The sequence below is a fragment of the Protopterus annectens genome, chromosome 6.part1 (genome assembly GCF_019279795.1).
Source record: "Protopterus annectens isolate FY-2018-M chromosome 6.part1, PAN1.0, whole genome shotgun sequence".
Taxonomy (NCBI): domain Eukaryota; kingdom Metazoa; phylum Chordata; order Ceratodontiformes; family Protopteridae; genus Protopterus; species Protopterus annectens.
In genome coordinates, this window is record NC_056738.1 from 263662813 (window position 1) to 263734901 (window position 72089).

Consider the following 72089-nt stretch of genomic DNA (forward strand, 5'->3'; position numbering starts at 1 on the left):
ATCTTAGTCCTGGGTGGCTCAATGGAACAGACGCCAGAGTACAGTGGAACCAAAATCAGCTCTATTTCTGGAGACTAGATCAAGCTTATAATGGGCAATAAAGGTATGTTTGGACGCCCATGTAGCTGCTGCACAAAGAGCATCTAGTGGTAACCTTGCTTGAAAAGCTGTTGAAGTTTGATAGTGCCCTGGTTGAATGAGCTTTAGGCCTAGAGGGTAGTTGCCTGTGTCTCAACTCAGACCAAGGTAATAATGGACGTCAGCCATCTGGAAAGAGTAACTTTCGATACCGGAAGCCCTTTCTTGCCTGCAGCATGAGGAAGAGCTGGTCTGACTTTCTGAATTGTTTTGTCCTGTCTAGGTAATACTGTAATTGGCGATGAACATCTAATGAATGTAATTTTTGTTCAGCCCTGTTGATATAGTCTGGGAAAAAGATGGGCAAATCAATGGAGTGGTTTAGATTTGCTTCCGATAATGAGTTACCCTATCTTTATGAAAAACCAAATAGGGAGGACGGACAGACAAGGCTTGAAGTTCCAATACCCTTCTGGCAGATGTTATAGCTACTAAAAACAAACTTCTTTCTTGGAAAACTGAGGGAGCAAGAAGCGTCCGGTTCAAAAGGGGGTAGAATTAGTGAGGTTAGAACTAAATTTAAATACCATTGTGGGAGAGGACTGAGCAATATGCCCTTGAGAAAGGCTTTACACAGTTTGTGGGACATTTGCTTCTGGGAGTCCAACATGAAAATTAGCAATGGCTGCTAAATGTACCCCGATAGTGGCCGATGACCCAGAATGAAAAAGCTCCGCCAGAAAGTCTAGAACCTCATGAATGGGTGCATGGAAAATCTAATGATCTAGTTTGTGCCCAGTGTGAAAAACTTCCATTTACTCGCACAAGTCTTCCTAGTATTGGACTTATGGGAAGCCAGAAGGATATCATGAACAGGAGGAGAAATAAGGGGAAGCCTGGTTATGGCTGGAAGTGGAGCAACCAAGCTGCGAGGTTGATGTAATGTAGAGACTGATGCAGCTTGCCCGTGAGGTGGGTCAACAGATCTGGAAGGGGTTCCAGATGCCAAAGCTGTTCCAGTAGGTATTTGTGCAGGAACGGGAACCAAACTTGTCGAGGCCAAAACGGGGCAATGAGGATCACTTTGGATCTCAATGCGGTTGCTTTCTGAATTAGTTGCGAGATCAATGGAAAGGGAGGAAAGGCATAAAGACGACCCCGGGGCCAAATGTGAACAAGAGTGTCCGAGGGGCTGCCCTAGTAGAGGCAAAAGTGTGAAGTCGAGGCACTTACTGTTTTGCGGAGTTGTGAAAAGGTCGCAAGGCTGGCCCCACTTCCGAAAAATTCCATCTACTACCACCTGATTTAGAGACCACTCGCGAGGCATGAGGATAGCTCTGCTCAATCTGACTTTGGACTTCCTGGGGATGTGCGTTGCTATCAGAAACCGTTGAGATGAAAATCACCCATTGCCAAAGTAGGTAGGACCTTGTTCCGCCCTGCTTGTTTATGTACCACACCACAGACATTGTCCATTTGAATTGCTATAGTCCCAGTGGGAAGAGAGCTTTGAAGGGCCTGCAACGTCAAAAGCACTGCCCTCATTGTGCAGGTGGCATTCTGACTGTTGCCAAGTGCCCTACCCTGATAATGCTGCCCCACCTGATCAGGGAGGCATCTGTTGGAACAATGGCAACTGGAGGGGGGAGAACAAAGGGTGTGCCCTGAAAAAGCTGAGGGGAAACCATCCACCAGGAGAGATGTTTCTTGCAAGATGTTATCAAAATGTTGTGGGTCATTGGAAGCTGTTTAACGGACCACTGAGAAAACAGCATCCACTGAAGGAGTCTCATGTGGAAGCAGGCTAATGGAAGTAAAAGAATCGCCGCCATGAGGCCCAACACTTTCAATACTAGCTTGACTTGGACTCTGCTGGGCTGAAACAGCAGCTGAACATTCCGCCTTATGTCTGTCACTGAGGTGGTAATGTTGCAGACATTTCTGTGGTGTTTAATACGGCGCCTATAAAGTTTATACATTGACAAGGCGACAAGGAGGACTTTGCAAACTTTATAGAAATACCCAGGCTGTTGCAAAGTTGGATAGTGTAATCCCTGGCCATTATGAGATCCTGTTTGGTGGTAGCAGAAATGAGCCAGTCGTCCAAGTATGGAAACACCTGGAATCCTTTCAGTCTCAGGTGAGCCGTGACCACTGCCAAACATTTGAACACCTGGGGGGCTGTGGTGAGACCAAAGGGCAGGGCCCTGAATTGAAAATGACTACTCCCAGCCAGAAGCAGAAACCTCCTGGTGCACCTATGTATTTTTATGTGGTAGTATGCGTCCTGGAGGTCTGAGCACATCCAGTTGTCTCTGCCCAAAAAAGGGTAGAATGGACTGCAGTGTTAGCATCCAAAATTTTGTCTTTAGTACATAGTTTAACCTGCTGAGGTCCAAAATGGATCTCTAACCTGTCTTTTTTGGTACCAAAAAGAATCTAGAGTAGATTCCAGATCCTAGCTGATCTGCTGGGACTGCCTGGATGACTCCAACAGCTTTATTTCTAGCCGAGCCTGACCCCTTTGTGCAGGTGGTACATCTGGTAGGGGTTTTGGCGGTTGTACCGGAGGGAAAGTGAAAGGAATTTGTAACCCTCGGATATGATCTTATGTACCCATGTGTCTTGGGAGATTGATTGCCAGGCTTCTGGGTAGAGATAATCTTCCCCCGACTGCCTCTGAAGGCGGGCAGCTTCCCAGGGATGTTGAAAGGGTTGGTCAGGGAAAGATTCCCTGGAACCCTGGTTCTGTGGACCCCCTCTGCCCCTGGGGCGGTGTCTTATTCCTTCCCTGCCTCTAGGGGGAAATTCACCATGTGCAGCAGGTGCGACTCCCTGTGGTTTGCGTAACTACATCTTTCCACCCCTCTGTCCTTTAGGATAAGGTCTAGAAGGCGTGGAAAAAACGACTCCCATGGCAGAGAGTCTTACCATCTTGCTCGCATCTGGTGAGGGTATTCTTCCCGAGGCCAGAACAATTCCGAACAGTCAAAGGGGTGTTGAAGGATGCCTTGAAGGAGTTGGCAAAGTTAGTCACATCCAAGTGTGACATCTCAACGCAACGCCTGTTCCAGCGGCCCTACTCACTCCATCGGATGCACAAGAGATTAGCCACATGGAGTTAGAGTTCAGGGTAGCCAGCTTGAGTTTTGTCATACCCCGCAGCAGAAGGATCCTGTACAGTTTAACCCAGCTCTGTGAGCAAGTCTCTGAAGGCAGGTGAAATGACAGTTATCGCATAGAAAATGTCACTGAGGCAAAGGTCCGCTTGCCGTACCTGCCCATGGTCCTGGACTCTTGTTAGGATGAACAGATACAGAAGGATCAGCTATTCCTTCTTAGTGGCTGCTGCTAACCACCATAGCATCAACTGAAACACCTTTGGTGACAAAGGATTTGTCGTCCGGTGCAGAAATAAATTTAGAAGGCCTCCTAGGGGTAGGTTCCATTGAATCAGGAGCTGCCCATGCCTTTCTAGCCACTACCTCAATTAGTGGGTCGAAAGGGGGAGACACCCAGGAAGTGGAAGGGCGAGATCCAAAGGAGTTAAGGTAAACCGACTCGTCCTCTGAAGGAGAGTGGACCAATTTCCCCTCTTAGGATCTCCAGGATGTCTGAAAAAGACACTCAAAGGGGGATCTGGGGGGAACCCTCAGACTCATCCAAGTCAGTGTCAGACATAAGACTTGGGGGAGTCCATATGCTTCCTCTTGCACTTTCCTAGGTGGTTCCCCTGAAACTTCAGGGGAGGCCTCAGGACACCCAAAGTAATACCCTACACTTTGGATCTCTGCTGTCAGGTATAGGAGGGTGGCCAGAAACTGTAACAGGCACTACAGAGGGAGGAGCTGCAGAACTTAACCTTGGAGTGGACACTGGGTCCAGCACAATCACCCTGAAGGCTCCCCTATCAAACACCAAAGGTAGCCCCGGCTCTGAAGAGGCCAGAACCACCCCCGGAACAGACAAGAGAAGGCTCCTAGAATGTCTGGGCTGAACTAACCAGAGCTGAAGCTCCAAGAGGGAGAGTGGGAGTCCTGGCGCCTGGACCTCTCCACGGACGGAACCAATAAAGGGTCGGAGCCGACTACACCGGAGCCAAAGGAGGAGGTATTGGCTCTAACGTGGGCAAGCCAGAGGGAACAGAGGTCGGAGCAGTCTCAACACCAGCCCTCTGCTCAGAAGCTGGAGCAGAGGGTTTGGCGGTTTTTGATGACTTCCAAGCCAGACTTGGACGGGGAGTCATCAGGCTTTAACAAGCCCTTTAAAATGAGCTTTACGTCTTTCCTGCACTAAATCCGTGACACACGGAACAAGAGTCCTGCAGGTGTAAAGGCCCCAAGCAATAGACACAAGTGAGTCTGTCAGACATTTTCTAACAGCATGAGTCACTTCTTGAATCCCGAGACCTTAACATCTTTGGACATTGCCCTAAAGACAGTCACTCAATCAGCACACACACACAAGGGGGAGATGAGGGGGCTGACTAAACACACACAGGGGTGAGTAAACAGAAAAACTAAAGCCTGTAGGCCTTATAAAAGTTAACTACAGGGGTGGGAAGGGCTTATGAAACAAACACCATTAAGTAATATTGATAGGGAACAAAAGTAGGGAAAATAACCTATTATACCATGACCCCCGCCCCCCCAAAACGTGCACGCTGACTGGCCAGCGTTCCCGTTGTAAATAGAGTTATACTAATAGAAAAAGGTCCGGTCGCCTGGACTTTTTTCCATTAGTATAACTCGGTTTTTTAAAACACTGTCTTGCTATGTTAAATGGGTTTAACATAGCAAGACAGCTTTAAAATAAGCAACGGAGATCTCCGTTGCTTATGTTAAAGGTGTCTCGCTATGTTAAACCCATTTAACATAGCGAGACAGTGTTTTAAAAAAAAGCAACGGAGAAAGCAAGATCTCTGTTGCTTTTTTTTTTAGTGTTTCGCTATGTTAAATGAGTTTAACATAACGAGACAGTTTTAAAATAAGCAACGGATATCTCCAGTGCTTATTTTAAAACTGTCTCGCTATGTTAAACTCATTTAACATAGCGAAACACTAAAAAAAAAGCAACAGAGATCTTGCTTTCTCCGTTGCTTTTGCCCACAGCTCTGATGTACTGCGCAGGTGCGCAGTACATCAGAACTGCCACCAATGCCAGACACCTGCGGAAGGGCAGCAAACAGGCATTATACTATCCCATTAAAGAAAAGTAATAGTAATAGCTTCGCCCTCGGGACCAAACCACGCCAACCTTGGGTAAATTTAGCATTACCCACACCCAGGTGTGGGTTATTGCTACAAACTACCTCATAAAATAGAAACTGTTGAAATTCCTTTTACTGACCTGAGCTGGTAAAAAAACGCAACCTCGCAGCGAAGCGGCAAATGAGACCTGGGGAGTTAGCGCATGGTATTGTGGGATAGAGGGCTTCCTCGAGCCGGTAAAAATAGCTCTCTAGCTATAATATAGGATAATCTCCGAACCCATCCAGCAAGAACGAAGGCGAGAATGACAACTTAACACTAAAGGATTCTATATGTAAAACAGAACTCACAACAAGGAAAAAAAACCCAAGGGGGATACCAACAAGGGTAGCAAAGACGGTCAAAAGGGAGAAATGCCAACTGGCAGCAATTTTAGTAAAAATACCAGCGATAACCAAGAGGTCTGAGAAAGGTTGTGAAAGATTACAAGAATATGAAAACTTACACTTTGACTATACCTTTCAGTTACCACCTAAAGAATGCTAGAAAGCCATCAACCATCTGTTTGCAAAAGTCGCTAAACATGAGGAGTGGGTAGAGAAGTCAGTTTGTAGGCTTCTGTAAGCTGCAGTAATTGCAGTGTTCGATGGATTAAAGTTGACAAAGCAGTTTAAGTTTTAAGACACGTGTGGTTACCTCCACTTTCCAAGGTCCCTCAAGACAGCCTAGAAAATGGTCATTAGCACATGACTGCCACCAAGGTAGCATTTGGCACTGCAAGAGTAACAATGTGTCCTCACATTGGGTCACCAGGTCCACCTGGGTAGGATCACCAGCTATTCCCTATCCAAAAGGGAAAGTACAATCTGGGCTAGAGAGGAATTAAAGTCAAAGGCCTAACCTATGCAGTTAACTTTTAGTTATGTACTCACCATAACTTCAGATGTTTGGGATCCATCTCTCCTACATGCTGACTGATGGGTTTGGAGCAGATCCCTCTGCTCAGACTCTGCAAGCTTATGCTATAGAGCAAGGCCTCTAATTGGCTGAGCTATCTTTATCCCAGGATGCACCACCACTAATCCCCAGATCTTGTCTGCATTCATGCACACATGCACAACTTGTTTATATAACATTGTTAGATGTTTCAAGATGAAACAGGATTCGGACCTTCTGATATCCTCTGATCTTCAAGGAAGAGGGAAGGAGGGTGGGTTATTAGGAATGTAGGCGAAATGGATCCCAAACATCTGAAGTTATGGTGAGTACATAACTAAAAGATGTTGTGATCCTATCTCACCTACATTCTGACTGACGGGACAGCGTCCCTAGCACCTAAATCCCGGGTGGCTCATTGGAAAACACTCCTGAGCACTGTGGAACCAAATGAAGCTAGTCCTCTAGATGCCACATCTAATTTGTAGTGGGAAATGAAGGTGTGCGGGGAAGACCATGTAGCAGCAGCACAAATGTCACCAATAGCAAGCTTAGAATGAAATGCTACCGAAGTAGCCATAGCCCTTGTAGAATGAGCCTTGACAGAGGTGGTAAGCTCTGTTAGAATAAATATAAGCTAGAGTAATACAGTCCCTGATCCATTTGGCAATAGTGACCTTTGTGACAGCGTTAACCAATTTGTTTTCTGCAAAGAATACAAACAACTGATCTGTTTTCCTTGTTTGTTTGGTCTTATCTAAATAAAAACGCAACGGTCTGGACATCTAGTGTGGAATATAAACTCCGCTTTGTTGGTATTTTGGGAAAAAAAAACTGGAAGCTCTAACGATTGTTGTAAACAAAGTAGAACAAACTTTAGGAACAAAAGGATTTGGTCTGAGGGATACTCTGTATGAAAAACCAAGTACGGGGGTTTCACTGAAAGCGTGAAGTTCTGAAACCCTTCTGGCTGAAGTAATCGCCACTAGAAAGGCTGTCTTCCATGATAGAAACTTTAGATCACAGGTAGCTGCCGGTTCAAAGGGGAAAGAAGTCAAGGCACGCAACACTATATACAGATCCCATGGAGGTGCAGGATGAGAAATCGGAGGTCTTAATAGAGCAGCACCTTTCAAGAAGGTCTTACACAATCTGTTGCTCATTAAAGGTGGGTCTATGGATTCATGAAAATTAGAAATTGCTGCCAATTGTACTTTGATGGTAGCAACTGAAGAGCCTTGATTGAAAAGAGAGGTCAGAAATTTTAGTACTTCTGCCACAGAAATAGAAATGGGGTCCAGGCCCGAGTTGAGCCCAAATAGCAAACCTTTTTCATTTGCTAGAATACAGTTTCTTTGTAGCAGACTTATGGGCTGAAGATAATATATGTGCACAACACCTGGATCCAGTGCGACTCCTGACTATCGTCGGAAGAGGAGGAGCCAGGCCGTCAATTTTAAGGTGTGTAGGGACTGGTGGAATAGTCCCGACTGATGAATCAGTAGGTCTGGGACCTGGTCCAGGAACCATGGACCTTCCAGAGCATGTTTCCGAAGATAGGGGAACCACACTTGACGAGGCCAGTAAGGAGCAATTAAGATCATTTTGCTTTCTAAGAGAGATGCCTTTTGAATCACCCTGGGGAGGAGAGGAACCGGAGGGAAGGCATAAAGTAAGCCGGTGGGCCAAGGATGGACTAATGCGTCCATGGGGCTCTTCCCCGGAGCCGGGGTTAGGGAGAAAATTCTTCGCGACTCCTCTGAATGCGAAGTGCAAACAGGTCGCAACACGGAACTCCCCATTCGCTGAAAATCTGACTTGCAACTGTCATATTCAGAGACCATTCGTGGAGAGAGGATGGTTCTGCTCAATCTGTTGACTATGACATTGGACTTGCCTGGTATGTGAGTAGCCACTAGGAAGCGTTTGGTCGAGACTGCCCATTCCCAAACTCTCATGGCTTCTCTGCAAAGAGGATAGGATCTGGTCCCTCCCTGTTTGTTCAGGTACCAACTGACATGTTGTCTGAGTGAACAGCAATTACACCCTGAGGGAGATAATCGTGAAGGGCTTGAAGGGACAGGAGTACTGCCCTCATTTCTAGGATGTTGATATGAAGAGGAGTCTGTTCCGGGTGCCATTTGCCTTGGACTGACCTGCCCAGGGAATGCCCCCCCCACCCCATCTGGGAGGAGTCAGAGGTCAAAGTGACTGCCGGAGGAGGAACAAAGGGTCGTCCCTGATCCAAATTGGAGGGCAATAGCCACCAGCGAAGGTCCCGTTTGCAAGATTCCGTGATCCATATGAGGTGATGGAGGGAGTTCCTGAAAGGACCACCGAGTTGAAAGAAGCCACTGGAGGATTCTCATGTGCAACCTTGCCAAGGGAACTAGCAGAACTGTGGCAGACTGATCCCAATAGCTGCAGGACCATTCTGGCTGGGGCTTTGGACCTGGGGAGTAAGGCTCGAACTTGATTTTGTATGGTTTGAATTCTGTCTGTAAGTAGATCGACGCGCATTTGGTTTGAGTCTCTCTCTACCCCTATGAATCTTATTCTTTGAGATGGCCGCAACACAGACTTTGGCCAATTGAAGGTGATTCCAAGGGAACTGCCCAGTGATATAGTGGCTTGTAGGCTCCGCAGAAGTAGATGCTTGAAGTGGCAGGAGCCAGTCGTCTAGGTACGGAAACACCTGGAATCCTAGACTTCTCAGGTGAGCAGTGGCAAGACCAAAGGGCAGCGCACGGAACTGAAAATGACTGCCTCCTAGGCTGAAGTGTAGATGTCTCCTGGACGTTTGATGTATCCTGATATAATACATGTCCTTGAGATCTATGGAGCACATCCACCACCCTTCAACAATGGGAGAATGGTTTGTAGAGTGACCATTCGGAACTTTGACATTCTGACTGAACGGTTTAGGATGCTTAGGTCCAAAATGGGCCTCAAGTCCCCGGTCTTTTTTGGCACCAAAAAGAATCTTAAGTCCCTAATCAGAGTCTGCGGGGACCGGTTGGAGGACTCCTTTTTGCAGCAGCTTTGAAACTTCTGAGGCTGCGGTATCCTGTTGACTGGGTGGCGGTCCAGGATTTTTTTGAACTGAGGGGGGGGGGGTGAGAGAATGGGATGGAGTAACCTCCGGCTATAATCCGAAGCACCCATTGGTCCTGAGTGATCCCTTCCCAGGCCTTCAGGTGCTTCGAGAAACTACCCCCCGACTGGCTCCGGAGTAGCACAGCCGGGCAATCCCTCAGGGACTATGAAAGGCTGAAGAGCCACGAAAGGACTCGCGGTCTCCAGTGTTGCGAGGGCCTCTGCCACCTCTGGGACGGCGTCTTACTCTCCTGTTCACAGTGGGTTAGTGTCTTTTACCTTGGGTCCAAACAGGGAGGACCCATCAAAGGGGGCGTCGGCAAATGAAGACTTAAAGGCCTCCGCGAAATGACACAGGCGGAGCCAGGCTTGTCTCCGTAGAGACATGCCTGTACCCGCTGCTCTACTCGCCCCTTCGGCCGCATACGAAATGAGCCTCATGGAAGAGTTCGAAATGGACGACATCGTAGCCAGCTGCCAGCTCCTCAGGCAGGTTACCCAAGAGGGTATCTGATAGCTCCTTAATCAGATCCCTCTGAAATCTGGTAAAGTGCGTCAGGTAGTTCAAGGACCTCAGTGTAAAGGCCGCTGAACTAAGGGTGCGCTTTCCGTACCGATCCATGCTCCTAGACTCCTTATTAGGACGGACGGACGTAGAAGCCTCTGCTACATCTTGCTGGGTAGCAGATGCCACAACCAAAGCATCTACAGCCACACCTTTAGTAAGGAACTATCAGGGGGGCAGAGAGAAATTTGTTCGGACGAGCATGCACCGGTTCCACAGAGTCTGGGTGCTCCCACGCCCTTCGACATCAAATCCAAGAGCTCGAAGGGCGGAGACACCCAGGAGGCGGACGGCTGAGCCCCGAAGGCCTTCAGGAACACCGACTCATCAGCAGAGGGAGGTTTGGACTGCCAGCCGCCTCATTTTAGGGCTTCCAGGATGTCTGCAAAGGAGACATCATCCGAGGATGACTTAGGGGACCCCTCTGCATCATCGCGATTGGTGTCGGATGTCAAAGACTCATCAGGGGAGTCAACGTGCTTCCTCTTCTTGCACGACCTTTTCCTGGGAGGTTCTTCCAAAGAGGCTTCAGAAGGACCTCCAGGAGGGGGAGAAACCCCTGCGGGGGTAACCTGAGGCCCTGGGGCTCTGCTGTCTAGGGGGACTGCCAACGACCCAGTCTCCGTATGCAGGGAGGTAGCTGGGGAAACCATGGAGGTAGCCAAGGAAGATTTGGCTAAAGCGCTCCTCATAGCCCTGAAGGTGGGACCACCAGAATCCTGGGAGGGTCCCACCTCCATGGCCATGACAGTGGACAGAACTCCCGCCGCACCGAGAGGGAGACTTGGGACCGAGAGCATCAATCCCGAAGCCTCCCCCCCCAGGGCCGAAGAAAGAAGTCCGTGTACTGAACTCCGACCCAAGACCCGGAGTTGGAGCAAGGGTCGGGCCCGACCCCAACACCTCCACAGCTGCCAAAGAACCCACAAAAGTGAAAAACACACTAAACTTTTAGTCAATACAATTTTAACAAAAAAATATATTATATATATATATATATATATATATATATATATATATATATATATATATATTTATTTTAAACACTAACAGCAAACAGTATACCGACAGAAAAAAGTAAGAGGGAGTCAAGACCCTCTAACTTAAACGGGTACTTGACCCAAGAAATTACACAAACAGTAAAGTAACAGGGGAAGGCCCCTCTAACTGAAACGGGAAACCTTCCCCGACTAAAAGTTTTACGAAACCAGTAACACAAATTCGCCAAACACACTAATATATCAACAATAGCTGTTAAAACAGCTTTTGGGTTCAAGGAAAGGAAATTTGACAGGAAAAAGCCTAATAACTAGTACTTAGCCCAGCCAATGTTGAGACCACGTCTAAGCTTGATAGCGGCAAATGAGATCTGGGGGATTAGTGGTGGTGCATCCTGGGATAAAGATAGCTCGGCCAATTAGAGGCCTCGCTCTATAGCATAAGCGTGCCGAGTCGGAGCAGAGGGATCGGCTCCGAACCCATCAGTCAGAATGTAGGCGAGATAGGATCACATATCAGTAGGTTATCTGCTGCCATCCTGTGACAAACCAGCATTTACTATTTGACATACTACCTTAAGAGGTAATCTGTGGCCAGTTACCAACAGAAAGGCAATTCTGCACAATAGGATGTTCCTCATTTTGAGGGTGCAACATAGTGGCACTGCCAAACAATCCTCAGGGTTTCTTGAATCCCTAGACTAACACCTTGAGCATGTTAAGTGGTGACAATTTTAAGTCTGTTCTGTGTACCAGAAGTGAGTTTTTATCAAGGTAGGAATTCCTGTTATCTGGGATGACCATTATTCTTCCAAACTCAACCGTCAAGTACTGGGAGGCATGCTCCAGTGTGTGCACTTTAACACACAAGTGTTCCTTAGGCACCCCCCCCCCCCCCCAGAGTTGGTACGTCACCATGAATGATGCATCAAAGAGCTCACTGTAGCAATGCATGGGGAAATCAGGATTACGACCTCAACTCCTTTGCTATCAAATCCAAATTTATGCAGACCACACAAGAACCTTTATGGTCTTCCTGAAGACCCACAGAAGACAATCACCTAGACATTTAACATGTACGCCATTTGGTCTGGAATAGACCACGGATGCATTAAGTTTCAGCATAAAAGCTTTTGGGCACACCAAGAGGACTGAAGGTCAACACCCAACAGATTCCCCATTGAAATTGGGACACCGAAGAATCTGGACTTGGAACTGCAGCCTTCAGTACACCTATGGCTCCCCATTGCCCCTTGTTTCTGCAGCATGTTCTGCATTATTCTTACCCAAGCCATTTGAGTAGAGTTGAATTGCAAGGGTTAAAAGTTCGAGCCAAAACCAATTTGTCTGAAATTTTCTTGAATCCCTCACTCACCTTTGCAGGAATGGTCTGTAGCCACAGCTGCCATTTAGATGGAGTTGTCCTCATCTTTTTCCTTTTAAAAAGGGACTTTTCATCCTTGGGGATGGTGTCTCTTTCTGCACAAGTAACCCTGCTTTTTAGGACAACTCATAACATACTGACCCCCATTAACCTCTGTAGAACCTTGTAAGATGTACAAAACATATGGGGGTACATTTAGGTGAAAGGTTTACAACTTCAGCCAAGATGCGCATTTAAATACAAGTAGCATCACATCAATCAAATGCATCTACAGCATTGTAGACACTGCTATACCAAAGTTAAAATGAAGTAACTTTATAATTTAGCACAATCCACTTCCATTTGTGTGCTTCTGAAAAAAACTAGTCTGACAATTCCAAGACAAGTGGACAAGTACTACACCCTGCTGTATCTGCCTCCTTGGAATGCATTCTTTGGTGTAGCTCCTACATTTGCCTCCAAGGATAATATAATGGATCACCACTACATGTTCTGGAAAAGTGCCACAGAACAAAGAAATCTTTGGTCTTAACGAAAACTTAAGAGTACTCTGCATGGGGGTTGGGGGGAGCCAGTACCTGGAACAGGATCATAACCCAGCAGTTTTACAGCTGACCTAGAGGCCTGCAAAATCCCTTCGGAAGGGCAACCTATCCGTAAAAGGATAGGCTTGCTGGGGGTCCATGGGCTTGAGTTGGGTTCTAATGTTGGACAGTACTGGGGCTGCATTACAGCCTGGCAACTGAGCATAGAGTTAAACCTCCCCCTTCTTGGTACCTGCATCAAGCCAGAGAAGGTTTCAGTTGCAAAGCACACAAATTGAAAGTACACAATCTTCTGCAGTTGTGGCTTTATATTCCTGGGTCTGAAATCCCTACAGCTATAACTAGGGAAAACATGCTTGTCAGGATTACAGTTGAAAAAATGCATCTAGTTTTACGTACCTGATCCAAAGTAAAAGAATGGGCATGTACACAGCCCAAGAGAAACCGCCAACAGCCTCTATAAAAAAATAAAAACACAGACACCAGATGGATTAAATGGCTGCAGCCATGTGTTTATTGTAAAGTTATTCCTGCTTGATTGATGAAAATTCTTTAGAAGTAGGCATGGCAGAAACTTCTGGAAGGCCAACTCCATGCACAGCTATCACCCAAAATGTAAACAAGCAGGACTGTTTATATCCAGCCCTACAAAAGTTGCAGGCTGACCAATACAGACAACTCCCTTGAGGCCACCTGGTCTACAGATGGTAGAGCCAAAGATGATGAGGAACCCCCCACCCATGTGTCCTGTTCTTACCTTTTCCCAACCCCCCACCCATGTGTCCTGTTCTTACCTTTTCCTCTGGCACATAAATTTCATCTTTTCCCACTACCAAACAGATACAGCCACTCCAAACTTCTATATTGTACAACCCTAGACCAGCATCCTCAGAGGCAAACCTGCTCAATCCACTTTTCTACTTCCTTCAGTGAAGTGCAAGTGGTGCACCTCCATCCCAAATGGAAAGCCATTGCTGCAGAATCACTGCAGCTTATCCCAAAGCACAGTCAGCAATGAATGAGGGACGTACCTGGCTACATCTCACTAGCTTGCCTTTACTGTTTCATGCAGTACACCTCAGTCAGCACAAATACAATTCACGACTGGGAAGAATGGACCTGCTTGCGCACCAAATAACGTACCAAGTCAATGCTACCAATTCCCGTGCCAGGCCTGCTAGGGTTTGGCATATTCAACCTTTCCCCTTGATCTGCTCCCCAGGTATACCAAGGGGGCACTAAATGCATGCCCTCAAATTCAAAATTTCATTAGCCACAATTATCTCGTCCTCTCCTGGTGCACAATGTGGTACTCTGCTGCAAAACGAGGAAGGACTATGCCACCAAGCTACAGTCAACATGCACTATACAAAAGTGCCAGTGCCTGCTCAGCAGTGGCTCCCACCCTCAAATCATTTGAAGTGGTACCAGCACTCGTTTCTCATCTTTCTCCATGAACTCAGCCACTAGAAAGTTATTTCCACGATGGGTAATCATTCCCCAATGTTACCATCCTGCACCTCATGCTTGACTAAACCAGCTCACTTCAAAGTATTCCCCAAGATGCCAACAGCATCTGAACATTCCAAAGGTGTGCAAAAAAGTTCTTTCCTGGAATTACCTCGCATGCAAAATTAAGAGACTTAATTCCAGCAACTGTTTAGTTATTGCCACAGCACAGAAACTTACTTAATCAGCAGTATGAACAGTCAAATCCTACACCAAATAGCAACTTGTTGGCAGACCCTCTCCTTAATGCCCAGGTAAAGGCCTTTCCAAGACTGATGACCCATTTCCTTTCACTCCACAACTAATCCTCCCACAATCTTTACACCACCAAATGAAAGTGGTGCACAACCTACCATACTGCCCACTGGCCCCCTCATCACCTGCACATGCAAAATCAAATACCATATCCAAACTGTAGTCTTTGGGTGAACCAGGCAAAAGGCTGAAAGATGCCTTTGCCATTTCCCCTCCTCTTGCACCAGCAAAACTGAAAGCATCTGCACTATTTGTACAGTTATTCACATGACAGTGCCAAAGACTTAATGCAAAGCTTGCTTGATGTCTTAATGGCAACCCCAAATGCTCTTGGAAGCAGAATGAATGATGGAACCTTTTTCTAGCCTACCCAATTCATTGTTCAACATTCCCCTTACCTTTCAGTTCCTTCACCAAATTCTTAACCTCCCAGTATTCTAAAAACCCTTTGCAGAGTCTTCTTATAACTGCTGCCTCCTGTCAAGGTAGGTCCTCAGCCATTCACTTGCACACCATCTTGCTGGTGAGCAGAAGTAACTTAAACCCACAACATCTGGGGTGGTTGAGAACCTCTGACAGCTTGCAAACAGAAAAATCCTCAGTCGGGCGATTCACATGCCATGCACTGGTGAGACTTCCACCTAGCCAAAACTGCACCCCCCCAGGCAGACTCACAGCCCCAATTTTTATGGGAAAAATTACAGAATCCCACGACTCCAGCTAGCATACCGAACTTGTGGCCACCCTATTGAAATGCTCACATGCCCCTTGCTTTATTCAAGATGAAGGCTTTGACTAACCTGGCTTTCTCATGTGCACCTTACCTTCACTTTCCTTTTCTCCACAGCAATATACTTACCCTTTTGTCAGTCTCTCCAAGGGTTTGACAAGTGGAAACCTAATGGTGACAGTAACTACCACAGTAAAACAGTTCTGGCTGTTGCTCATACATGTTACGAGAACAGTGAACACTCGCATAACTAAGGAACATTTCGTTACACATCCAATCTTCTAGGATTTATCCCCTGCACTGCTCATTGTCAAGCACTACTATACACCAGCCTTCCCGCTAGTCAAAGCTAGTTGCCAAACCTTCAATTTAATTGCACCCAATTAAACACTTCAGACCTCCCAGCTAAAGACTGAGCAATGAAACGTACTCCCAAACCCACAACTCTTAAGCAGCCTGCTGAGAAACTTCTGCCTACAGCATGTGCCAACATACCATTAGGAGAACCATGATGGCCTAATGGTTAAGGTGTTTGCCTTACAAACACAAGGTACAGGGTTTAAATCTCACAGGGGATAACTGGCTAGGCTCAAAATGGCTCAAGGGCAGTTAGCCTAGTACTAGCCTATGAACCATACCTTTCAGCCACCTAACTTGGACCAAAATGCTAAATGTGGAGTGTCCATATTCATTAAGGATATCTACACCTACAGGATTATCCAAGTGCAAATGGGCAAGACTGCAATCCAAACTGTAGCTTGCTACAGATCCCCCCAGGATTCCCACTCATTTCTTGATAGGTTGCACACCTCAATAATGGGAAATTTCAACTACCTTAACTGGGAAAGCTATACCTTGGATAAACTATCCACACCCCCACCAGGGGCAGCAATATCTTAGACCAGATTACCAACATGGGTGACCATCATTCCACACCAAAGAATTCCTCAGTCAGATCCAACCACAAGCCAATCTCCCTAGACATCCACATCCTGCCCCCACCCATTAGGGAAACCATAAAAATTTCTCCAAAGCCAACTTCCATAACAGTGGCAAACTTTACGACACCTTACTAAATCCTACACAAATCCACTTTACAAGCACTTACACAAGTGCATGATCTGTCCCCAATAGAACCAAGATGCTATCCTCCATAAGCCAATCTGGTGGTCCCCCGCCATAAAACTCTACAAAAACCTCCTGCAAAAAGAGAAAGATCCCTTAAAATCCTCCAAAGCTAGTTACGAAAAATGTTCCTAAAGACAACCACAAAGCATTCTACAGCCATGTCAAGAATCTCAATGGCAACACTCAGATCTGCTCAGAGTTGCAGCACAATGGCATTAATACAGAACCAACCGATATTGCCAACATCCTAGCAGATGTGTTCATTGCTACTTTAACCCCCTCCTCACCCCCTAGAGCACTCTTCTTTATACCAGAAGAATGCAAAGTTCCTGTAATCATGACTGCACAGGTAAAAGCCACACTATCCAAAGCCAACAGCATCCACAGGACTGGACAACATCCCAGGCTGCATTCTACATTAACTACAGAACTGGCACCCCAGTTAAGTACATGTAGCAGTGGTTATCCCACTTCACAAAGGAGGATCCACCACAGACCTCAGGAACGTCCACCCCATTAGTCTGACGAACCTGTCTGCAAGGCCATGGAACTTAAGACATGGGTAATCTCAAAACTCTGACACCACCCAGTTCAGGTTTGTAAAAGGCACAAGTCTCCTAAACCTGAAACTTCTTTGAAGTAGTTACCAAAGCCATACGAGGGCAAGGTGGTTCACACAGCCTATCTAGATCTCACCAAGGCTCGACACCACCCCCACTCTAGAATTCTAGATAAGGATTTATACCTAGTTTAGCGAGTTTGTCACAAGACAGGTTGCCAACTGGCACACTAACAGGACCCACAAAGTAGCAGACTCCAAATCAGACCAGTGACAAGTGGGGTACTACAGGGTTCAGTTCTGGATCCTCTCCTGTTTGGGATCTACTCTGAAGTACAAGCTAACAGAAGGCACAGATTACTGCAAAGTAGAAGCCATAATTGAAACTCCTAACAATGTGGACATCCTACAAAGGGTCTCCTAGACAGTCAAAGCCATGGCCTCAAGCTCAATGCCAAAAAGTGCACTTTTTGGTAGAACTCTGTGCACATTAATTGCCCCACAGGCAGTAGTCTACTCAACACTGAAAGTGCAATAAGACCTTGGGACACAGGTGGACAGTAGTCTCAGATAAACACATGCCACAGTAGTCAGGAAATCCTACGTGGCAAAGGTTTCTTATCCAGGAAAATGGGGGGGGGGATTGTTTTCCCTCTACTCACTCAGACCCATTATAGAGTAAATCACCCTTTTGGTATGTACCTTGCAAGACCTCAACTGGAAAGGCCGCAGAAATACCTCATAAGATTACTGGCCTCAAAACAGATGCCCTACACAGTCAAACACTCCAGCTTTAGTTGCATATCACCTACCCAGAGGCAATCCCTGCGTAACATACCAATACCCAACCCAGAGGCAATCTTTGTAACATACCAAACCCCCAACAAATACCCCCCTCCCCCAAACACAGCTATGGCAAACCCAGAGCTGATGCCTCAGAGCTGCACGCTCTAGGGTCCTAAACATCACCACAATAAAAACATGCTGGAAGGATATATTCCTGTCCCAGACATCACACACTGGAAGCTAGCTATATGAAACAAAGCTCATTAGCACAAAATGAATCTTGACTGGATGGGAAACAGGAAATTCACCCATGGGAACACTTGTGGCACTGCTAGACAGGGGCCCAGGAAAATCATTTTCTTGGGTGGTGAAAGCCAGGGTACCTTTTGCTAGGCTTATATAGACCCTAGGGCCAATAGCCTAGTACCTACCCATGAACACCACAACTCTATGCTCAAGCATACCAATCTAAAATGCACCTAAAATCACATACTTTACATCAAATATATAAAGGGCGCCGCTCCTGCATGCTTCAACACTGCATCTTGATACCCCAGGCATGGACTAGTTTGAGAACAGCTACCCAATACAAATACTTGACTCTCGTGCCTGTTGGCATAACCTGTAACCAAAGGCAAGCACATCAGTACTGTCTGCAGCCAAAATCTGCAGAATGACTGCTGTAATCTAATTAAATACCCATCTCAAAAAAAAAAAAAAAAAAAAAAAAAACAAATATTGAACTACTGGCCTGTAAGGTGCAATTACTGCTTGTGCTCAATTTTTTTAAACTACCCTACCAACAAACATCCATCCAACCTGAAGGTTGGAATCCCCCCCACAAGACACTTGCATATAAACAGCCCACAAGCAATAAGAGCTGTCAGTGTTTATGCATTTAAGCCCCCCCCAATCTGGGCTTTTTACCACTAGGCCATACACAACCTCCCAATCCAGACTTATCCAGTACCCAGCTACAATTTACCAAGCACACAATCAACTGACCCATTTTGGCCAAAGTCCAGCACATTGCAAACCGTTCATGAGCCACTAAGCAATAGCCCTTAAAATGAAAGGGGGAGAACCAATGTTGTCAAGGCCAAAAGGGAGCAACACTGACTGACACTAGGAGAGCTCTAGGATAATGTGGAAAGGCTTGGAAGTACTTCCCCTTCAGAGAAAAAACACTCCCTAAACTCCTTTGTGATGAGATCTACTGCAAATTTTGAGATCCAACTGATGAGCAACCTAAACCTCCTCCATTAAATACCTATTTCTGAAGGTCTGCCCCTGGAAACATTCTAAGCAAATTAGAGTTTTGCTCTGAAGGGAGAAAAAGGTAGATAATAGGGTAACAAGGTCAAAGGATGGGGCTCTCATGTTCGGAAAAGAAAGGTCTTGTGTTCTAGAAACAAATATGAAGGGCACCAAGACTAGAGTTTAACCTTTGGCTGCAGATGTTACAGCCTGGACACCTTTTGTTAAGATGGAAGGATTGAAGACAAAATGCAAAGCCCACAATAAGTGCCATTAAAGCCCAACACCACTATCATTTACACACCATAAACCTCAGCACTTCTTTTGAAAGTGGTACTTTGCGGCAAGAAACTGACCTTTCCCGGGGAAGAATGCCAGCATACTAGCAGGTTCTGAAGTCCTTAACAGACATTCGTTTAACTCTGGTCACTTTTTAAAAAGGGATTCATCACAACCAGCAAAATGCCATGAGAAGGCAAAGCATTTTGTAAAGACTCTTGTTGGGGTCACAGATAAAACCAAAGAGCAAAAGGAGTACCTTTACTTCAATGGTACTCATTGTGTGCCAACAAAGTAAATCTTTCAGGTCCAAACAAAATGTTTGAGTGAAGTGACATTTGCACAGTTTTGTTCAACATTTAGTAGCAGCACCAACATGAAAACCACATAACCAAAAGCATCACAGGTACTAGGCTATTGGCCCTAGGGCCTATATACAAGCCCAGCCAAAAGGTACCCTGGCTGGCACCACGCAAGAAAATTATTTTCCTGTGCCACTGTCTAGCAGAGCCACAGATGTGATCCCAGGGTGAATTTCATAGTATAGTACTAGGCTATCTGCCCTGGGGCATTTGTAAACCTAGCCATAGTGATGCGGCTTTTGTCACCCCATGAAATGGTACAAAAATGCACAGAATAAATTTAGAATACTGTGCCTCTGTCTAGTAGTGACAATGAAGGTCCCCTTATATAACAGAACTAGTTTACTGTGCCCTTGTCTAGCAGTGACACAGATGTGACCCCTGGGGTAAACTTATGATCTCCCATCCACTCATCAAGATTTCTCTTGGGAGTCAGTGAGGGGCTCTGCCTAACATGAACTGGGATCTTGTCCCAAAGCATGGGAAGCCTCTGGGTTATGAATCTATCCCTCCAGCATGTCCTATTCATACTTGTGCCGAGGTTCAAGTCTTTAGCTCTCGTGGCCCTGATGGATTTGGATTTGAGGTGGAGCATGTCCATCAGATCCGGATTGGACATGGCCTTGTACGTCAGGCAGAGATCACCTCCGAGCAGGTGGTATGCTCCTGAATAGAGCTGAAGTTTTAGTCTGGCAGAAAAAGACATATGTTGGAGACCCTTGATCCTCTTGGTGAGGTACTTGTGGTCTCCAGCTGTTGCAAATGCCGGGTGAGGTACATACCAAATGGGGCATTGTACTCAATCAATGGGTCTGATGAGGGAGGAGTATAGGGGTACAATAACATCCTTTGATTCATGAGGTGTGCAAGGTAGAATGTTTTTCTAACCACTTTGGCAACGTGGGTGTCAAATGAGAGGTCGCTGTCGACTTGGGTCCCTAGGTCTCAGATTGCTTTTTCTACTCAGTGGGTTGCAGTCTGATAATTTGTGGGTACTTTGTTTTCCCCCAAAGGGGATGACTATACATTTTTTGGCATTTAGTTTAAGGCAGTGACTCCGGCACCAGTTGTCTGTTTCTGTGAGGCCTTTTTGTAGGATGTACATGTCCGCTGGTGTATCGACTATGGCTCCAAGTTTGCAGCCATCTGCGAATTTGGTCAGCCACAACAGTCCCATGTTTGCTTTAACATCTGAGAAAAATGCCAAACAAGAGGGGTCCCAGGACAGATCCCTGTGGGACACCACTTGTGACTGGCTTTGAGACTGACATTGCTCCAGCGATTTTAACTTCATGGGTTCTGTCCTTTAGCCAGTTTGCAACCCATCTAGTGACATAAGGGTTTACGTTTAAGCTGTTGAGCTCATTTATGATGCCTTTGGCACAATACCCCACTCTGGCCTTAGCCAAGTCCAGGTAGGCTGTATGGACTGCTTTGCCCTTATCAATGGCTCGTGACAGTTTTCGAAAAAAAAAAAAGTCAACCAGGTTCAAAAGGCAGGATCTGCCCTTTACAAAGCCAAACTGGGTGGGGTCAAGTGTCTGTAGGTCCCCTGTGTCTTTACGAGTTCCATAAAGATTCTTTCCATAGCTTTGCAGACCAGGCTGGTTAAGCTTATGGGGCGGTAGTTCCCAGGGTCTGTAGAGGTACCCACTTTGGAGTGGGACCACTGTTGCTGTACGCCAGAGTTCAGGTACATATCCTGTAGTAAGGCTAAGGTTAAATAGCATTTTGATGTGTGGGTTTAGCTCCTCTTGGAGTTCACGTAGCACGCAACCCGGGATACTGTCAGGTCTCATTGATGCTGTGTTTTTAGCTTTGAAGGCGGTTCTCACTTGGACATCTGAGATGACAGGGAGATTACATTCAACTGGGATAAGCATTTCTTTTGGGGGTGAGGGAGAAATTTGCACTGAACCAGTCAGCCAGAATGTTGGCAATATCTGTGGGTTCAATGTATTTTTTGTTGTGAACTAACTAAGCATATCGGAGGATTTCCGCCCAGGTTTAACATAGCTGAAGGCTTTGTGGTTATCTTTAGTGTCCTTAGCGATTTTTCTCTCAAAGTTGGCCTTGGATGTTTTTATGAGAGAACGTATGTTGATCAGGTGTATTCCCTTTATGGGGATTTGCTCTGTCGTGCAGTAGCTTCCTTCTTTCGTTATACAATTTGTTAATGGCTGAGGTCCACCAGACAGGACGCTTGCCTTTGGTGGAGAGGGACGATTGGGATTGCATGATCCATGCATTCTTGGAGATGTCCATAGAAAGCAAGATTCGGCATTGTGGGATGTGGTATCCACTGGCCCAGTGGGCTTAAAGGATACCATCTCAGTCTGCTTTTGAGAAGTTTCACTGTGGTCTTTTGTGCTGGGGGTGGAGGTGGGATATGTATATCCAGGGTGATTAGTTTGTGGTCAGATCTCACTAGAGAGGGGGTATACCTCCGGTGTGGAGCATTTTGTCCCCATGCTCGTGATGATCAGGTCTAGTATATCATCTCCTAGTGGGAGAGGTGACTAGTTCCAGTGCATTTGAATTTATGAATTCCAGGAACCTTTGGGCTAGAATAATGTACCAAATCTATATTTGGGTAGTTGAAGTCTCCCAGTAGGATGGTATTTTGTGATGCATTCATATCTTCCAATGTCTTCAGGAAGGCTGAGTGGGGTTCCTGAGATTGGGAGGGTGGTCTAACATGCTACCAGTTGTATAGCAGTTTTGCCTATGGTTATAGTTGCACCTGTATAGTCTCTGATGCTTCATGTGTTGCTACTAACCCGGAGGTGTGGGTGTCCTTGAATATGGACACTCCCCCCTCCCTTTGTGGTTCAGCCCGGGTTTTGGGGCTGAAAAGCATGATACGAGGTATAGTCTGGTAGTGATGTGGTGCTCAGGAGCCTTGAACCAGGTTTCAGTTACTGCACAGATGTCGATGTTCTCCATACTGAGGAGTGCATTAAGTGCCTGCATCTTGAGATTTAGACTTCAGGTGTTAATAGCATTACCCTTAGTTTTTTTCCACTTTTGTTTTCTAAGGAGGTGGGTTTGTCTTTTGAGCCTTGCCTAAAAAAGGCACTATGGGGGTGGCAAGAGCCTTGGCCAATATCCGGAAGCTGTATCTTGCTAAGCAGTGTGGCTTGTCCAACATGTCATCCCAGGCAGACAGACATTGCCAATTATTAAATTGGATCATCTTGTCTTTGTATTGTGGCATTCTTGGTAAGGGCAATATGCTGCTCAGGGTCATACCAGCCTGGGCTACATAACCAGAGCTCCTCTGTCTCATGTAGTCCAGGGAGGTACATCAGGTCATTCACACCAGCATGGACAATGACGGAGTCATATTTGTACTTTACCTGGAGTGACCTGAGTGAGTGTGTTATGTGGTGTTCTCCCATCCAATCAAGATTTTTCTTGGGAGTGCTAATGATGAGATTTGTTCTATATAGTTTGAGTATGGGAAGTCTCTGGGACAGGAAACTATCCCTCCAGCATGTTGCGTTTAAAAAGAATTTGCCAAAGGGAGCAGACACCACCCTCCAGACATCCTACACAAAATTTATCTGGCCCACAGTATTAACTGTTGATGGCATGGGAGGACAAAGTGTCTGATGTGCACATTTGGGGCTTAAACTGAAGTGCAGATAAGTACAGAATTGCACACCACCTGAGAAGAGCAACAAGACAGAAGATAAGGTACATTCCTTAGACACTAAGCATGGAGCAGAACTTTTAACCATATAAAAGCCTTGTGACTGACCGCCTCCTAGGGCCAAGAAGGTGCTGCACTGCCATATAAAAGCCTTGTGACTGACCGCCTCCTAGGGCCAAGAAGGTGCTGCACTCTAGCATCCAAGTCACCTGCTGTCACCACCACCCAGGGAGATGTATGACAACAGTTCAGTCCACAGCATGCAGTTCACTCATGGAAAGATTTCTAATATCTGGGATTGCTTGGTTCTGTTTTGTGGGGTTGGGAGGGTGGCCTAATGGTTAAGGTGTTTGCCTTACAAACATAAGGTGCAGGGTTTGAGTCTCACAAGGGATAATTGGCTAGGCTTAAAATGGCGCGCAAGGGCAGTTAACCTAGTACTAATCTGCGAACCTATATAAAATCATGACCAGTAAAGTAGAAGAAACCACTACCATGGCAGCAGGTCCTCCACTTCAATCAACCCTTGGAAGAGAGGCAAGGTATTACTTTAATGCAAGAGATCATAACCATCTTAGTCTCAGGATATGCCATTAGGCCTAAGCTACCCACTTGCCCATTGCAAACAATGTATTCTTAATATGCCATTTCAAAACTGCAAGCCCCAGGCATCCGCCTAAAGAGGCTTTGAGACAAGCAGATTGCTCAGACAGCCTGAAGATCACAAACTAGGACTGGCTGCTAGCAGCCTCCAAGATTTGTATTGGATAACCCAAGCTGGATCTCAGATCTTCAAAGTAGGCTCATGTCAGGTACTCTTGCTCAAGTGTTTAGGGGTCCCAATGCTACACCTTCTTTGCACCCCCCCCCAGAACCACCAGATCTGAAACCTCAGAAAAATTCAGGCTTTGGTACAGTAGACTTAACTTTAATATTGCAGTAAAGGGACATCTAAATAAGAAGTTTTAAATTATTTGGTTTACTGGCACTATTCTACAGCAGACCACCCAACAGAACCAAGCAATCCAAGTAGTGCACAGTAACAGGGCAAAACTGAAATGCCCTTGGTGTGAAGGTCACATTCTCATGTCAGTCCAAACTACCCTGCCACATCAAGTGGCATTCATTTTCAGCACACCAGAATCCACTCGACTAAAACGGGGACATATCTATGCATAGACCAAACCAACAGATATCCATTTGTGTAGCCACCCAATGCACCAACAAAAATCTAAATATCTGCTATCAAGCTGACTGGTATCCACAAGTTACACAACCTGGGAAAGGATCAATAGTTGCAATTTGTGAACTAACCACTGATCAGGAAAAACCACCCCAGATTACTACAAAACCTGGAAACAATTCAGGACCTTGTATGTGCAGGCTGACCAGCAAGATGATCAAACAGTTGCCCATATACCTCTAAATGGAAAAATGCATCCTCACACAGTGCAAACACAAAGGACACTTACCAGATTGAAATCTACCAACTCTCCATCCTTTTACTTTGATTTATGAAAACTTGCCAGGAAACCCCCAACATGGCAAGGTGGCCATTTATTTAGGGACTCAAAACATACCCTGTTGAGTGTAACGTGAACCTCGCCTCGAAAAGCAAGTGCTCGAACTTGCATCAAAAATGTGTCGGTGAGGCACATACCTGTGTCGTGTAAAATACGAGTTACAAGTGCAAATAGCCGTTTCACACCAAAATCGAGACGTCAATGCTGTAACAGCGGTTTAATAGCAACGTTTAAAAAAATGAACATAGGACAATTAATCTTTCCTGTCTTAACAAAGGCTTTATCGGCTTGCTTGTCAATGATACAAAGTCAACTGAACTACATTTACAAATAGCAAAACAGGCGAAAATCCATACCAGTTTATGCGACAAACAAGGGAAATACCCGAAATCTGATGCATATAAGCTGACAAGGACGACAACGAAACTAACATTTCTACAACTGATTACATACAATAAGTCAGTCGGACAATTGTTGTACACATCTGCGACTCGTCGACTTATGTGCCTCAGTCATGCCGTGTATTTTTCGAAGCGATCAATTCTTTGTTGTTTAACGCAGTCTGAAGTAGAAAATGGATGCACACTCTGGCAAAGGAGACGACATCACGGGGAGCACACTGGCATTCAAGACAGACGGCATCACGGGGAAATAAACTTTCTTACTGTTCTTCACTTTTACGGCCGACAGCCAATGATGCAAGAACTTAAATGTCACCAATCTCTACATCTAGCCTCGCCCTCAAACTTAAAAACTAGAAAAATTCAATAGCATGGATACATTGACTAGAACGCAACAAGGTGATCTTTTACAATATAAGATTATAAAACAAACTCCATTAATGAACATAGGGCAAGTGAATTTAGTCTGTCAAAAACTGAGCCATAGCAAGAACTTAATAGGTTTTACTAACCCTCTCCGTTGTATACCCATTAACGTACCTATCATAATAATCATCTTTCTCATAGGAAGAACTCAAGGAGTAACGGGAAGACAGGGATGAACTTCTGCCATATAGGTCAGCAGCAGTCAAGATTGATCGCCTGCTCAGGGGGCTCCTTTCCCTGTAGAGTGATCGAGGTGGAGGAGGGGGAGGGGGAAGCCTCCTATCATAGAGACTTCTCAGAGCTAGCGACCTTTCATAGAGGTCATAGGTATATCTATCATAATAATCTCGCTCATACAGGGACCTGGATATAGGAGGTAGGTGTGGGGGTGGTGGGGGCAGGCTTCCTCTGGGCATATAAATACCAGGTGGGGGAGGAGGTGGAGGAAAAGCTCCTCCTCGTGGAGCCTTTGGAGGGTTGGTCTTTGACAGGGTCACAAAAAGCTTCTTTCCCTCCAGCACAGTATTGTTCAAACTTTCAATGGCATGCATGGCTTCTCTCTCTTTTGCCATATGAACAAATGCATAATCTTTCACAATGTCACACTCCACCACCCTGCCAAACTTTTCAAACAGTTCTTTAATCCGAGATGTAGTAGCTGTGCTGGCAACATTACCAACATAAATCTTTGTAGCATTTCTCATCTTTGTTGTAGACAGCTCCACTGTTAAAACTGTGCCTTTGAATGAGGACTTATGCAGGCTACTGATGGCTTTCTGTGCTTCATCTTCTTTCTCCATGTGCACGAATCCATAGTTTCGCAAGATATCACACTCATTGACTTGTCCATACTTTTCAAACAGCTCTTTAAGTTCCTCTTGCGTGGTGCCACTTGGTATGTTTCCAACAAAAATCTTCACCATTGTTTCTCTTCTACTTGTTCAAACCCAAATACCTATAAAATAAAGCACATATCAACCAATGAAATTTACAGTACAAGTTATAAAAACCTGCCCACAATCCAAACAGGTGCTAAAAACCACAAACTGTGCACAAATTAAACCACAACAGAATAACAGGTTACTGAACACAAGCAAACAGAAAATACAGAAAATACAACCCAAAAAGAAAAACCTTCCACAGCCACTGTTAGTTTAGGACCCCATATTCAACAGAAGTAAATTCACTACTCAGGATCCACAGAAATTGCCCCAAATGCACTGCTTTGTGCACACTGATAATCCACTTCAGCATCCACATAAACTAGTGTCCAATTACAAAGATGGATAAAATTATCCCAAATGAAAACTAGAAACAAACCTGGTCTGGTTCAATGTCCCGGCTCCACTGGGAATACTGGCCATTTGCGACCTGAAGTGCCACACCTGAGTGAATTCTGCCTCAACATTCTCAAGTTTCCTTATCCACACTGATCAATGGTGGCTCTGTTTAAGGTGTCAGTGACTAAAGTGCTCATGTTTAGCAGATACAATGTAAAGGATGAGTATTTTTCCACTTTAATATGCAACTCCCAAAGGGAGCATGCAAGAGCAGAATTAAGGATTCTTAAACACCCAGACACCATCATTAAAACACAGCTTTGGTGGTTCCAGCCAGCCATCTTGTAGGATACTTAAAACTCAGACAAGCTGGGAGCTGCAATTGGCACCAAGAAATAAAAAACGTGGACTAAAGTTTACTGAAAAGGGAAACAGAATATTGCAACATTACTCTACTGCAGAGACAGACTCCCCTTATTTCATTAGGGACTTAGAATAGTGTACCCTAAATACAGGTTCGTAGGAACTGCCCCCGAAATCCCACCCCAAATACAGCTTCCCTGCAGAAGGGGGTGCATTCCCAACTTGGACAGAAGTGGCGGATAAACATCACTTACCACTTTACCTTGCCATCCAAAGTAGCTGAGCTAGTCCAGAAACCATAACCACAGCACACTAAACTTGAAGTTTTACACATAATATACATGGGTTCATTTCTGCTAAACTGCAACGCAGCTTTGTGTATTCACATTAGTGTCATGTGGAGTTTCTTTCACACGGTCAAGTAAAACGCATCGAACAATCAGTGCACTTTGGCTCTGAAACGGGATGCATTACACTAGCGACTTATGTACCGAGCACCGTCTGGGTCAATGGTTTACTTGTCAAGACCTTATTATGAAAAACTACCTCCCCAAAGTCAATCAAGGAAGAACATTGCTTAGATAGTATACAAATTATATACTCGAACTGAGAGATTGACAGCTCAATTACAGCAAAATATTAAAAGTGGTAATGAAAAACTGTACTAAACGTGGACATATACCCCTACACCCAAGGACTAGATACAACACCGGGATTTCCAAGCAAAACGAGAGCAACTACTTCCAACGTGTTAAGCGAGTAAGCGAACAAGACTATATTTGACCACCATTCTGGCCAAATGCGGGTGATAAAGTAGACCAGAACTATTAGTTCTGTGAACCTCAATGCCGCAGCTTAAGACCTGGATCCATTCCGGTGAAAAAGTAAAAGCCTTTAAAAAAATTAAACAAAAATGCACCGTCACAGATTTGCCAGTAAGCAAGCGTCTCCAAGGATGTCACACCCACAGGCCCATAACTTTCAACCGGTTGCCGATGAAATGTCATTAGTGAATTACAGCACAACCTCCGGGGGGCCCCAGCTCAGTATACCTGAAAAGAACGGATGTGGCACTAAGGGTTGCAACGTTACCCTCACGGACGGTGCCTTCAAACTCACCCACGTGGTCAGGGAAAGAGGCTTACGGGCAGCATTCCTCGTGTAGTTTGTGCTCCAAATGGCAGCTAGGCCTCTGCCCCCGCAAATCTGACGGCGTTCAATGGCCCCTCTAAACCAGAAAATTCCCCGTTTGACACAGCCAAAGGATGGTCAACTGACACTATCTTAGCGTATCAACATCAAAAAAAAAAAATTCCTCCAAAGCACTTCCAGAACAATTCAACTAGACGTAACCAACTATCCCAGATACGAGAGCAGCACTGCTCGTATTTTTGGAACTGCGGGTCCAAATTAAAAATGGAGATTTTAAAACGCTCTCGCGAAGCCAACCAACAGATTAACACGCTAAAGTTTCTCCAAATCACCACTCTAGGTGAAAAACTAGACTACGTAAGCGAGAAAATGCGACCGCCTGTTTTTATTACAGTTACTCGGTGCGAAGAACATAACTTAATCCAAGTGTTGCCCTAACACTAGCCTTAAAAATCAATGTACACGCAAGTGGTCCATTTTATGAGGGGTGCAAACTACGTTCGCGCCGAAACACCGCAAGCAGAATACTGAGAGTTTCCCCACGTACTTTCACAGCATATGCTTCCACAGAAACAAAATATCAGTGTAAAACGTGTCCTAAGCCTCGCGCATTGCTACGTAAACAATCCTAGGCCGGAGCTTAATACGCACAAAAAAAAAAATCATTGCTTTGCCGAAAAAGTAACAAAAATCCAATGGAAAAGGAAGACCATTTCGCCCCACAATTACGACGCACAAAAAGCTACGGGAAATGGCGGGGACACCATTTTTAGCCACAAATGCACAACTCACGCGAGGTCAACTACTCTGCCATTCTCTAAACAAGCTTAGAAACCGCCTAAAAACAATGGTACGTTAACTATATACCCCCACAGCGTTGTAGACAACTTAAACAAATCAAGGAAACGTTAACTCGTATATTGTTATTTTTGTCTAAGAAATCCTGAACTATAGGTAGATACTGTAAGCAACTTGTTAAAAAAAAAAAAGTCACCAAAAAAACTTGCATTTATATCACGTACAATCGTTTCACTAATTGTTTGTTACACTTTATCTTTGAAATCAAACTTAATCAGATAAGCCATTGCTAAACAAAAACAAAAAAAAAAACACAGCTCGAATACTTAAATATTTGTAGGAACTAAGACAACAACGAAGCGAGTATATGTCGCAAATGTAAACGCTGACTGTTTCCAGACGTATTGGAAAAACTTCATAACAAAACAGAAACAATAAACGTATACTTACGAAAAAATATGTAACTGCAGCTACCTCTACTCCAAACGCCCTAGTATGGAAACTGCAAAAAAATATGGCTGCCTCGCATTAATAAAGCTTTAACGCCGCGAAACCGAAGGTTTTACAATCTGTGCGTGCTTACGTAACTTCGAACTCACAGTCCCGCCTTAAAGCCTACCCAATGAATAGACGACACGGTTACTTGTTATTAGTTTACTATTGAAGAGGGTGATTTTTTTTCTCTTTGTTTTACATTTGTTGGTTGATGGAGTTTGTAGTGCTGAATATGAGGTTACTAAATGGTTTAAGAGAGGACGCTAATAGAAACCATTTTTTCCCACAAACGGTGTATTTTTTAGCTCCAATGGAGTACAGCACGTCAAAAGTTTAGCTGCATTACACTTTACTGTTTCCCCACCATCCGCCATAACAAGCACCGCCCAGTAATGCGATCTGCAAACTCACACATTTTCTGATTAACATACGTACCTATAGGCGGGAATTGTGAAGTTTGTAAGTTGGTGTTTCCTTTATAAATTAAAAAAGTTGATTTTTTCAGTTTTAGAACCACTCAGGTACAAATGCTCTTGAAAATTTGTACAGGGTAAAAAAAATAAATACGTAATTTGTATACAGTTTGTAACTCAAGTTAACTGCGTTCCTCCCGCTTCCGTTCAGTATATGGGTAGAGATACATAAAAGTAAGGACTATATCAGATTGGGAAATTATGGAAAGAAAATAAGCATGCAATTATGGAAAGATCACATTTCTACTAGAGTGTGGTATGAAAACTGGTCTGACTGGTGGACAGCTTTTAAAGAAAAATCTGAAAATATATATTTTTTAGAATGGTAGTCAGATGTAAAAAAACATAAAATATTATAAAACAGTATGTATAGATGCTTTACAGGATTTGGAAAGGAATGATATATATGTGACAGAATGGAGAATTTATGAAAAGAATATTCACAAAGGCTTGCACGGAGTCTAAGAGTAGTGTAAGACTCCATACAGCCTTCGCGATCCAGGAACAGCCCAAAGTCCGTGTAAGAGACAAGCTAAAACGTCTCATACACGGTGGCGTGGATAATAATCACCTCACTTGCAGCGAATAGCATGCAAATGAGGATGATTAGCGATCCAGAAGCCCAGAACAGCCCGTGTAAGAGCCGTTTTAGCTGCAGAAATGTACTCAGTTGACAACTGAGTACGTTTCTGCAAAAACTGCAATGGAGCCATGTCAGCTCCAAATAAAGGGTGCATATGTGTCAGGCAGCATGCCAATAGCCAAATATGTGGCCATTGGCAAAGTAACCTGATGCAAATATATTAAAAATATAATTTTTTCGATTGCCGATGTTTAAACCAGCGCAGCCCAGCAAACGGGCTGCGCTGTATAAGACATAAAAACAAAGGTTTTAAACCTACAAATGTAGGTTTTATGCAATACATGGAAAGTCAATGCAGGGACCAGCAGACCAAAACCAACATGGCCACCGTGTAGTGGTTGCTAAGTGGAGAAGCTGAGTCTATGACATGTAACTAAGCATTAGTAGGCAATCTGATGCAAATGAGTGTAAGGATACTGAATTCCACTGTCACATAGCAAATGAGCACAGTCTGAGTAGTGTAAGAGTTACAGAAGGGGGAGGAACAGAGTAGGAGATAGGTGACATCACAGGGGGGAATGGTAGAAAGAAATGCAGTTCATTGGAGGTCAGAGTTACATGACAGATGTCAGACAGATATCATGGAAAGAGGTGTGCCACTAACTAAGCATGAGAAAGTCAAGAAATGGAAGGTGTACACTGTTGCCTACACCAAAGTTTCTTGCTGGATGTGTATGCGCACGTGTGCACGCCATGAAGCGCGAGTAAGGCAGTGTGCGTGTAAGACAGACTGAGCATGTGGGGCGTGTTGGGAGATGTTTAACACTGTTTGCTGGCGTGCAGCGTTTTAATCGAATAAGCAGATTCTGAACCGTGTAAGTATGTGTGCGCGTGTAAGCCACTGTGCGCGTGTTTCTGCTGGTTTACACACGGCTCCACCCTGAGGAAACAGGAAGGAAAAAGGGAGCAACAGATTTAGTAGGAAGCTAGCAGGAATACTGCTGGAGCTAGCAGGTGAAAACAATTAGATGCAGGCAATTACACAGGCAGAATAGTAGCCCAGCCCAGCACTTAAAACTCTGCAAACAGCAGTGCAGGATGTTTCTCTCAAGAGACACTGTAAGACAGGAGTTAAGTTATCAGAAGTGAAAACTGAAAAGCTGAACTCAGAGCAGAAATGTTAGGGGCTGCCATAGCTGTCATAATGAGACATAGGCAACTTGCTGTAGGTGGTGACAATGCAGATGGTGCCAGACAACCCACAGTGAGGAGACGGAGAAGGCCCAGGGTCACCTACCATGGGTTACATGAGCTGGAGATAGTAGAGCGCTATACAGTGGACAGAGACCTCCTGCAGCAAATAGTGGAGCTGTGCAGGCCACGCCTCACACACAGAACCAACAGAGGGGAACCCATCCCAGTGGAAACCAAGGTATGTGTTGGCCTAAGAATACTAGCAACAGGTACCTTCCAGAGACCAACTGGTGATATCCCCATCATATCACAGGCATCAACCTCCAGGGTACTGCACCAGTTCCTGGATGCCATGTCAGCACATGTCGGTGATCATGTATATTTCCCCAATGCCCGTGAGGTATTGGCCAGCAATATGCGTCTCTTCCAGCAAATAGCGGAATACCCTGAGGTAGTGGGTGCAATAGACTGCACGCACATACGCATCAAACCACCAGCCGGTGAGCGGTGTAGGGCATACATCAACCGCAAGGGCTTCCCCTCCATCAACTGCCAGGTCATGTGTGATGCCCAGGGCATAATAATGAATGTGTGTGCTGGCTGTCCTGGGAGCTACCATGATTCCCACGTCTGGCATTTGACGCAGCTGTACCAGACATTTGCCAATGGGGACATCCCGTATGGACACCTAGTGGGGGATGCAGGTTATGCACTGGAGCCGTGGCTGATGACACCCATCAGAAACGCACACACACCTGAACAGGGACGCCATAATGAGGCACACGACAAACACGTAATGTAATAGAGCATGTGTTTGGGCTGCTCAAGTCACAGTTCGGTGTCTGGACACATCTGGTGGAGCCTTGCAGTACACACCAACTACATGTACCCAAATTGTCATGGTATGTGCTATGTTACATAATATGATCTTGCGAAAACAGCTGCAGCAGGACCAGCATAGGGCCGTGCCAAACAGCCCCACCATTGCCAAGGCTTCACAGGCACAGGGTGACTCGGAGGAGGAACAACCTGAGTCTGCCCCAGTAGGCAGAAGGAGGCATTCCCAGTATGCCCTGGCCTTGGCAAAGAGGCAACGCATAGCACATACACTGGCTCAGTAGGAACCCTGGGAATGATACCCCTCTCTGACTCACTCATATAGTAACAGGGATGCCTAACATGACACAACCTGCTCTCAAACATGTACAGGGAAGTGTAATATGCACATCCGACAGAGGCAGCCCTGCAGCACCACCTGAGGCATGAATGCTATGTGTTAAGTAATGTAACACCATGTACTATATGCACACCTGAGGACCCTGACTAACATCCTACCTCACCAAGCATCATGCCACGACATGACAATGAGATGATCAAGTGCAATAATTGGCGGAAGTATCGCAGTTAGTCAAAGGGGATCCAATGTGTGCCAGTCTGGGATGACATGCTGAGCATGACATGATGCACCACCTGCTAGGACTGGCGTGCACCTATCAGTGCAGGCCATATGGATACTGGCAAAGGCTGTTGTTACCCACAGTGTGCCCTGAATAGGTAAGGCTCAAAACACAAACCTATCTCCATAGGTATCAGAAGGGATAAGAATAAGATAAGGGATAAATCGAAACAGCAAGATGCATGCAGTCTAAACTCACCCAGTGTGGAGAATGTTGATATCTGTGCTGTAACAGAAAACTGAGCCAAGGCTCACAACAGCACCCTAACACTACCAGGTTACACCTCATACTGTGCTGTACAGCCTCAAAACATGGAACAAGCTACAAAAGGAGGGAGACTAGCAAGAATTGTCAAGGATAACCACACCCCCATGTTGGTACCACAACAAAAAGCAGCATGGACTAGCCATGGTCAAGTAACAGTGGCTAAAACTGCCCCCCAGTTTATAGCCTGCTACAGACTACTGTCCCAACACCAGGAACTGCACCTGGCCTATGCTGGAATACAAGAATATATCAAGTCCTCCAAACCACATTATATTGGGTGACTGAAAATACCCAGACATAGACCGGGAGCATTATACTAGCTCCAACAGTGTAGGACAAAAGTTCATAGAATCCATAAACAAAAAGGCCCAGGAACAACGTACCACTCCCACAAGAGGGGTAAGCATACTGGATGTGATAATCAGCAACATGGGTACTGGATGGCAAGACGAGAAGTGTATTGCTCACTGGTAAAACCAGACCATAGAGTAATCACACTGGATATACAAAAAAACCCAAAATAAAATAAAATTAATTTTCAATCTTTTTCCCTTCAAAAAAAAGGAAGAACTCAAGGAGTAACGGGAAGACAGGGATGAACTTCTGCCATATAGGTCAGCAGCAGTCAAGATTGATCGCCTACTCAGGGGGCTCCTTTCCCTGTAGAGTGATCGAGGTGGAGGAGGGGGAGGGGGAAGCCTCCTATCATAGAGACTTCTCAGAGCTAGCGACCTTTCATAGAGGTCATAGGTATATCTATCATAATAATCTCGCTCATACAGGGACCTGGATATAGGAGGTAGGTGTGGGGGTGGTGGGGCAGGCTTCCTCTGGGCATATAAAACTACCAGGTGGGAGGAGGTGGAGGAAAAGCTCCTCCTCGTGGAGCCTTTGAGGGTTGGTCTTTGACAGGGTCACAAAAGCTTCTTTCCTCCAGCACAGTATTGTTCAAACTTTCAATGGCATGCATGGCTTCTCTCTTTTGCCATATGAACAAATGCATAATCTTTCACAATGTCACACTCCACCACCCTGCCAAACTTTTCAAACAGTTCTTTAATCCGAGATGTAGTAGCTGTGCTGGCAACATTACCAACATAAATCTTTGTAGCATTTCTCATCTTTGTTGTAGACAGCTCCACTGTTAAAACTGTGCCTTTGAATGAGGACTTATGCAGGCTACTGATGGCTTTCTGTGCTTCATCTTCTTTCTCCATGTGCACGAATCCATAGTTTCGCAAGATATCACACTCATTGACTTGTCCATACTTTTCAAACAGCTCTTTAAGTTCCTCTTGCGTGGTGCCACTTGGTATGTTTCCAACAAAAATCTTCACCATTGTTTCTCTTCTACTTGCTCAAACCCAAATACCTATAAAATAAAGCACATATCAACCAATGAAATTTACAGTACAATACAAGTTATAAAAACCTGCCCACAACCCAAACAGGTGCTAAAAACCACAAACTGCACAAATTAAACCACAACAGTCATTCTGTTGAGACTAACAGGTTACTGAACACAAGCCAAACAGAAAATACAACCCAAAAAGAAAAACTTTCCACGGCCACTGTTAAGTTTAGGACCCCATATACAACAGAAGTAAATTCACTACTCAGGATCCACAGAAATTGCCCCAAATGCACTGCTTTGTGCACACTGATAATCCACTTCAGCATCCACATAAACTAGTGTCCAATTACAAAGATGGATAAAATTATCCCAAATGAAAACTAGAAACAAACCTGGTCTGGTTCAATGTCCCGGCTCCACTGGGAATACTGGCCATTTGCGACCTGAAGTGCCACACCTGAGTGAATTCTGCCTCAACATTCCCAAGTTTCCTTATCCACACTGATCAATGGTGGCTCTATTTAAGGTGTCAGTGACAAATGCTCAAAAAGTGCTCATGTTTAGCAGATACAATGTAAAGGATGAGTATTTTCCACTTTAATAAGCAACTCCCAAAGGGAGCATGCAAGAGCAGAATTAAGGATTCTTAAACACCCAGACACCATCATTAAAACACAGCTTTGGTGGTTCCAGCCAGCCATCTTGTAGGATACTTAAAACTCAGACAAGCTGGGAGCTGCAATTGGCACAAAGAAATAAAAAAACATGGACTAAAGTTTACCGAAAGGGAAACATAATATTGCAACATTACTCTACTGCAGAGACAGACTCCCCTTATTTCATTAGGGACTCTTAGAATAGTGTACCCCAAATAGAGGTTCGTAGGAACTGACCCCGAAATCCCACCCCAAATACAGCTTCCCTGCAGAAGGGGGTGCATTCCCAACTTGGGCAGAAGTGGCGGATAAACATCACTTGCCACTTTACCTTGCCATCCAAAGTAGCCGAGCTAGTCCAGAAACCATAACAGCCCACTAAATTTGAAGGTTTACACAGAATATACATGGGTTCATTTCTGCTAAACTGCAACGCAGCTTTGTGTATTCACATTAGTGTCATGTGGAGTTTCTTTCACACGGTCAAGTAAAACGCATCAAACAATCAGTGGACTTTGGCTCTGAAACGTGATGCATTACACTAGCGGCTTATGTACCGGGCACCGTCTGGGTCAATGGTTTACTTGTCAAGACCTTATTATGAAAAACTACCCCCCCCCCCCAAAGTCAATCAAGGAAGAACATACCAATTGCTTAGATAGTATACAAATTATATACTCGAACTGAGAGATTGACAGCTCAATTACAGCAACATATTAAAAGTGGTAATGAAAAACTGTACTAAACGTGGACATACCCCTATACCTAAGGACTAGATACAACACCGGGATTTCCAAGCAAAACGAGAGCAAATACTTCCAACGTGTTAAGCGAGTAAGCGAACAAGACTAAATATTTGACCACCATCCTGGCCAAATGCGGGTAATAAAGTAAACCAGAACTATTAGTTCTGTGAGCCTCAATGCCGCAGCATAAGAACTGGATCCATTCCGGTGAAAAAGTAAAAGCCTTTAAAAAAATTAAACATGCACCGTCACAGATTTGCCAGTAAGCAACCGTCTCCAAGGATGTCACACCCACAGGCCCATAACTTTCAACCGGTTGCCGATGAAATGTCATTAGTGAATTACAGCACAACCTCCGCCCCAGCTCAGTATACCCGAAAAGAACGGATGTGGCACTAAGGGTTGCAACGTAACCGTCACGGACGGTGCCTTCAAACTCACCCACGTGGTCGGGGAAAGAGGCTTACGGGCAGCATTCCTCGTGTAGTTTGTGCTCTAAATGGCAGGTAGGCCTCTGCCCCCGCAAATCTGACGGCGTTCAATGACCCCCTCTAAACCAGAAAATTCCCCGTTTGACACAGCCAAAGGATGGTCAACTGACACTATCTTAGCGTACCATCAAAGAAAAAAAATTTCCTCCAAAGCACTTACAGAACAATTCAACTAGACGCAACCAACTATCCCAGATACGAGAACAGCACTGCTCGTATTTTTGGAACTGCGGATCCAAAATTAAAAATGGAGATTTTAAAACGCTCTCGCGAAGCCAACCAATAACAGATTAACGCGCTAAAGTTTCTCCAAATCACCACTCTAGGTGAAAAACTAGACTACGTAAGCGAGAAAATGCGACCGTCTGATTTTATTTTAAGATAGTTACTCGGTGCGAAGAACATAACTTAATCCAAGCGTTGCCCTAACACTAGCCTTATAAATCAATGTACACACAAGTGGTCCATTTTATGAGGGATGCAAACTACGCTCGCGCCGAAACACCGCAAGCAGAATACTGAGAGTTTCCACACGTACTTTTACAGCATATGCTGCCACAGAAACAAAATATCAGTGTAAAACATGTGTCCTAAGTCTCGCGCATTACTACGTAAACAATCCTAGGCCGGAGCTTAATACGCACTAAAAAAAAAATCATTGCTTTGCCGAAAAAAAAGTTAAAAAAGGAAGACCATTTTGCCCCACAATTACGACGCACAAAAAGCTACGGGAAATGGCGGGGACACCATTTTTTGCCACAAATGCACAACTCACGCGAGGTCAACTACTCTGCCATTCTCTAAACAAGCTTAGAAACCACCTAAACACAATGGTACGTTAACTATATACCCTCGCAGCGTTGTAGACAACTTAAACGTAAACAAATCAAGGAAACGTTAACTCGTATATTGCTATTTTTGTCTAAGAAATCCTGAGCTACAGGTAGATGCTGTAAGCAACTTGTTAAAAAAAAAAAAAATCACACCAAAAAACTTGCATTTATATCACGTACATTCGTTTCACTAATTGTTGGTTACACTTTATCTTTGAAATCAAACTTAATCAGATAAGCCATTGCTAAACAAAAAAAAAACACACAGCTCGAATACTTAAATATTTGCAGAAACTAAGACAACAACGAAGCGAGTATATGTCGCAAATGTAAACGCTGACTGTTTCCAGACGTATTGGAAAAATTTCATAACAATAAACGTATACTTACGAAAAAATATGTAACTGCAGCTACCTCTACTCCAAACGCCCTAGTATGGAAACTGCAAAAAAATATGGCTGCCTCGCATTAATAAAGCTTTAACGCCGCGAAACCGAAGGTTTTACAATCTGTGCGTGCTTACGTAACTTCGAACTCACAGTCCCGCCTTAAAGCCTACCCAATGAACAGACGACACGGTTACTTGTTATTAGTTTACTATTGAAGAGGGTGATTTTTTTTCTCTTTGTTTTACATTTGTTGGTTGATGGAGTTTGCAGTGCTGAATATGAGGTTACTAAATGGTTTAAGAAGGGACGCTAATAGAAACCATTTTTTCCCACAAACGGCGTATTTTTAGCTCCAATGGAGTACAGCACGTCAAAAGTTTAGCTGCATTACACTTTACTGTTTCCCCACCATCCGCCATAACAAGCACCGCCCAGTAATGTGATCTGCAAACTTACACATTTTCTGATTAACATACGTACCTATAGGCGGGAATTGTGAAGTTTGTAAGTTGGTGTTTCCTTTATAAATTAAAAAAGTTGATTTTTTTTCAGTTTTAGAACCACTCAGGTACAAATGCTCTTGAAAATGTGTACGTAATTTGTATACAGTTTGTAACTCAAGTTAACTGCGTTCCTCCCGCTTCCGTTCAGTATATGGGTAGATACATAAAAGTAAGGAGTATATCAGATTGGGAAATTATGGAAAGAAAATAAGCATGCAGTTATGGAAAGATCACATTTCTACTAGAGTGTGGTATGAAAACTGGTCTGACTGGTGGACAGCTTTTAAAGAAAAATCTGAAAATATATATTTTTTAGAATGGTAGATGTAAGAAAACATAAAAATATTATAAAACAGTATGTATAGATGCTTTACAGGATTTGGAAAGGAATGATATATATGTGACAGAATGGAGAATTTATGAAAAGAATATTCACAAAGGCTTGCACGGAGTCTAAGAGTAGTGTAAGACACCATACAGACTTCGCGATCCAGGAACAGCCCAAAGTCCGTGTAAGAGACAAGCTAAAACGTCTCATACACGGAGTGGGCGTGGATAAGCTAATCACCTCACTTGCAGCCGAATAGCATGCAAATGAGGATGATTAGCGATCCAGGAAGCCCAGAACAGCCCGTGTAAGAGCCGTTTTAGCTGCAGAAATGTACTCAGTTGACAACTGAGTACGTTTCTGCAAAACTGCAATGGAGCCATGTCAGCTCCAAATAAAGGGTGCATATGTGTCAGGCAGCATGCCAATAGCCAAATATGTGGCCATTGGCAAAGTAACCTGATGCAAATATATTAAAAATATAAGGGGGGGTTTTCGGCGATTGCCGATGTTTAAACCCAGCGCAGCCCCGAGCAAACGGGCTGCGCTGTATAAAACATAAAAACGAAGGTTTTAAACCTACAAATGTAGGTTTTATGCAATACATGGAAAGTCAATGCAGGGACCAGCAGACCAAAACCAACATGGCCACCGTGTAGTGGTTGCTAAGGGGGGAAGCTGAGTCTAAGACATGTAACTAAGCATTAGTAGGCAATCTGATGCAAATGAGTGTAAGGATACTGAATTCCACTGTCACATAGCAAATGAGCACAGTCTGAGTAGTGTAAGAGTTACAGAAGTGGGAGGAACAGAGTAGGAGATAGGTGACATCACAGGGGGGAATGGTAGAAAGAAATGCAGTTCATTGGAGGTCAGAGTTACATGACAGATGTCAGACAGATATCATGGAAAGAGGTGTGCCACTAACTAAGCATGAGAAAGTCAAGAAATGGAAGGTGTACACTGTTGCCTACACCAAAGTTTCTTGCTGGATGTGTATATCGCGATGCACGCCATGAAGCGCGAGTAAGGCAGTGTGCGTGTAAGACAGACTGAGCATGTGGGAGCGTGTTGGGAGATGTTTAACACTGTTTGCGCTGGCGTGCAGCTTTTAACCGAATAAGCAGATTCTGAACCGTGTAAGTATGTGTGCGGTGTAAGCCACTGTGAGCTGTTTCTGCTGGTTTACACACGGCTCCACCCTGAGGAAACAGGAAGGAAAAAGGAAGCAACAGATTTAGTAGGAAGCTAGCAGGGAATACTGCTGGAGCTAGCAGGTGAAAACAATTAGATGCAGGCAATTACACAGGCAGAATAGTAGCCCAGCCCAGCACTTAAAACTCTGCAAACAGCAGTGCAGGATGTTTCTCTCAAGAGACACTGTAAGACAGGAGTTAAGTTATCAGAAGTGAAAACTGAAAAAGCTGAACTCAGAGCAGAAATGTTAGGGGCTGCCATAGCTGTCATAATGAGACATAGGCGACTTGCTGAGGGTGGTGACAATGCAGATGGTGCCAGACAACCCACAGTGAGGAGACGGAGAAGGCCCAGGGTCACCTACCATGGGTTACATGAGCTGGAGATAGTAGAGCGCTATACAGTGGACAGAGACCTCCTGCAGCAAATAGTGGAGCTGTGCAGGCCACGCCTCACACACAGAACCAACAGAGGGGAACCCATCCCAGTGGAAACCAAGGTATGTGTTGGCCTAAGAATACTAGCAACAGGTACCTTCCAGAGACCAACTGGTGATATGATGGGGATATCACAGGCATCAACCTCCAGGGTACTGCACCAGTTCCTGGATGCCATGTCAGCACATGTCGGTGATCATGTATATTTCCCCAATGCCCGTGAGGTATTGGCCAGCAATATGCGTCTCTTCCAGCAAATAGCAGAATACCCTGAGGTAGTGGGTGCAATAGACTGCACGCACATACGCATCAAAGCACCAGCCGGTGAGCGGTGTAGGGCATACATCAACCACAAGGGCTTCCCCTCCATCAACTGCCAGGTCATGTGTGATGCCCAGGGCATAATAATGAATGTGTGTGCTGGCTGTCCTGGGAGCTACCATGATTCCCACATCTGGCATTTGACGCAGCTGTACCAGACATTTGCCAATGGGGACATCCCGTATGGACACCTAGTGGGGGATGCAGGTTATGCACTGGAGCCGTGGCTGATGACACCCATCAGAAACGCACACACACCTGAACAGGGACGCCATAATGAGGCACACGCACAAACACGTAATGTAATAGAGCATGTGTTTGGGCTGCTCAAGTCACAGTTCCGGTGTCTGGACACATCTGGTGGAGCCTTGCAGTACACACCAACTACATGTACCCAAATTGTCATGGTATGTGCTATGTTACATAATATGATCTTGCGAAAACAGCTGCAGCAGGACCAGCATAGGGCCGGGCCAAACAGCCCCCCACCATTGCCAAGGCTTCACAGGCAGAGCGTGACTCGGAGGAGGAACAACCTGAGTCTGCCCCAGTAGGCAGAAGGAGGCATTCCCAGTATGCCCTGGCCTTGGCAAAGAGGCAACGCATAGCACATACACTGGCTCAGTAGGAACCCTGGGAATGATACCCCTCTCTGACTCACTCATATAGTAACAGGGATGCCTAACATGACACAACCTGCTCTCAAACATGTACAGGGAAGTGTAATATGCACATCCGACAGAGGCAGCCCTGCAGCACCACCTGAGGCATGAATGCTATGTGTTAAGTAATGTAACACCATGTACTATATGCACACCTGAGGACCCTGACTAACATCCTACCCTCACCAAGCATCATGCCACAACATGACAATGAGATGATCAAGTGCAATAATTGACGGAAGTATCGCAGTTAGTCAAAGGGGATCCAATGTGTGCCAGTCTGGGATGACATGCTGAGCATGACATGATGCACCACCTGCTAGGACTGGCGTGCACCTATCAGTGCAGGCCATATGGATACTGGCAAAGGCTGTTGTTACCCACAGTGTGCCCTGAATAGGTAAGGCTCAAAACACAAACCTATCTCCATAGGTATCAGAAGGGATAAGAATAAGATAAGGGATAAATCGAAACAGCAAGATGCATGCAGTCTAAACTCACCCAGTGTGGAGAATGTTGATATCTGTGCTGTAACAGAAAGCTGAGCCAAGGCTCACAACAGCACCCTAACACTACCAGGTTACACCTCATACTGTGCTGTACAGCCTCAAAACATGGAACAAGCTACAAAAGGAGGGTGACTAGCAAGAATTGTCAAGGATAACCACACCCCCATGTTGGTACCACAACAAAAAGCAGCATGGACTAGCCATGGTCAAGTAACAGTGGCTAAAACTGCCCCCCAGTTTATAGCCTGCTACAGACTACTGTCCCAACACCAGGAACTGCACCTGGCCTATGCTGGAATACAAGAATATATCAAGTCCTCCAAACCACATTATATTGGGTGACTGAAAATACCCAGACATAGACCGGGAGCATTATACTAGCTCCAACAGTGTAGGACAAAAGTTCATAGAATCCATAAACAAAAAGGCCCAGGAACAACGTACCACTCCCACAAGAGGTAAACATACTGGATGTGATAATCAGCAACATGGGTACTGGATGGCAAGACGAGAAGTGTATTGCTCACTGGTAAAACCAGACCATAGAGTAATCACACTGGATATACAAATCCTGACCACAGTCCCTGGCCAGAAAACCACAGTGGAAAACATGTGTTAAGCAATATTTGCACTCCTCCAAACTGATGTGGAATCCATTAAAGGTCCTGTGCAGGTGCAAAATATGGGCCACACCTCAGAACCTGTAATACAGCCATTCCATGAACACTGCCAGGAATGCTTGGATTATGCAATCCTAAATTAAAACAAGACACAATGCCATACACGCAGGAATCTGGCATGGTGGACACCAGCCATAACCAAACCATGCAAGAGAATGAGGAAGCTACTACATGATAGAGCAAACATAAACAATGAAGTAATCACTGATCAGTAGTATGGCAATAAAATCTGTCCACACATACAATCCACTAAGGCCAGCCACAACAAGTTGAATCTGTGAATCCTGAGGCAATGTTACACCTGCCCCAAGTACACAGACAACCCCCAACTCCATCCAAGAAATACAAATATATGTGAGAGATGCAACCATCTATCCAAACTGGAGGCTGAGCTCCCTCAACTCAGTACTCCCAAAACTAGTCAGGAGGAGAAGGTAACCACACACACCACAAACACAGTCCCACATAGACCTATCACAACTGCAAACCAAACACATAAACACAGAAAAACATTCCCGGAGGAACAAATTACAAACACAGCACACCAACAGAGGCCTCTAAAGCAGACACCCAATCAAACAACCTTCAAACATAGCACATGCAACACATAGTACACAAAGCTGGTGTGCCAAACAGTCACAGGCCAGAAGGAGAAACAACATGCCTGATACAGTTGTAATAGGTGACTCCATAGTCAGACAAACTGCTGTCCCGCACACCAGACTGAACAAGGGAAAGGGTACAGTAAGCTGCCTGTAGGCTGCCACAATACGCCACATAACAGAAGTATGCAGGTCACTCCAAAGCAAGTAGAAATATGATGCAGTCATAGTCCATGCTGGTGTGAATGACCTGAGATGTACCTCCCTAGACTACATGAAAAGAGACATAGATGAGCTCTCTGATTATGTAGTCCAGGCCGGTATGACACTCACCGTTTGCAGCATCCTACCCTTACCAAGAATAATGCCACAGTACAAACATGGAATTATCAGTCATAGCAAGTGGCACACTTACTGGTGTCATTCCAAGGGGATCCAATGTCTGTCTGCTTAGGATGTCATGCTTGACAAGCCATGCAGCTGTTCTTGGGATGGCTTGCACCTGTTACCCCTGGGCGTCTGAATATTGGATAAGGCCTTTGCCACCACCATAGAGCCTTTTGTAGGCAAGGCTGAAAAGACTGACCCACCACCCTAGAAAACATAAGTGGAAAGAAACATAAGGGTAATGCTGACCAATGCCAGATGTGTAAACCCCAATATGCATGCTCCCAAGGCCATCCCCAGTATGGAGAACATTGATGTCTGTGCAGTGACAGAAACCTGCTGCAAGCCTCCTGACAGCACACCAGCACTACCAGGTTATACCACATATCATGTGTCATGGCCCCAAAACCTGGAACAAAACATAAAAGGAGGGTGAGTATCCATATTCAGCACAGACACCCATACGTCCAGGTAACTGACAATGCACAAGGCATTGGAGTCCACCCATGTGCAACTAACTGTAGGCAAGACTGCTGTACAGTCTGTAGCATGCTACAGACCACACTCTCACATACAGGAACCCCACCCAGCCGTCCTGAAGACACTGGACAGTATGAATGTCCCACCAAATACCAAACAAGGTACCACAAATTACCACATAGGTGGTAAACCATTATGTATGGAAGGAGTAACCAGGGACCTAGGGACACAAGTGGACAGTAACCTGTTATGTGATACCCACATTGCCAATGTGGCTAGGAAGACTGTCTACATTTGACACCGTATCAGGAAAGGATTCACATCTACGCCAACAGAGGTCATTGTGCCCCTATACTGTTCTCTAATCACACCCATAATCTAGTACAATGCCTCATATGGGATGTACCTTACCTGACACCTGCAGCAGTTAGAAAGACCTCAAAGGTACCTCACCAAGAGGATAAAGGGTCTCAAATATATGTCATATGCTGCCTGGCTGTAGACACCCCAGCTGAATGCAGTCACATACTGCCTACACAGAGGCATTGCATGCCTGTTGTAGAAGGCCATGCCCAACACAGGAGTAATGGACATGCTCCACCCCAGAAAACTCAAATCCATCGGAGCTGTGAGAGTGAGAGATGTCAACCTCAACAAATAATGAAATAGGATGTGCTGGTGGGACAGATACATAATCCAGAGGCTCCCACACCCTGGACCAGAATCCCACTCCATGTTAGGCAGAGCCCTCACTGACACTCTTCAACAGGAATCTTGCCAAGTGGATGGATGATTGTAGAGTTACACTGGGGTCTTCACTGTGTCATGTCCAGACAGAGACACAGCAAAGCAAATCATAAATGGCCATAATATTCACATAGCAAGGGGTGGCAAAAGCCACACACACTCTGGCTAGGCTAACAAATGCCCTAGGGTGGATAGCCTAGTATGAACCTATGAACCTATGAATATACAAATTGTACAGGACACTAAGGATAATCCCAAGGCTTTCACAACTGATGGTAGGAACCATGTTGGGAATTCACAGATATGCTCTGAGTCACACAAATATCACAAACACACACACATATTGCCAACATACATCCTGACAGGTGCGGTGCAACCCTGAATGCAGAATATCTATCCCAGCAGACTGCTGGCCCCCTGACATTGCAGATGCTGAGGTAACAGCCAACATCTACAAAGCAAAACACAAAGCAGCAATGGTATGAGATGGTGTCCTGGGCTTAGTGCAACATGGACTCCAAGATGAATGGAATGCCAAACCACACTACTGCTCAATGTCAGCCTTACCACAGAATATGTACCCAAAGAGCAGTGTACAACAACAGTGGTCCTTCTCAACAAAGGTGTTGCCTGAATGGATACTGAAAACTACTACCCCAGAATCCTGAGAAGCTCGGTCTGCACAGCTATGGAAAGGATCAGCATGAAACACAGACATAAAGATATTGGGGACCTACTGACACCGGACCCTACCCAGTGTGGCTTTCTTAAGTGCAGATCCTGCCCCTAAACATGTTTGACTCAATTGAAACAGTCATTAAGGTCACTGATGAGGGCAATGTGGTCCACACAGCGTAGCTGGACCTTGCAAAGGCTTCTATACAATACCCTACGTGTTCATTATAGATAAGCTCACCAGCTTAAATATAAACCCCTATGTCAGTAGAGGGGTTGCAAACCAGACCAAGGACAGAACAGACATGGTCAGACATGCTGCAGCCATGTCAGATTACAAACCAGATATAACTGGCATCCCACAAGGCTTAGTCCTGGGATCTCCCTTGTCTGGTATATATGTCCCATAGGTACAGGCAAACATGGAAGGACTGTGTCCGAACATGTTTACAGAGGACTACAAACTGCTTACCACATATGATCCACCAGCTGACACAAGCATCCCACAAAAGGGCCACATAGAAACAGACAACTGGTGCCATAGCCATGTCAGCAAGCTAATTGCAGAAATGTGTATAGTCAACCCCCGTGGATATACAGTAAGTGCCCACCAATTACCACATAGGTGTTAACTCATTATGTAGTTAACATGTAATGAGAGACCTGGGGACACAAGGTGATAGATATCCTGCATTGGACAAACATGTGCTGTAGTGTTTACAGAAACATACCATATACCCACCTAATCATGAAGGTTGTCAGATCTAGATAAGGGGAGGTCATTGTGGCTCTGCAGTCATCCTTCATCAGTGGTACAATTGACTACAATAGCCCTTGTGGGATGTACCTCAGCAGACACCTCCATCAACCATAAAGTCCCCAACAGTACCTCACCAGGAGTATCAAAGAGCTTGCACAGATGCCATGTGTTGCCTGTGTTGCTGGTATCAATAAACATGCTGCACCTTGTACAATCTGAATGGCAGTGAGCTATGCACATGAGAGACCTGAACCCCAGCACTGACTTACATAGGACAAGCTGTACTGCATGATCCATAACACAGAAGCCATCCCCACCCATGAGTGAACCCCCAATACAGGCTACCCATAGAGTCACTTATCAATCTTCCTCAATCTTGATGAGTGGATGGGAGATGGTAGCTTTATCCTGGGTATCACTGTCATGTCACAGGTAGACAGAGGCACAGTATACTAACCATGACATATGTCATGGCAAACTCCACTTACAATGTGTGTTGAAGGACAAACACACTCTCCAACTAGCATTAGACATGGACTAGGGCACATCGCTAGTGTTTGCAAATGTACACCTATGTTGTGGAATACACTACCAATGATGGACAAGCCTGGTTTAAGTAGTTCATATCTGAACAGAATGCAACATGGTCAGATGTACACAACTGGCCCCTAACCAGGTTGTTGTGCCCACTATCGAAATGTAAAGCAGTGATAGCACTAAAGCCCAGGATACTGTCCACCACAGTCAAAGTACTACCAGTACACTATACAGTACTACAGTGTTAGGTCAGTGTGAAAGGATGTTGACAACTGTATGCAAAGTATCCCATGCAAACACTGCAGGCACAGTATAATCCTGTTGTGTTCACACACAAAGCAGTTGTACAGTAACTACACAACATGACACACAACACACAACCATAAACAGGTGATATTTGTTGAAGTTCACACTCATCCACAAATGTGGTGGGCTGCAGAGTCCAACATATGGAATGCTCACACTGGGCATGCTCACACACTTTGATAAATGAGACATATGTCAGACAACATGCCATGGGAAGGCTGAACTGGGCATGCTCACACACTTAGGCCAAATCTCAGTTTAGCAGTTGGACACACATATCTGGTATTTTTATGTGTTATTCCAGGAACCAACAACATTACAGCAGTCTGCCCAGTGCACACAGTTAAATGACTACAGAGACATACGTGATATAGTGGATCCCTCCCATATGCAAACATCTTCCACAGATGCACAAGTTGTTCATACAAACAGGGAATGCTATGGCAATAAAGATGTGCAAACAGTCTATCAGCAACAAATAATGTGCATTTGACAATTAAACATATGGGTGTAGAGGTCAACACTAGGCTGTTTGCCCTAGGGAATGACAGCTTAGCCAGAGTGTGCTTGGTGTCTGCCTCCCCACAGGATACACAGTTCCCTTTCTAAACACCGATGATGTCAGCACCCTATAAGTACAGCAGGAGAAAAGAAACTTCCCATTTATGTGAATAGTGTGCTCTGCTAATGCGTCTGTCACAAGTGTCATAACATAGTTAGGTAGGGGTTTGAATCCTGCAAATGCTCAGTGTGAGTGGGGTTGGTGTGTGTGTAAGTCTATGGGAAAGAAATGTCCCTTTTGGCAACTGGGAAAACACACTACAGGATGCACATTCCCCTTTCTAAACACCGATGATGTCAGCGCTCTAAGTATAGCAGGAGAAGAGAAGCCTCCCAGTAATGTGAATAGCGCACTCCGCTAATGCGTCTGTCTCAAGTGTCATAGCATCGTTAGGTAGGGGTTTGAATCCTGCAAATGGCAAGTGTGTGTGTTTGTCTGAGGGGGATTAGTGTGTGTGAGGGAAATGTCCCTTTTGGCAACTAGGAGAACAGACTACAGGATGCACATTCCCCTTTCTAAACACTGATGATGTCAGCACTCTATAAGTATAGCAGGAGAAGGAAAACCTCCCAGTAATGCGAATAGCGCGCTCCGCTAATGCGTCCGTTTCAAGTGCCATAACATAGTTAGGTAGGGGTTTGAATCCTGCGAATGGCAAGTGTGTGTGTTTGTCTGAGGTGGGTTAGTGTGTGTGAAGGAAGTGTCCCTTTTGGCAACTAGGAGAACAGACTACAGGATGTATATTCCCCTTTTTAAACACTGATGATGTCAGCACTCTATAAGTATAGCAGGAGAAGGGAAACCTCCCAGTAATGCGAATAGCATGCTCTGCTAATGTGTTCCTTTTAAGTGTTATAATATAGTTAAGTAAGGGTTTGAATCCTGCAAATGGCAAGTGTGTGTGTTGGTCTGAGGGGGTTAGTGTTTGTGAGGGAAATGTCCCTTTTGGCAACTAGGAGAACAGACTACAGGATGCACATTCCCCCTTCTAAACACTGATGATGTCAGCACCCTATAAGTACAGCAAGAGAAAGCAAACCTCCTAGAATGCAAATAGCACACTCTGCTAATGTGTCCATCTCGAGTATCATAACACAGTTAGATAGGGGTTTGAATCCTGCGAATGGCAAGTGTGTGTTTTTGGCTGATGGGGGTTAGTGTGTGTGAGGACAATGTCCCTTTTGGCAAATAGGTGAACAGACTACAGGATGCACATTTCCCTTTCTAAACACTGATGATGTCAGCACCCTATAAGTACAGCAAGAGAAGAAAAACTTCCCAGTAATGCGAATAGCGTGCTCCGCTAATGCGTCCGTCTCAAGTGTCATAATATAGTTAGGTAGGGGTTTGAATCCTGCAAATGCTAAGTGTGTGTGTTTGTCTGAGGGGGGTAGTGTGTGTGAGGGAAATGTCCCTTTTGGCAACTAGGAGAACAGACTACAGGATGCACATTTCCCTTTCTAAACACTGATGATGTCAGCGCCCTATAAGTACAGCAAGAGAAAGAAAACCTCTCAGTAATGCAAATAGCACACTCTGCTAATGTTTCCATCTCCAGTGTCATAACATAGTCAGATAGGGGTTTGAATCCTGCAAATGTGTGTTTTTGGCTGGGGGGGTTAGTGTGTGTGAGGACAATGTCCCTTTTGGCAACTAGGTGAACAGACTACTGGATGCACATTCCCCTTTTTAAACACTGTTCAGCTGAAGACCATGGCTCTGGCACAAGTTGTCTGTTTCTATGATGCCCCTTTGGAAGATGCTTGTTTCGGCTGGAGAGTCGATTATGGTGGCCAGTTCGCAGTCATCTGCATATTTGGTCAGCCCCAGTCCGTCCGTGTTGGCCTGTACCTCCAATAAATATATACCAAACAAGAGAGGTCCCAGGACTGAGCCTTGTGGGACACAACTCGTAACTGGTTTGGAGTCTGGCATGGCTCCAGCAATTCTAACCATGTGGGTTCTGTCCTTGAGCCACTGTGCAATCCATCTAGTGACATAGGGGCTTATATTTAAGCTGGTGAGCTTCTCTAGAATGCCCAAGTGGGGTATTGTTGTGAAGGCTTTTATTTATTATTATTTATTTTACATTTGTTAACCGGGCTGGTCTAGCTGGATACATATCCGTTTTCAGTAGAGGCCCGAGGAGAAAAGCTCCAATACACAATAGAAGTACATAATTAAATTGCAAGATTCAAAGTATTGTTACAACAAGAGAATATAGCTTACATATGCAGGAATGAAAATTTACATAGATGTTATATAAGACAAAAGGACAGACAGGAAATTATACAAAAACATTGATTTCATTACAGATACTGGAAAATAGACTGAAATCAGAGATTTTTCCTTATTACTAAAAGGAAAGAGAAATTTTAGAGATCTGCAAATAGGGAAATGGGCTAGGGAAGTGGAACTAGAAGTTATGAGATATGTAGTTAGTCAGGTTCACGACATGGGCATGTCCATTGTGTGGAGAGATATTCTTTAAGGTTAGCTTTGAAATGATTGAGCCAGTAGTAAGTCTAAGGTTGTTTGGCAGGAGTTCCACTGCTTGCCAATGGAATTAGCGTAAAGGGCATCCCCACCTGAGTTTTTGCTTTAATGGTTAGGATCTGGATGCTGTTTGATGATCGGAGACTGTTGAGGTTAGTATATGGAGTGAGAATTTTGCACAGTGAGGGAGTTCTATCAGGATGGTTGATTATTTTATAAGCTTCTGAGTTGGCTAAGTTTGAGGAGATTTGGCAGTTCCAACCAGCCAAGTCTTCGCAGATTAAGGCAATGATGGGTTCGATAAGGGAACCTGTAATAAATCTGGCAATGTGGTTATAGGCAAGAGAGAGCATGTTAAGTTCACGTTTATTGAGAAAAGAGAGGATCGGGGAAGCATAGAGGAGGGAAGAGAGGAGATGGGTGCGAGCAATAGTTAATTTGGTAGTGGGAGTTAGGAAGTTTTAATTCTGTACATAGATCCTAGTTTTTTGTTAACAGACTTAACTGTTTGGGTAATGTGTATGTCAAATTTGAGCTTATGATCAATAGTGACACCTAGCAGTTTGGTACTGGTGACAGGGGTTATGAGGGTCCCATTATTGGATTTAATATGAAAGGTTATGTTGTTAGTGTTTGGGAGTTCTTTACCTAGAGGTGAGAAGACGTTGGGGAAGAAAAGTAATAGTTTGGTTTTGGCTGGGTTAAGTAGAAGTTTTAAGTCAGTGAACCATTTTTCAACTAGTGAAAAACAATGTTGTGTGGTCATTTGAGATTCGAGAGGACGCCGGAGCAGATTAAGGTGGAGTCAGCCGGCATATTGTATGCAGGTGGATTTAGGGATGACTGATTGAAGGTCATTTATGAAGATGGAAAACAGAAGTGGGCCCAGTATCGAGCCCTGAGGAACGCCTATGGTATTCGGGAGCAGTCCTGATATTCTGTTTTGCCATAGGACAGCCTGTTGCCTACCAGTGAGGTAGGCCTTGAACCAGTTTAGTGCTGGAGTGTCCAGTCGTAGGGTTTCAAGGATGTTGAGAAGGAATTGATGATTGACCATATCGAATGCTTTTGATAGGTCCAGAAAGAGGGCAGATGATATGAGTTTGCTATTGCGATTGTTGTTGATTGAGTCAATAAAGGAAAGGAGGGCAGTAGTTGTACTATGGTGCGGCGAAAACCATGCTGGGCATTGGACAAGAGATTATTAGAGGTCAGATAGTGAAGAAGTTGTTTGTGGATGCATCTTTCCATGATTTTCCCTATCGGGGACAGAATGGCTATTGGTCTATAATTTGACATTTCCAGGCAGGTACCTCCTTTGTCAAGTGGAATGATATAGGAAGTCTTCCAAATGGAGGGAATGTTCATCTCAGTTATAGTTCTATTCTTTAGGATTGTTATGGGTAGGCTATTTCATCAGATGCAATTTGTAAGAATTCCGGGAAGGTGGTCAGCCGCTAGGGTAGTTGGTTTGAGTTTTTTTAGGAGGAAGCGTACATAGGAGGAAGAGACTGGCTTTAAATTAAAGGGGGTAGGGTTGTCACGTTGCAGTTTAGCAGCAGGTGGGGAAGTGGAGGTAAGGTGACTGGCTAGGGTTTGGATAGTCTCAGTGAAGAAGGAGTTAAAGGTGTTGGCTACTTCTTCTTGGCCTTCTCCAAGAGTTTCTCAGGGGTTGGGGTGGAAGTTTTGCCTGGGTGCAGAAGGTTGTTAAAGCCTGCCCAGAATTTCTTTGGGTTGTTCTGGTGTTTTTCTGGAGGCTGCAGAAATATTGTTTTTTGTCTTGGGTTATGGCAGTTTTCGTGGCATTTCTTAGTTGTTGAAATTTACAACGGTCTTGGGGGTTTTGTGGCTCTCCATTTGTCCCAGGCTAGGTCACGAAGTTTGATTTTGGATTTAGTATCAGTAGTGAGCCAAGGTGCTATCACAGTTTTGGTTCTAATTTGTCTATGTGGAGCATGTGAGTCAAGTATTTTAAGGAGCGTGTCATTGAAGTGGGACACACTCTCTTCTAGTGGAAGAGTCTTTAATATGGTCCAGTTGCAGGATTTCAGGTCAGCAAGAAATAATTGAGGGACGAATTTTTTTTTGTTTCTGATTAATCTATATAGGGGGGTGTTAGAAGTTGGGCATTTATGTTTAATGATATAAGTTATTAGGTGATCGCTGAGGTCACAGGAAGGGTACCAGTGGTGTAGTTATTAGAGTCTCTATTAGTAAGGATCCAGTCAATTATACTTTCTTTTTGAAGTGAGTTGCCTATTCTGGTTGGGGATAGGATATTTTGGGAAAAACCATGTAGGTTAATAGGTTGTGGAGTTGTATGGGTAGAAAAGAGACCAGTCAATGTTGACGTCCCCAAGAACTATGGTTTCTTGTGGGTAGTTGATGGCTAGCCAGCTCAGGGATTGCTCCAGGTTTTCTGTGTTCTTCCCTGGTGGGATATAGGTTACAATAAGGTTGATGCGTTTTTGAGTGTTTAGGCAGATCTGTAGGGCTATAATTTCTAGGTTTGAGATCATGGGAGGTTGTACTTGGTTCTTAAGGATGTTTAGTTTATTTTTAAACATAATAGCTATTCCTCCACCTTTTTTCTTTGCACGATCAGCCCTGAGAATATTGTACCCGGGTGGGAGGATCTCTTCATTCTTAGTAGTGGGTTTTAGCCATGTTTCGGTTAGACACATGATGTCAGGGGAATGACTAGCTATGATGGCATGAAGGTTGTGAATTTTGTTGTTAATGCTTCTTAGGTTCAAGTGTAGTATTAGAAGGGAGTCAGTAGATTTTTGGGTTAAATTATGGGGATTAGAGATTGGCATAGTGGTGGGACCTGGGTTTGGGTGAATATCTCCATCGATGTTAATACAATTTTTCAAGTAAACTAAAAATCTTTGTAGTTTAAATAGTATTTTGAGATTAGTTTTGTTATGTGGAATTTTAGGGTGTTTAAGTGTGGGGTGGACTATTTTGGGGATATATTTTTGTCCTGGTAGATTGAGGGTGGTATATAACTGTCATGGAGAATGAATTGGAAGTTAGTGTGGCACTTAGGAAAGGAATGCCTATAAGAGTTTGGTTTCATATTTTGTTAGGATATAGGTGGTGATGAGAAGTATAATTATGATGGGGTAATAGTATAAGTGAAATTTGCCATACTGAAGTAGGGAAGTAGGTATCGAGTGGGGAAGAGACTTTGTGTGAGGTTTGTTAGAGGGTTGGGCCTTGGGGTGGGAGGAGTTATGGAGTTTGACAAGGGAGCCTTGGATTTGTTAAGTGGGAAAGTGGGAGGGACTATTTGTAGCTATAAAAGTAGGGATACTAGGGCGGTGGGATAAGGGGCAGGGAGGGCGGACTGGGGCCTACACTGCCAGGAGATTTTGCAGGGTCTTAAAGGTAACAATTTCCAGTAGAATAACTCAACACAATGGAGTTACTAGTGCTGAATTTATAAAGATACAATTTTTACAGGCTTTGTATTATTAAAGTCTTCAAGAGTGTCAGGTTCTTAACAAGGACAGTATAGTTCTCTCTGAATAGGGTACTAATGCTTTGTGTTTACCCTGATTTTTAAGAAGAGTTGAGGCTGCAGGTTTAGTTTTCTTTGTGGTCCTGATGGGCGCTGTCAGGTCTTGGGAACCACAGGAAGCTAGGCAAGGGAGGGGCTACCTATGATACAAGTGAGGAGAGAGATATGAGTATTAGTGTTAATAAGGTTGAATATTAGTACTAGCAGGCTAAAACAGCTATCCTGTTTAGCCACAAACACACTCAAATGCCTTCATATTCCATAAAGTATGCAGTTAAAGAGAAACATTCTAATACTATGAAATGGCATCTAATGACTTCAGCTTAGTTACATACACAGCAGATACTGAAATTTTAACTTTAAATGAGTTCAGCTCTAGGTCGCTAATGCGTTATGATTAAAAGGTGCCTAGAGTTAGTCAGGAACATGTGCAGGCCTTTGCATAGTCTTTAAAACACATTCTTATACATAAAATAGCATCCAGTTACTTTAAATGACTGCAGAATTAGGTCGCTTATGGTTTATGATATAAAGACATTAAATGTAAGTCAGTAACATTTGCGAGCATTTACATAAGCAGTAAAACACATTCAGGTCCTTTAAAATAGATTCAGTTGCCTTCGTATACTTAAAATAGCATTCAGATTACTAAATTATAACTTTAAATGACCACAGAACTAGGTCGTATATGTGCTTTGCCGAAAAGATTCCCTGCCCTACACCGCCAGGAGATTTTGCAGGGTCTTAAAGGTAACAATTTCCAGTAGAATAACTCAACACAATGAAGGCTTTGTATTATTAAAGTCTTCAAGAGTGTCAGGTTCTTAACAAGGACAGTATAGTTCTCTCTGAATAGGGTACTAATGCTTTGTGTTTACCCTGATTTTTAAGAAGAGTTGAGGCTGCAGGTTTAGTTTTCTTTTGTGGTCCTGATGGGCCGCTGTCAGGTCTTGGGAACCACAGGAAGCTAGGCAAGGGAGGGGGCTACCTATGATACAAGTGAGGGAGAGAGATATGAGTATTAATGTTAATAAGGTTGAATATTAGTACTAGCAGGCTAAAACAGCTATCCTGTTTAGCCACAAACACACTCAAATGCCTTCATATTCCATAAAGTATGCAGTTAAAGAGAAACATTCTAATACTATGAAATGGCATCTAATGACTTCAGCTTAGTTACATACACAGCAGATACTGAAATTTTAACTTTAAATGAGTTCAGCTCTAGGTCGCTAATGCGTTATGATTAAAAGGTGCCTAGAGTTAGTCAGGAACATGTGCAGGCCTTTGCATAGTCTTTAAAACACATTCTTATACATAAAATAGCATCCAGTTACTTTAAATGACTGCAGAATTAGGTCGCTTATGGTTTATGATATAAAGACATTAAATGTAAGTCAGTAACATTTGAGCATTTACATAAGCAGTAAAACACATTCAGGTCCTTTAAAATAGATTCAGTTGCCTTCAGATACTTAAAATAGCATTCAGATTACTAAATTATAACTTTAAATGACCACAGAACTAGGGTATATGTGCTTTGCGAAAAGATTCCCTGCCCTACACCGCCAGGAGATTTTGCAGGGTCTTAAAGGTAACAATTTCCAGTAGAATAACTCAACACAATGGAGTTACTAGTGCTGAATTTATAAAGATACAATTTTTACAGGCTTTGTATTATTAAAGTCTTCAAGAGTGTCAGGTTCTTAACAAGGACAGTATAGTTCTCTCTGAATAGGGTACTAATGCTTTGTGTTTACCCTGATTTTTAAGAAGAGTTGAGGCTGCAGGTTTAGTTTTCTTTGTGGTCCTGATGGGCGCTGTCAGGTCTTGGGAACCACAGGAAGCTAGGCAAGGGAGGGGCTACCTATGATACAAGTGAGGGAGAGAGATATGAGTATTAGTGTTAATAAGGTTGAATATTAGTACTAGCAGGCTAAAACAGCTATCCTGTTTAGCCACAAACACACTCAAATGCCTTCATATTCCATAAAGTATGCAGTTAAAGAGAAACATTCTAATACTATGAAATGGCATCTAATGACTTCAGCTTAGTTACATACACAGCAGATACTGAAATTTTAACTTTAAATGAGTTCAGCTCTAGGTCGCTAATGCGTTATGATTAAAAGGTGCCTAGAGTTAGTCAGGAACATGTGCAGGCCTTTGCATAGTCTTTAAAACACATTCTTATACATAAAATAGCATCCAGTTACTTTAAATGACTGCAGAATTAGGTCGCTTATGGTTTATGATATAAAGACATTAAATGTAAGTCAGTAACATTTATTGAGCATTTACATAAGCAGTAAAACACATTCAGGTCCTTTAAAATAGATTCAGTTGCCTTCGTATACTTAAAATAGCATTCAGATTACTAAATTATAACTTTAAATGACCACAGAACTAGGTATATGTGCTTTGCTGAAAAGATTCCCTGCCCTACCGCCAGGAGATTTTGCAGGGTCTTAAAGGTAACAATTTCCAGTAGAATAACTCAACACAATGGAGTTACTAGTGCTGAATTTATAAAGATACAATTTTACAGGCTTTGTATTATTAAAGTCTTCAAGAGTGTCAGGTTCTTAACAAGGACAGTATAGTTCTCTCTGAATAGGGTACTAATGCTTTGTGTTTACCCTGATTTTTAAGAAGAGTTGAGGCTGCAGGTTTAGTTTTCTTTTGTGGTCCTGATGGGCCGCTGTCAGGTCTTGGGAACCACAGGAAGCTAGGCAAGGGAGGGGGCTACCCTGATTTTTAAGAAGAGTTGAGGCTGCAGGTTTAGTTTTCTTTTGTGGTCCTGATGGGCCGCTGTCAGGTCTTAGGAACCACAGGAAGCTAGGCAAGGGAGGGGGCTACCCTGATTTTTAAGAAGAGTTGAGGCTGCAGGTTTAGTTTTCTTTTGTGGTCCAGGTAGGCTGTGTGAACCACCTTCCCCTCGTCAATGGCCTTGGTGACTGTTTCAAAGAAATCAACCAGGTTAAACCTGGTAGTGCTGGTGTGCTCTCAGTAGCCCTGAATCAGGCATCTGTTACTGCACAGATATCGATGTTCTCCATGCCAACGAGTGTTTTGGGTGCATGCATCTGGAGGTTTAGACTTCTGGCGTTGGGTAGCATTACTCTTAGTTTCTTATCCCTTGTGATACCTATGAAGGTGGGTTTGTCATTTGAGCCTTGCCTAACATAGGCACTATGGGGGTAGCAAGAGCCTTTGCCAATATCTGAAAGCCCAGGGGTGACAGGTGCAGGCCGTCCCTAGCTGCAGGTAGTTCAACAGAAGATGAATATGTGAAGGTGTAGTGCCTGTGATTAGTTAGCAGTAGCATATATGACTGCTCACGTGGACACATGCCAGGTAATTCATATGCACTGTGTCACAGGCAATGTACATGTGAATAGGACAAACAGTGACATCCTGTCAAGTGGGACATGGACATACATATAGTAAGCTATGCAGATGGCACTAGGAGTCCACAGAAGCTCTATAACTATGCATTGCAGGTGTGATCAGTATTCCAGGGTAATTGCAAGCAAACATGCATGCAAACAAAGCTACAGTAAACAGGGCTGCATGTAGTCCATTGTACAACAAACAAGCTGTACCAGTTCCAGTAGGTAACACTGCAAATATGCAGGCACTATGCACATGTACATGGAAATACATGGGTCAGATGGCTAGGGTCCAGTCTCAGTGCACACAAGTGTACAGACCATGTACTGTCAGGATGTACAATAACTGGATGGAAACCCATGTGCTCATACCTGCAGTAATACACATGTCAAATAACAGACACTGAGCCTTCACTCAGTGGTTCCATACTTAGTAGGATGTATGCTACCTGGCCTGCCACCACAGTATCCCTGACATATATGGGGACTCTCCCTCCTGTGACAGTTAGTTATGTGTGTTGAGGCTGTCTAGCATGGTATGAGATGTGAGCATGCAGTGCTAGGGTGCTCCTGCGTGTCCTGTACCAGTCGTGTAGTACTGCACACATATCAACATCCTCAAACATCTGCATTGCAGAGTCCAGTGTGGGCAACATGCCACTTGCAATTTACATGCCCATCATTGTGTATTACTACATTCATTACCTTATCCCCTGTGCTACCTATGTATGTAGCCTTCTGTTGACATCATTACCACCAGTATGCCAACATGTGCAGATGATACACTATGGTACTTACCATGGGTGTAGACAACAGGACATGACAATCACACAATTACTGCATCAGGCATGCTGTGATATACCCACAATTAATTCAGCACACAGTACTGTTAACAACATGATACTATTACTACACATCTATGTGGTCACCCTGTGCATCAGCAACATGTTAACCTGTACCTGCACAGTTGTTACAGATTGCAGGAGGTGGCACAGTTTCATCATATCCACAGGGTGTGAACTTGGTATGCCTGAGTCAGCCACCGATACCACCAATTGACATGTATGTGTATGTGTGTTGGTGAGGGACAGCAGTAGAAAGTGGGGCAATGTTGATGCAGTGTGTGCGTGTATGCGGTAGCCCTAGGTGTTGTCAATTCGCATGTGTGTATGGATGCACACAGTTCCACCTCATGGCTGCCATATACTGGTGTTTGTGGACAGTCACAGACTGTACCTGCCAGGTCATACAGATCAGTGTCTCTGGCCATGGACACAGTACCTGTGCCTTGCAGGGGTGCTACGGACCGTATCCGGTACCAACCCAGACTGGGTACTGTCATTAGAAGCAGGTGTTCGTTGACGGGACACAGATCCCTGTCGGGCCTGGCCAGAGCCACGTGCACGTGGTCTGCTGGGGCGGTCTGATGACAGCACAGACCCAGCATTGCTGGGGCTGCTGCTGGCACTACGGGGGCGGCCGCGGCCCTGCTGTCATCTGCGACGATTGCCAGCTGCTGCTGTTGCTGGCATACGGCCACGTCGACGCCTCAACTGCCCACCATCACCCTGGCTCATGGACATGTAGTTGTGGAACCGGTCTAATATGTCCCCACAACGTCTGTCTATGACATCGGTGAAATCACGGATGGCAGCCGCAATGTCACGCATACTGTCAGTCATGGCTGTGCGACATGCTTTCAGCTCCCTCAGACCCTGTCTGGTGTACCGTTCCATACGTGACTGTGCCTGCATGACAGCCCAAAACATAGCTGAGGTTGTAAGACCTCTGTGGGCACGTCTGACAGGGGCAGTACACCCACGGATGCTCCCACGAGAACCCCTGGACATCTGTCTGTGTGGTACCATCTCTGGGCCATGCCCATGGCTGCTGTGTGGGGAGGCATGTGCCACAGATACCACATTACCCTGGTCAATGCCCACTGTATGCTGTCCATCACCTGGGGACATTTGTGACAAAGGGTGTATTGGCAGGATAACTGTGCGCATTGATGGGGTCGACAGCTGTGTACTGTCAATCGGCTGACCAATGGCGGACCCTGGCATACTTTCCTGTGTCATTACACAGATGTCATCATTATCAGTACCCACGGCACCTGATTCAGGTTCCCTGCTACATGACACCAGAGCAGCAACAGAACCTGTGGGAGGGAAACAGGAAACACAGTTTACAATGTCTACACATTACCAGTGATACACACATGCACACATGCACAGGTGCACACATGCACACGTGCACACGTGCACAGGTGCACACATGCACACATGCACAGGTGCACACATGCACAGGTGCACACATGCACACATGCACACATGCACAGGTGCACACATGCACACGTGCACACATGCACAGGTGCACACATGCACACCTGCACAGGTGCACACATGCACAGGTGCACACATGCACACATGCACACATGCACAGTACTCAGTATGCATGATATCAACACACAGACACAGACACACCTACATGCATACAAAGAGCACTACTAAGTGAGCCAAATAGTATTATTACTATCAACACTATTACAGGAATTGTTAATACACACTCACCAGCATGGATAGGCTGCATTGCTGTTATACCAGAGGGTCCTGCAGACGTGAAGAAACTAATGTCAGTGGGCACAACTGTGCCATTGTTACTGAGTATGATACAGGTCAGTAGTACAACAGTCGCCTTTCACAGGTCAGCTGCTAATATTGAGGATATCACTCTTGCACATTAAATACTATGGTGACAGCTACAAACCAAGGACACACCTCACACATGCATTAACTACCAGTGTACACAACAGTCAACTATACATATGGCATATTACCTGCACATTCACTGTCTTACTGCTGCGTGGCTCCAGCCTCCATCATAATGCATGTCTGCTGCTGTTGTTGTTGCTGGCAGACTGGAGCCACTACACTCATGAGTAGTCCCTCCAGTCTGGTGAGTGGGGGATGTGTAGCCACCCCACCACCTGTGGCGACCTGTGGCCTGTGGATATCCGACGCACGCTGACGGACATGTCTGATTAAATCACTGCAGTGATGTCGTACCTGCTCATATGTCCTATTATGCGTGCCTATGTCATTTACCCGACGGACAAGGTCTTGCCACAGTGCAGCCCTCTCCTGCTGATTCTGGCTGGTGCGGGAAAAGAATATTGCATAATCCCGCACCAGGCTCTGGTGTATCTCCTCATCCTCAGCTGTGGAGTAGGTGGGATTCCGGGTGGGCCATGTACCTGAGAAAGAAAATAACCTGGTATCAGCAATATATGTCAGCAGAATTTGGCACACATACTACACATGCTACTCGACTGTTATGATACAACATATCTCACATATGTAGCATCTGTCTGTCTATTGGTGGATACACATGTAGAGGGCCAGGTATCAGTGCTCAGCCAGCAACTGTGCAACAGTACCTGGCACACTCCATACGACATACTACCAAACCCCAGCAGTCAGAACACTGATTCAGGTCAAGAGCACCTCCTCACTCTGGGGGTTTGTATCTAGGTACTGCATGGCCTACATCATCAACTACTGTGAGCTGACCACACACTGATTGCCCTGGATATACATATCCCACCTCCACCACCAGCACAAACGACTATAGTGCATAACATTACAGATACAAACTTTACACTTTGTAACAGTGACATGGTATCCTTTCAGCCCACTGGGCCAGTGGCAGATACAACCCACAATGCTGACCCCTACACAATTGCTTTCCACAGACATCTCCGAGAATGCATGGATCATGCAATCCCATATATGACCAAGACACTCTCCACAAAGGGACAGCATCCTGTCTGGTGGACCCCAGCCATAGACAGATTGTATTACAGAAGATGGAAGCTACTGCAAGACAGAGCATAATTCCATAAAGGGAGGGCATGTCTGAGCAGCACTAGTAAGGATCTATTTTCCATCATACAAAATCCATGGGCAACTCTGAGAGGGAAATCAAGAGGGACACTACAGATAACCAGAAGGCCTTCTTCAGTTATGTTAGCAACCTGGTCAGGATCCATCCTCTATGCCCATAGTTAGTACACAACAACAAATATTTCACTGACACCACAGATATCGACAACATTGTGGCAGACAGGTTCAGTGCAGGTGTCACCCCGCCCTCTCCCCCAAAATAAGACATAGTTATCCCAGCTGACAGTAACCTCCCTGTCATCACAGATGTCCAGGTGAGAGCCACTCTCAGGACAGCAGAATACACAACATGAATAGAACCTGATGGTATCCCCAGTTGCATGCTACATAAACTCTGACAGGAGCTAAACACACATATAGAAGTGCTATGTAACACTAGCCTGACTACAGGGTATGTACCTGTACACTGGCGCACAGCAGCAGTGGTTCCACTCCATGAAGGAGGCACCTCAACATACCAATACAATACAACACAATACATTACATTACAATACAATACTATACAATATGCTATTGCCCCTGGGACTACAGCAGCATACTGTTCTGCTACCCTAACCATTGTGACACATGTGGTGTGATGGTACCTGCTGCTGTCACACAGTTACACAGGGTGACTCATATGGCATATTACCTATCTGACTAACATTCAGCAGGGGTATGTGTGACATGTACTCATGGGGAGTCTTGCTTCTTAACACTGTGTGGTTTATTGCAGGGTATGTCCTATCTGTGGGTAGGAACTCTTACCTCCACATGTGCACTCTATTGCAGTGGCACGGACGACACACAGCAGACATTTAGGTTGTGGATGGTGTGAGGTGTTACTATGGTTGTTGGACATCTGTCATGGGTGTGACTTACATATGTAAATCCGGGAGTGGTAACCTCTATGTGGGTAGCATATGTGTACCCTGTGGTGTTGTCAGTCACTGTGCATTGGTAATGTGTTTGAGTGCATTGTCACAGTGCTGTACATGTCACTGTGTCCTTCTCCATATCTGTAGCTGTCATGTGAGGTCCGTACCAAGGCATCCATTATGTGGTGTGGAGGGGTACACCGACCTACATGTCCATAGCTGACACACCATGTCCGCTGACACATACCATGTGCAGGTATTCCAGGGATAGTGTGCCACTGTGAATATCATTGGGGCCACTATTGTACACATTTATGACCCTGTTCACCCCTGACACATGCAGTGATGGGCAGCCAATCAAATATCTGGTGGTTACTGGTGTAGGTGATCTGGAATGTGGTATGGTACTCCGGTTTTGACACTGGTGTTCACTCCATGCCTTTGTCACCAGGCACCTGTTGCAATACATCTGTACACATGTGCCTCACTCAGAATTTATATACATCTCTCTCTCTCTCTCTCTATATATATATATATATATATATATATATATATATATATATATATATACTCTTTAGTTAACTAGTTCGTGGTTTTTCTTGTTGTTTTGTGTATATAGATATATCTATATGTGTATATATATATATATATATATATATATATATATATATATATATATATATATGTATACATATACACATATATATATTGATGTACATATATTGCTATAGATGTGGAGGGGGGGACACAGAGGGGGTGGGACAGGCTGTGTTGCAGGTCGTCATATACAGTCATACCTGTAGATAGTCAGATCAGTCTGTCTATGTATATGTATCTACACATATCTATATCTGTATGTGTGCATTACATAGATATGTTTGTACAATATTCTATCTACATCTGTCTATGTATTCCTACATCTCTCTCTCTCTCTCTATGTATGTATACATATATGCATATCATATATATATATATATATATATATATATATATATATATATACACACACATACATATGTTGACATACATACGTATCCATATGTTAGACAGGTATATCAACATATTTGTCTACCATACTGTATACACACACTAACATACTGCTAAACATACATAACTGTGAAACCTACTCTGTACATGGCACTACAACCTACAATCAACCAACATTGATATGTGCACATAGATGCTCTCACATACAAATGTATGTACAGCCTTCACTGATAGTTGCTGTATGTCCCCTGCCCTTTACACATCTTCATATACATATGGATACAGACCAATGACACATATGGAGGGTTCACAGTATGTAGACCTTTATAGTATTACTTTACATTACCTGTGTTTGTCACAGCTGCTTGTGTTGCCCTCTGGTTCTCTGTCCTGCTGCTCCACTTCCCAGTTGTCAGCTTTCAGGTAGCTGTTGCTGAACAATTTGTTTGTGTCTGCTTAATTGCAGTTTTCTCTGTCTCTGTCTCTGTCTCTCTCTCTCTCTCTCTCTCTCTCTCTCTGTCTCTCACGTCCTTCTCAGGGTGCAATGAAAGTATTGCATGTGTGGACTGGGAGTACAGCATACTTTTGTAGGTATCTGCATATGCCCATGTGATGGCCTCTGCACCAGTTGTTAGCCAGCATTTGCTAATTGCATGCAGCCAGTTGTGTACTGATTGCAGTTCTCACTGTGATTTCAGAACAGTGCCATACAAAGGTATGTGAGATAGGCATAGCCCTTTCAGATTTTAAGGGCAGGGACCATGCTGTTATGCTGTGGACAATGTTCTGTGAGTGTAAAGGTTGGTATCTCTCTCATTTTTCCAGGTGTGTTGTAGATTAACATTCCTCCATTCATTTCTCCAGTTTCCTGTACTAACTGTGTATGTACACTGACACCTACAACTACTACTACTGTTAATGTGTGTGTGTGTGCTTTCCTTTCACTTTTGCTTGCACTTTGTTGCTAAGGCTTCAACAGTTGCCCTTTACAGTCACTACTTGTATGTCTGCTAGGTGTCTTGACTGTAGTGTGCTGCTGTAGCTTTCCTATTTTCCATGTACATTCACACCTTGGAATGCTTGCTATATCTGCTAGGGTGTTACAGCATGCAGTGTGCTCTGGCCATGGTGTGGGCCTTGACATCTATTAGGGTATTTGAGTATGCTGCTGAGCAGGCCCCAGAGACTTTCAGGTTCATCTGTTATGTGCCTCATGGAATGGTACATATCAGTGGGGTACACCCATTAAAATGTCTGGTATGCTGCAGTTGTGACTGTGGGTTAGCATGAGCATATGTATTACTACACTTTTTCTGCCATGGAAGTGATGAATACTTTCAGGACTCCATAGTTACCATTGCATGTGTTACACCTTTCTGCCTACTGTTTGTACATTTCACATGGGGTCTGTGGGGCATCCCTGTAAGTCATTCACTGTTGCTATGTCTAGGCTCTTAACTATTCAAATATGGTGGTGTCAGACCCATCATGTGTACAGATATTTGCAGGTTGTCCACATTTCTGCCTCATATTTTGGTCAATATCTCATGCACACCTTTTTCTGGCAAGTCACTCTGGGCTCAAGTCAGAATATGGTGACAAACATTCAAGTTTCAGACTGCATACCCTTCCAAACATCCCACAAAGTGCAGACCCTGTTACTCTCTGAACTGTCTGCATTTGTTGTAACATTATTTGTAATGTGTCCCTGGTTTTGGGCCTTTGCTCCACATATTTTATTACTTGGTCCAGATGTGTTCCTGTAAGAGGTTGTGGGGTATGGGCAGTGCTTATCCTGCTGTGAGTATGTGTGTGGCTTGCAAGGTGCTATAGTGACATTATTACCTACTAGCTTCCAACTAGCATGGCTGTTTCTGTTCACACATTACTATTATGGAAATCCACTAGTTTTGATAGTAATTCTAAATGGCATGCTTTGTGTACTACACATATATATTCCCTTTACATTCATTCCTACTATTACATGATATATTTATTTTAGCACAATGTTCTTATATAAGAGTCATGGCTTAGTGGTAAGTCATGCAGACTACTGTTTCCAAGGTCCTGGGTTCGGGACTCACAGTGGGATTTTATTTTGCTTTTGAGCTGAGTACAGGACCTGTCAATCAAAGTGACTAAGGCACTTTTAAGCAGTTGTAACCGGGTTAGCGCTGGTTTGCGTGGAGCTCACGCATGCGCACTGGTGGTTAGCTCACAAGACACCCGCTACAACCGCTTAAATGCTTACTCTTGCGCACCAGCTATTTTCTTTGAAAGAAAAGAAAATGGGGAGAGAGGAAAGTGGTGAAAAAGGGGTCACAAAGAGGGTAAGACAGTAGGGAAACAAGCTTGGGATGTGCAGGAGGGATGTAGGTAAGGCCCATAGCTGCCCATTTCTTCATCAGCAACAGCTGTGCATATGTATGTAATTTGGTGTGACATTTGAAACCTTCCACCCCTGAGAGAGGTGTCAGGACAACAATAATACTTGTTGTACAGCCAATTGTAATTGATAGGTTCCATGTCCAGTAGACATGTGTGCGGAATGGGCAGCTATGTATGGGGCGTAATTTTTTTGTGGGTACAGAGTGCCCTTTTTTTTTTTTTTCACGTGAGAGTGGTATGTCAGGTGAAGGAAGTCGGTACAGCTGGGAAGGTAGGTTGGGTAGGTAAACAGACAAGACAAATAAGACGCATACAGGGGCAGTGTATGACACGTGTGGGGGGGTTACGCAATTGACGGGGACGGAGGTTTGGATATCCAGAGCCCATGAGCCCACAGATGGCAACAGTGGAACTGATATCTCCACCCATAGGCAGTTGCCACTGTTCCTTCACTGCCCAGGACGGGGCTGTGCTGGGGGCTGTGTAGGCGGGGCAACAGGCATGCCCGTTAGTTGCACCACCCGTGCCTCGAGCTGGCGTAGGGGCTCGAGAACAGAGTCCCGAATCTCCCTACACACCACAGTCCGGACGCTACGGAGGGTGAGTGGTGGTTCTCCTCCGGCCACACTTGCAGAGGGGGGGGCGAGCCCCATCCCCTGCAGCGCTTCCACCCGTAGGTGGCACAGGGCTACCGGAGGAGGGTCCAGACTCGGCACTAGTGCCAGGTGCACTCGCCAGCTGAGGTGGGAGAGGTGGGTCCGCTGGAACCCGCCTTCCCTGTCGTACTATGTTTTGCATTATGTCATGACAGTTTGGGTTAGTGACATATAATACTATTCACAATTAGTTGTAACAGCATGCATTAGTATTCCCATTAACCAAACACCCAGATATTCACACCATTGAACAGCGTGCATAGCACATGCATAATTTGAACAGAAATACACAGTCCAACAACATGCAGGGTTAATTGATGGCAACAGGCCATCAGGTGTGGATGTATGAACAGGGCAGATGCATCAACAGACATGCAAATATATATGACCCAACAGGGGTGTTAATTGTGATTGCACATACCATTTTCACGTGGAATGGGTTATATGTGGTTATAGGGTGGGGTGAAGAAAGTAATATTAACACCTTCGAATAACAATACATATGCTGTACATTTCTAATAGCTACAGTCATATACACACTGATGTTCTAACTACAGTTTCCTATATGATAACTATTTCAACTTGGTGATAGGACTGTTACTGCAACATCAATATACATTTTATGGTTCTTCATACACATTCATATCTAGCTTTGTTCAGCTACATCATCCTGCTACATTTGCTTTATATAGCTCTAGACAAGTGTGGATGTTTGGTATATCAGACAAACATCCTATCTGCATATTGCAGACTGAGAGCAACATATCCTGATTTTGGGATACACATTCCAGATGCAGCAACACTTTGAACAGATTTTGCTGTTTGGTTTTGAATCTCACATGCATTTAATTCTGTCTTGACTGCAGTATACTTTATTCAGGGGTTATTACTACTGTATTGCTGGATTCATGACACTTTCTCACACTCTCTCACTTGCTTTCATTTTACTATTCAGGATGGTACTTCTAGGCTTTATTGACATGTTTTACCAGTAGTTATTACAATCCTTTCCAGCAGTCTCACTTCTGTCATGTTTCAGTATTTCCACAGGGATATATTTCACACATGTGATTTCATCATCTTCTGCAGCTATACTTTTCAGCCTGCTGCAGGTTGTGTACTATTTTCTTACAGGCAGGGCATTTTTATTTCAGAATATATGTTGGACAGTTTCATGTTTAGGTTAAACTTACAAGCTGAAACACACTTTTGTAATCAAGCAATACTTGCATACACTTTCACACTGTTACTTGCAGATTTTATTCCTTACTGACTACACTGCACTCTTTTGCTGACTGTCATACTTTTATATTTCTTTACAGTTACTGGTAGTGGATTACTGACCTGCCTGGTGGCGCAACCGCACCAGCCTATCGCCATAGGCTCTGCGGTTCACAGAACAGACACCTGCAGCTGTAATATAAATGAAGTTATATTGGAATACACATCTCCATAATATCAGCTAGTTTAATTTCTTACATACATAATTAAATGTTACTTACTCAGTAGTGGGGCGTTGGGTGTTTGCCGGGCCTCCTGGATCCAAAGGTTCAGTTGGTCCTGCTTGTGTCTCTTCAGGTCTGCATGGTGGTGACGGACCTGCTCACCAGTCCTTGGAATCCCTGTGGCACTGGTGAGATCATGAGCCAACCAGTCCCACGCCTCAGCCCTGTATGCTCCCCAGAGGACCTGGCCCTGCATGAGTTGGGCCTCATGATTATGGACTAGGAGCCAGACCATGTACCTGGATTCCTCAACACCCCACCTCTGTGCTCTAAAGCGACTACCCTCTCCTACTCCTGTCATTCTGCCTGCAGGTCAGTTCTACAATCGTTTATGCTGTGTATTCCCGCCTATGGGGCTTATATAGTCCGTTTTTCCCGCACATATCTGTGATTGGCCATTTTGGAATTGTATCAACTTCAGTAAACCTGCATTGTCATGCTCCAGTTTGTATTCATTCCTATATATTCGCTATTATTGCATTTACAGGTACTGCTGTCATGGCTTAGTGGTTCTGTACCTTGACTATGGTGTATAGTATCCTGGGTTTGAACCTGGCCACTGCTTTTTATTTTTCATGACTGTCTAGACATGCTGAGGGGTGTGTCTGTGTAAAGGCAGTTTTGATACGGCTTGCTCAACGTTGCCCATCGGTTAGCTTGTTTGCGCGGTACACAGCTCCGCGCAAACGGGGTACGCTGCTTTAAGCCTCATTTGGCTATCGGCACGCATATTACGCTCAGCTCAGTTAGGGGCACATAGATTTAGCATGTTAAACCACTGCTCAGCTATGGGCACTCATTTTGCACCAGTTAAACCACTGATCATCTACGGACAGATGCACTCATCCTGTTAAACTGTAGCTCAGCTATGGGCACATCTGGCATTTTTTATTCTTTTGTTACCTCACATGTCTTCAATATAAATGGGCTATTTCATTACATTTTACATATATTGGGGTTTTATGTGTACATATTTGTCAGGGACTTGTTTCCTGCTTATTTTGAAAAAAAAAAAATTGGTGTTGTGGGGGCTTGAACCATGAATGCCTGCTCTTCAGCCAACATCTCTACCGCTACGCTATTGCTTCCTGGCTTATTTTGCATATTTAGTTTTTATATGCTTTCCCACTGACTGCTAACTGTAGCTGCGCTTACGGCACGCCCAAGAAAGCGCACTCACGGTTAAACATCTTTACAATTTAAAAAAAATATATAACATGTCCATTTATATATATTTTATGTTCATAGTCTGTGGGGGCATGTGTTGTGTTGTGTTTATTCACATTTCCGTGGACTCTGTTGTGGGTGTTTACTTTGGGCACTTTTACACTTCTGGGGGCGTGTCCGCTTGCAGGGCTCAGCCTACGGACACACCCCTACTGTCTTACACGGACCGTGTTAGACTTAGGTGTGATTCAGCATGCTCTCATGAATATGCAAAGCATGCTGACATCACTCCGTTTAACTGCAGCCTCCGTGTAAGAGTTATAACTCTTACACGGAGGCTTCGTGAATCCTGGGGAGAGTGTTACCACTTTGCTTGACTAATACTTAGTTATCATTCCTCATTGTTTTAGTAGCATAGTTAAAGAGAATAATAGCATAATGAGAGAAATGAAAGATAGAGGAGAGGTAAGGTCTCGAGAACAAATTATGAATACTGCAGTAAATTATGTAAAGAAAATGTTTCAAGATAGAAAGAAAGTACAAAAAATAATGTCCTTTTTAAAAATTTCATAAAAAATAAGTCCGCAGTAGTAGAAACGCTTAGTTTATTGTACACTATAAAAGCTTTCGGGGAAACACCCTTCCTCAGTTGTCATTACAATTCATTTAAAAATATAACACATTTTATAGCCTTCATTACATAGAAGCACATAACACAGCCAACCAATAAAACAACAAATTCAATTTACAGTCATTAATTAAAACATTATATTACTTACAATAAAATAAATATTCAAACATTTTAAAAAGATATATTATTGGCTGGCTGTGTCATTTGCTACTATGTAACAAAGGGTATAAAATGTATTATATTTTTAAATGAATTGTAATGATAACTGCGGAAGGGTGTTTCCCGAAAGCTTTTATCTTGTACAATAAATTAAGCGTTTCTACTACTGCAGACTTATTTTTTATGAATATAGCAAGAGTGTTCTTGGTGGTTTACTGCAGCTAACTCGTCTACATTCTTTTTAAAAAATTAACATGACAAGAAAATAAAATTAAAAAAATAAATAAAAATAAGTTTCCGTATATGAATTTGATGCGATACTTGGAAAAGTTAATTTACAGTTGGTTTCAGGACCAGATGAAATAGGATACCAGTTTTATAAGAGTGTCATGGATTGGCAGCAAAATAGTTCTTAAAAGTTATGAAGGAGTGGTTAAATGAAGGTTTATGTATAAAGATTTATGCAGTGCTATGTTTAAATTTATATTGAGAAAGCAATATAAAAATAAAACCTGTAATATGATTATAAGATTTTTATGAAAATAAATCAGAAGATAATGAAAAGTAAAATTAAACGTATTATGGAAGGTAGTATTTATAGTTTAAAGGAAAAAGAATGTCAGGAATTGTTATTAATAGTAAGAGAACTTGTGGACGATATTATAAACAGGACTGATGAAACCAAGATCATGATAGGAGATTTAAATAAAGCATTTGATACAGTACAACATGAACCTTTGTGGCAATTATGGAACAGTATAAAATCGGGTCTATATTATAATACTGAAAATCCTTTTAAGTGAACGCGAAAACACCAACATGTACTGCGCGAAACACGATTATGTTGAACGTACTAAACCGCAAAATCCAAAAAGTCGAAGTGTCATGGTTGGCCCGTCTGCAGTACAGTTCCTTAAGGTAAGTGTGAGATAGTTATGGACCTTAGGGTTAGGGTGCGGATTAAGGTAAGTGCATAGATAGGTAATGTATGTAAGGTTTAGTGTAGGGTTAGAATTAGGGTTTTGTTAAATGTATGTTGTTGTTGTGTCTTTCGACTTTTCCCTGTTAGGGGTCGCCACAGTGGAACTCTAGTCCGCTAATGATTGGTAGTTGATTTTTACGTGCCGAGTTACCAGCCCTGACACATAACCTTCAACGAAGGTACGCCCATTCACGCATGTCTCTACGCAGAATATGCTCTAGCTGAGAATCGAACCGGACAGCGTCTTACTGTGAGGCGACAATGCTACCGCAGCACCACCACCGCGGGTTTTGTTAAATGTATGTGTGTGGATTATTTGTTTTGTTTTTGTATATCGCTGTAGGGTAAGTGCAATAGTTACGGACCTTAGGGTTAGGATGCGGGCTAAGGTAAGTGCATGGATAGTAATGTATGTAAGGTTTAGTGTAGGGTTAGACGTAGGGTTTTGGTGCTTTACTTTATGGTTAGAAATAGGGTTTTGGTTAGTGTATGTATGTGGTTTATTTATTTTGTTTGGGTAGGCAGTATGCAGTGGGTGGTGGAGTTGGCCAACTCTGGGGATTCGACTTTTTGTATTTCGTGGTTTAGTACGTTCGGCATATTCGCGGTTCGCACAATACGTGTCGGTGTTTTCGTGTTTGCTTAAAGGGATTTTCGCTATTATAATATAGACCCCATAAAATCAGAGAGAAAATTAAGAATGTATGTTGCTCTGCATATGGTCAAAATAACGTAAGAATTGTAGTGAATGGATGGTTAAGCAAATAAATAGATATATACGATGGCATACATCAGGGATGTCTATGAGTAGCATTTTATTTGCATTAGTTATGGATTAGAGATGTAAATTCTTATATGAAAGGTGGTACTGCTACTTATATTATGAATAATGGGATAAAAATTCCAGTTATGTTTACTTATGTAGATAGTATATTGATTACGAGAAACAGTCTGGATGAAAGAAATTATATGCTATGTACATCACTGTTTAAACATAATAGGCATGACTTTAACTAAAGAAAAAAACAAAGGACTGGGTAATATAGTAAAGATAGAATTATCTCTTTCAATGAAAGAAATCTCTATGTTAGGAATATGATTTGGGAATAAAAATGTAAGTGAGGAACAATGGAATAGAATAACAGATGAAATAAAAGAGCTTTATTGTTTTTGGAAACTACAAACTATTGTTTAATAAAAAGGTGTATTTGATTAATTCAGTTATAATGGAAAGGACTGCATATTTAGCAAGTGTCTATATGTTTGCCAGTAGTCTTTGAAAAAGAATACTACAAGTATTTTTTTCTTCTATATGGGGTTTAAATCGAATCCAGTAAAGAGAGAAGTCATATATGGATAAGGAAGCTGGAGATTTAGGATTAATAAATCCAATTGTTTATGCTGCTTCTTTGAATTTGTATAAAGTTTTATTGTAGATAAATGCTAAAAATGGGAAGTTAGTAGTAAATTTA

At 44.0% G+C, this 72089-nt stretch overlaps 1 protein-coding gene, 2 long non-coding RNA genes and 1 pseudogene across 3 annotated transcripts; 1 reads left to right on the forward strand and 3 right to left on the reverse strand.

Annotated features, from left to right (window-relative positions):
- Positions 1-13299: 13299 nt before the first annotated feature.
- LOC122805496 lies at positions 13300-15912 on the reverse strand. The gene is made up of 2 exons (XR_006365373.1): positions 13607-15912; positions 13300-13569 (listed from the first exon to the last, which is right to left on the reverse strand). It is a non-coding gene; the product is annotated as an uncharacterized LOC122805496 (long non-coding RNA).
- A 7089-nt stretch (positions 15913-23001) lies between these two features.
- Positions 23002-25163, forward strand: LOC122805498. Its single transcript, XR_006365374.1, has 2 exons — positions 23002-23460; positions 23516-25163. It is a non-coding gene; the product is annotated as an uncharacterized LOC122805498 (long non-coding RNA).
- LOC122805497 (RNA-binding protein 4.1-like) lies at positions 25046-29863 on the reverse strand. Its single transcript, XM_044075689.1, has 2 exons — positions 29726-29863; positions 25046-26637 (listed from the first exon to the last, which is right to left on the reverse strand). The coding sequence occupies exon 2, from the start codon at positions 26603-26605 to the stop codon at positions 25751-25753; it is 855 nt and encodes a 284-aa protein (XP_043931624.1). The 5' UTR covers positions 26606-26637; positions 29726-29863; the 3' UTR covers positions 25046-25750.
- Positions 29864-34310: 4447 nt separating this feature from the next.
- LOC122805499 lies at positions 34311-38361 on the reverse strand (annotated as a pseudogene).
- Positions 38362-72089: the final 33728 nt, after the last annotated feature.

Bases quoted from the DNA above. Each gene is read 5' to 3' on its own strand.
- LOC122805497 (XM_044075689.1), bottom strand. From the start codon at position 26,605: ATGGTGAAGATTTTTGTTGGAAACATACCAAGTGGCACCACGCAAGAG.